Below are 72,089 nucleotides of genomic sequence, written 5' to 3' on the forward strand. Positions count from 1 at the left end.
CTTCTCCTTTTCCAAATCAGCAACTAGTGCAATGGATCCTCCTTTCTTCTTTCCTCTCTCCATCCTTTCATCCTGCTCTATCTCAAGCTCATAGGTCTTCAGGATGCCATACAGTCTCTCCAAAGTAAACTCTTTATAATCTTGTAAGTTTCTCAATGAGACTGTCATTGGTTTCCATTCCTTTGGAAGAGATATAAGGAATTTCAGATTAGAGTCTTTAGTCTGATAGACTCTTCCATGCAACTTAAGAGCATTTAGTAGTTTTTGGAATCTACTAAAAATGTCAGTGAGTGACTCACTTTCCTCATTGTGAAAATGCTCATATTGCTGAATTAAGAGCTATATTTTATTTTCTTTAACTTGCTCAGTGCCATCACAGATTATCTGTATAGTATCCCAGGCTTCCTTGGCAGTTTTGCAGTTTATAATGTTGTCAAACATGTCTGCATCAACTCCATTGAACAGAATGTTCATGGCCTTTTTATCCTTCCTGACTTGTTCAATGTCAGGATCAGACCATTCATGCCTTGGTTTGGAAATAGATGGCTCGTTTCCTGTTGCAGCTTTCATTGGAACATGAGGACCTCTTTCTATGCAGTCCACATAGGCCTCATCTTGAGAAAGCATGTGAAGATGCATCTTTACCTTCCAATGATGGTAATTATCTTTATCTAGAAAAGGAATCTTGACTCCAACGTCTTTCTTGTTCATCTTGCAGAATTATTTTGATCTTTAAACTCTTTGTAGATTAAGAGCCCGCTCTGATACCAATTATTAGTCCCTTAACAATATAGCAAGAATTACAGAAGGGGGGTTGAATGGAATTCTTGAACCTTTTTCTCGAAATAAAAATGTTCAACTCGAATATAGATATAAATGTTTTGATTAGCACAATGCGGAATAGAAACTTAATTGAATCAAAACATAAGTAATTAAAAACAAGAGTCTTTAAAAACTTTCTGGTGGATTTAAATAATTCCACCAGAGATATGTATTATATATCGAGAGGACTCTGTGTGCAAGAATGCTCACAGCTGCTTACAAATCGAACTGCTGAGAATACAGGGAAATGCTAAGGATTTTTTTCTTACAAAGATTTCTCTGTTTTTGTTTTTCAACTCTTCTTTTTCTATTTGCTACGTTCTTAGTTTATATATTACCAAGATTACAAAGTCAAAAAGACTGAATAAATATAAAAACTATCAGTCTTAAGCTTTGCTGCTTTTCGTCCTCTATTACCCAGTTAATGGGCTTCCACAGTAGATTTGTATACATCTCGACGGCTATGCTCAGCTTTCACCGTTCAACTGCTGTTTGAATTTCTTTACATGATCATCCGTTGGATTCTATGAACATTCGTTGGATATATGATCATCCGTCGACTTTCTGAACATCCGTTGATGGCTTCAATGATCATCCGTCGATTGCTATATTAAACATCCATTGATAGTCATTTGATCATCCGTCGATGGCTTTGTTAATCATCCGTCGGTAGCTGTTTTGGCACTTGACTTAATTTCACTTATGCAGAATTACAAGACATCATTTATATATAATTAATCAACCTATTTTGCATATCTAGTTAAAGTCAACATGACTTATAGGCTACTACAGAATCTATACAAAGATGTATACAGAACTGTGCTACAGACTTATTATTACATAAGCTACTCACTCGATGGATAATTAGTTAACATCCGTCGGGACTATAATGACTTAACCGTCAGGACTATAATTCTTATCCGTCGAGTGCTACATTATTTCACTAAGTAAAATCCACTTAGATGTTTTGTTTATGAAACCATCAAGTACACAACATATGTACAACAGTCATCTTCAAAAGTGATACTTGGGCCAGCTCTTTCCTTGAACCCAGTGAGCAGGGTAGAATCTCCAGTCATGTGCCTTGAGCACCCACTATCAAAATACCAAATATTCTTTTTGTTTCCATGCATACATCAAAATCAAATCAAATTGATTTTGGTACCCAAGTTTCCTTAGGTCCTGCCTTGTTAGCCTTTTTATTTGGTTTCTTAGGTTTGACCTCATTTGACTTGGGTATTTCAGATTCATCCTTAATCATTTGAGTTGGACCTTTGAAACCATATATTGAAGCAGAATTATCATGAACATTTTGATTAACAGGAAAAGGCATGCTATGTGCAAACATGTTATTCCAGTAAGGCATGCTAAATGGCATTTGAAGCATACTAAATGCAGCATAATATAGAGTAGGTACAAATGACATATTAGAAAATTGTGCATTCATATTCTGCGCAGGCAAGGCATTCATAGACATGGAAGGCATGTTAGGAAATGAAGGAGGTGCAGACATAGGAGTAGGCATAGCAAGTTTGCAATTAACAGATAAATAATTAACACTGCCACACTTAACACAACTTTTTCTTGGAGCATATTTGTCAGGTGTGTAGTTGTTATGTTTATTAATTCCTACCTTCCAATTTCTGTTGTTTTTCCTTTTTAATTCTGCTTTAACCTCAATCTTATCTAATCTGTCATTCAATTGCTTGATAGACAGATGACCAACATTAACTCTCTTTTCTTTTCTTACTTGACTTGATTCTCATGGAACAAAGTTTTTAGAAACTGATCCATATTTATCATTCAACTTAGCTAACTTAGCTAACTTAGCTTTGCTAAATGGCTTACTAATATTTGACGGATGTGGCTCATTGTCTTTCGACGGATAATCTTTTTGATTATTCGATGGATAATTTTCATCATCCATCGAATCCATATCTGTTGAAAGTCCTTCAACCAGATTGGAATCAAGCTTCTCTTTGCTCTTTTTCCAGGCTACATCACAAAAGGATTCTATACCTTGAACTTTAGTAATTTGAGCATGGACATCTCTAGATGATTTCCATGCCTTAATTACTTCATGTTCTCGTTCAAGATGCTTCCTTAAAATCTCTTCTTTCTTTAAAGATTCAGTTAATTTATCCTTAGCAGTTTTACATTCAATTCTCAATTTTTCAAACTCAATAAATTGAGACTCTAGCACATTATTTTCATTAATTTTAGCATTTTCCTTAGTGAGAGACTTAAGAGTTACACTCAAATGATATAGCTCTGTAGACATATCATTGATGGCATCATTGCACTCAGATTTAGTTAAATATGGTAGGTTAGTGGTGATTACCTGATTGCTTGATGAACTAACTTCTGCATCATCTGACTTGGCCATTAGGGCTAGGTTGACATAGCTTGTTTCTTCATCTTCATCCAATCCATCTTCAGCCCATTCATTCTCCTGTGTGATGAAAGCCCTTTCCTTTTGTTTGAGCAGCTCAAAATATTTTTGCTTGTAATCAACAGGCTCAACTTCTTTTTACCAGAATCAGGCTTTCTATATTCACTGGCAAAATGACATGCCAAGACACATTTGAAACACTTAAATTTAGATTTATCAACCATGTTTCTATTTGGCTTAGCTACTCCAAAATTCTTCTTGAATTTGAGCTTGGCAAATCTCCTGGATAAGAATGCTAGATGCTCATTTATATCATCCATGTCATCTTGGCTTAACAGTTCTTATTTTTAGCTACCAACCCTTTACCATTGCTCTCACAAACCTTTGAGTTTGATGCAGATTCCACAACTTCAACCTTCATCTCCTTTTCCTTCTCTAGATCAGCAACTAGTGCAATGGATCCTCCTTTCTTCCTTCCTTTATCCATCCTTTCATCTTGCTCTATTTTAAGCTCATAGGTCTTTAGAATTCCATACAGTCTTTCCAAGGTGAATTCCTTGTAATCTTGAGAGTTTCTCTAAGAGACTTTTATGGGCTTCCATTCCTTTGCCAGAGATCTAAGGAATTTAAGATTTGAGTCTTTTGTTTGATAGACCCTTCATGCAACTTGAGAGCATTCAGTAGCTTTTGAAATCTACTAAATATATCAGTGAGTGATTCATTTTCTTTACAGTGAAAATGCTCATATTGCTGAATCAAGAGTTGCATCTTGTTCTCTCTGACTTGCTCGGTACCATTACAAATAATTTGAATTGTGTCCCAAACCTCTTTAGTTGTTTTGCAGTTTATGATGTTGTTAAACATATCACCATCAACACCATTAAACAATATATTCTTGGCCTTTTTATCTTTCCTAACTTGTTCAATGTCTGGATCAGACCATTCATGTCTAGGCTTTGGAACTGATGGTTCATTTCCTGTAGCAGCTCTCATGGGAACATGAGGAACTTTCTCTATGCAGTCCACATAGGCTTCATCTTAAGAAAGAAGATGTAGGTGCATCTTCACCTTCCAGTGGTGATAGTTTTCTTTGTCCAGAAATGGAATTTTCACTCATGCATCCTTTCTAATCATCTTGTTGATTGTGGTGATCTTTACACTCTTTGTACTTCAAGAGCTTGCTCTGATACCAATTGTTAATCCCAAACAATGCAACAAGAATTATAGAAGGGGGGTTGAATGTAATTCTGGCTACTTATTCTGATTTTAAGGATGTTCTTACTTAGTATATAACTGTGTTTGATTTGCAGTAGTGCGGAATGAAAGAATAATAGAAATCAAAACACAAAGCAATAAAATACAAGGCTTTAAAACTTTTTGGTGGATTTGAACTTATCCACTATATATATATATATATCTAGTTCAGAACTCTGTGATGCTTGAATAGCACACATCTGCTTACAAGAGAACTTACAAAATTACATAGAAATGCTTAACATATACAACTTTTTCTATCTCTTTGAAAATTATGCTTAGTTATTGTTCTACTTGCTACACTTGGTTTATATATCACCAAGTTAAATGATAGTAAGACAAGACAATTAGACAAACTTAATCTAGTATAACTTCATGCTGCTACATTACTCTATCCAGCATCTTTGAATATCTTCATAAATTGCATGGAAATGGTAATGTTTCTTTGTTCTCTAAATCCTGCAATTAGGTTGCCACATTCCATTTGCAAACACTCGGCGCATGTGACTGTATTGTCACTGTCAACTGCTATTTTGAATATCATCATCCGTCGGGACTATGTTGATCATCCGTCAGGAGTCTTGATTATCTGTCGAGAGTCTTTGTAGATCATCCGTCGGGAGTCTTTCTGTCACTTGATTCTATTTCACTTATGCAGAATTACAAGACATCTTATATTTACAATTACCCAACCTATTCTGCATATCAATCTATTAGTTAACATGACTTAAAGAATCCTACAGTGTCTACTCAATTGATACATTGTTGTTTGCAGAAATGTGTTACAATACTTATTGTTACATAAGCTACACTCTCGATGGATATCAAATTGTCATCCGTCGGGACTATATTAAAACATCCGTCGAGAGCTACAAAAACACTAAGTTAAAATCTACTAAGTTGTTTTGTTTAATTTATCATCAAGTTCACAACATATTCCTAACAAATGTAAACAAGGTGGACCCATTAAGGGGCAGAAGATAGATTGAAGTGGATGAACTCTTATGTGATTGTTTTTTTTGTTATGGTTAAGGAGGACAAAACCACTCATATAGTAAAGACAACCAGATGTGTAATTTTCAAAATTTTAAACGAGTTTTCGAAAAAGATTTTTCTTAACAAAATTTCTAAAAGTTCTTTAAACAAAATAAGTTTTTTTTTTAAAAAAAATTTGGTTGTCAATTTACTACTTGAGTTTCTCGTTTGTTATAAGATTCAAATTACCTAGAAGAATACTTGTTATAAAATTGGTATAGTTAATTCAGAGTGCCCAAGTGGACCCACTATCACGGAGAAGTTTCGATTGTTCCAATAGAAGAGTGCAAATCTTGTTTGATAAGGTTAACATCAGAATCAGCGTGCGGAGAAATTATTCATCCAATTCCTGAGACTATTAGAGTATAAAGAATTCATTGATTTAAAAGAAGCATGAGCATGATTGAAGAAGGTTGAGCAAATTTCCGGACTTTTTTAAAGGAAGAACATTATTAGCAAAAGAATCGATATGTTGAATGATCAGTGGTTATTCTAAGTCGCATAGACAAAATTTGAAGTTATCCTGTAAGAGCGCAATTATGATCGAATTGTTAAAGTATTACACGTGCAAGTACGACGCTAAAGATACAAGACTTAATAAATAGGATTCTATTATAATGATCAATTTATTTCAGCGGACTTTCTGAAATTATTTTATGACTCGAATGTGATCTATTTATCGAACGAGCTCTGATGGTATATATAAGTGAAATGTGGATGGCGATCCAACGGTATCATTCTTTTCTTGACTCTTGAAAAATTATGAACTTCTTTCATTATAAGTTCTATGAGGTGATAAGAAACAGATTATTGTTGTAATCCTTTCCAAATCATTTTTCCCTCAAGTTTTGTTTCTGATTGAGACAAGCAGTGTTATGGTGGGGCGACACCTAATCATGTGCTGTATGCCATATGGTATGAAAGACTGACCATCTTAAGTACCAATGGGGTTGTCTCATTTCTATTTAAATCATTACTCATTCTTTCTTTTTCAACTATAAATTTATTGAATCACGAATCCTTCTAATTATTATGTTGCATTGTTGTTCTTTACGAAAGTTTTCCAAACAAAAATTCAATCCACCAAGAATCAAGCAGGAAAAGTTCCAGCTATTGGATTTATATGTTTCAAGTATGGGAACCAGGGCATATGACAAGGATTGTAAATCACCAGCCTCAGTCAGTGATACGCTAAGAATCGTGGGATCTACTTCGATAGTGAATGAGCCTCCAAGATTAGGAGTTTATGATATGTTTGTGAAAGATGCTACTCAGAATATGGATATGATGGCAGGGTATGCTTACTATCAATTCCTTATATGCTGAAGTGTTAGTAGAATCGGGAGGAACTCGATCAATTATTTTTTGAGATCTTGTTGGTAAGTTGAATTGCCCAGTTGAACTATTTAATGAGATCATGACTATAAAGCTAGCAAATCAAGAACATGTATATGTTACGCAAGTGTGTATCAATTGTGAGATGGAGATTTCTAGAATAAGTTTGTGCTGATTTGATACCGTTTAAGAAAGGAGAATTTGGCATTATTCTAGGATAGGACCGGCTATTTGAGCGTGATGCTCATATAGACCGTCGTGATAAGAAGATAATTCTGAAGACGCCAGATGAGAAAGTGGTGACGTTTAGAGGTCAAAGATAAGTAAAGAAATTTTAAGAAGATTCAAGATAAAAGGTAAATGTGGCAATGATGGTGGTATTATATTTCTTATGTGATAAATAGAAGACATAAATTAGTAAAAATTTAAAGATATCCTAGTGGTCAATAAATTTCTAGACGTTTTTCCAGACCGGTTACCACGACTTCCTCTAGACAGAGAAATTTAATTGCGATCGACTTAGCACCGACAACGGAATCAGCATTCTAGGCCCCGTACAGAATGGCGCCAGTGAAAGGAAGGAGTTAACAAAGCAATTACAAGAATTGTTAGAAAAAGAAGCGATTAGACCTAGTGTGTCCCCATGGAGTGCACCGGTACTATTTGTTAAGAAGAAGGACGGAAGCATGAGATTATGTATCGACTATCGAGAACTCAATAAGCTTACTATCAAGAATAAATATCCATTACTTCGAATTGACGATTGTTTGATCAGCTGAAAGGAGCCAAGTATTTCTCTAAGATTGATTTGAGATCCAGATACCACCAATTGAATATTAAACCTGAAGTTATACAAAGACAGCTTTCTGAACAAGGTACGACATTATTGTAACATCCGGGAAATATCGTATAATTATTTGTATCAATATATGATTATTATGTGAATATTATATGAATTTTTGGTGAATTATCTGATGACTGATAATAATATTTGGATGTTTGTATATAATAAAATATGAGTATGTTAATTTTAATATATCCAGAATAAAATATAGATAATTAAGGTATTTTTCTGGTAATTTATGGAGTGTTATATGATTTTATAATGATTTATGAATTTATTAATTATTTTCTGAATAATTACAAAATTATTTTATAAAGCCGGGAATCGTTAGAATTCAACCGTTTTTACGTTTATACAACCCGAAACTCTTCCGAAAACTCCTTCCTAACCTAATTTGGTAATTCCGGATACTTTCAGTGTTTTGACTTTTTCGATCCGGATTACGATTTGACCCGTGCGCGACCCGGCGCAAGATTTTCGATACGATAACCATTTCGATAAATCAACAACACCCGTATTCTCGAGAGACGGGATATTGTTACATTATTTTCATATATGGTGTTTTATGAAAAGCTCGGTTTTGATAATTATCCAATTATGGTATTAAATTGTATTGTTTTTATAGTTACTTAGCGGCTAAGTAATCTATTTTTGGATCATTTTGTAGTTACTTAGCGGCTAAGCAACTAATTTATCGATCCAAAATGATCCAGAACGAACCAATATTCAGTTAATATAAATAGCCTATTTCTTATTTTATTTATTTCGTTTATTCATTTGCAACCAGTTAAAATACGGTAAATACAGAGAAAAACCCTAGAAATCGATACGTTCTTGAGAATCAAACGCATGAACGAGGACGTTACCGAACTTCGATTCAAGCGTGGAACATATCAAAACGAAGCTCTAGAAAAACTCTACCTTAATCCACCATATGTTTTTGCCCTAGAAATCAAGGTATTTTTCTGATTTAATTATTCAAATTCGAATTATTTATGAATTAAAATAGGAATTTTTGTTCTTGATGTTGTTTGTATGATTTGATGCCATAATCATGTAGATAATTTTGTCCTGGTCATTTTGGTATATTATATGTTGAATTTGGAGTTCAATAACATATAGAAAAGCGAGTTTGATTTTCGAAATAATAAAATTAGGGTTTATATGTTTGAATGTTCTTAATTGATTTTCAGGCGTTTTTGATTCATGGGTTATTAGTGTAAATTGATTACATCATCTTATAGATCAGTGAAATGAGAAATCTTTTGGTACTGGTTTGAAGGCCAAACGATTCCGGGATCGACCTTGCCGGAAAATGGCAGGAAGGTCACCGGAAAAGTTTAAGCCGTTTTTCCGGCTTGTTCAGAAGAAGTTTGTAAGATGTGCTTCTACGATCGTGTTCCTGTGAACGTCAGGATCATTTGCCATCAATTTGAGGCTGCTCTGGGTAGTTATTCAGTGGTCGGAAAAGCTCGGGGTCGCCGTTAATGGCGACCGCCGGCGAGAAGGCGGGGAAGACGACAATTATGCTGTTTCGCCCCCATAGTTTGCAAGGATTTGTATTTCGGTCCCTGGGATTTTCAAAAATCACAAAAATAAGATTTACGTTTTAAAAATCTATAAAAACAGGATTTCTGTTTTAATTATTTTCAAAAATTGTATTTCTTTTTATTATAATTTCAGAAAACGGTTTCTAATAATTTAAAATTCCAAATTCATTATTTTTAATTCTGAAATTTATTTTAAATTCAAAAATAAATCTAAATTATTTTATTAATTTTATTAATTTTAGTTGATAATTAATTATTTAATTAGTCAATTAATTTAAACATTATTTGATTAATTGATTTAATTAGTTATTAATTAATTTTAATTGATTATTTAATTAGATTTAATTATTTCTTTTGAGTTAAAAATTCCGAAAAATAGTTTCGAACTTTAAAATATTATTCTAAATTATTTTCAAGGCTCGATAATTATTATAAAATTATTTTAAAAGTCGTATTCGAGTATTCGAACCCTATTATTTAATTATTAAATGATTCGGAGACCTTTTTAATTCCGAAAAATGTTCAAAAATTCATAATAAATCAACCATTCGTCCGATTAATACGAAACGAATGCCTCTAGACTCAGAAAAATATATTGCTTCTATTAAAAATATTTTCGGGACCTAAATTCCTTTGTATCTAAAGGAAATTTGTTTTAGGATCATTCGAGTCAATAATCGTTCGATAAAATATTCTTTTTGACCCGATTTCAATTCTAAACGTATTAAGACCTATCTTTTGTCGATTCAACTTATGTGCTACATGAATTATGTGATTATATGTTATATGATTACATGCCCTATGTATATGTGTTTTGTGGATAATGAGTCAGCATGTCTTTTAAACATTATCTGATTGAGCTGTTATCTTTATCTATTATTATCGGGCGGGTAGATAATAAGAATAAACGTATAGACTAGATAATTATATATTGTCAGTTTATTAAATAATATTATTTATGATAGATACACATAGTACGAGGTATTCAAAGCTAGACAGAGATTGCAAAAGTAAGGCCTGATTAATAGTAAGGAGAAGAGTGAATTCAGAATCGAGATAAACTTGAAATAGTGATTGTTAAGAAAGGTCAAGTGGCATGTCAATGGAAATACAGACACATCATGACTGAGTGATAAGGCATATAGTTAAAGATCAGAGGGTCACCAATTGATTCAAGTATTCCTAACCTTTCTCCTAAAATACTGCAAATATTTATTCGTTCCTATTCTAAGTTCAGAATAGTTAAATGTTTTTATATTTCGCTGCGATAACTCTTATTTATGCAAGTGCCTTTTTGATCTTGTTTCTTGATTATCGATTGATCTCTTGAGCAAGTACCCATTCGTTCGGTTTATTTGTGAACCCTGATTTGGGATGTTTTAAATCAAAATGATTTGACATTAAAATACTCTACGGGCTGGACGGTTATTATGAGGACCAGTGATGAGCTGGATCCTATGGGTCAGGGATGGACCGGACCCTTTAGGCCATAGTTGCCTGGGTACCCCATATGTTGGTTGGGTCTATGCAGTTGGGTATAGATCCGCACTATCTCCTGACTGATCAGCAGGTTATAGTGCATATGTTGGTTTCTAGTGTCCAGTCTAATTTATTCTTGATCGCCATTAACGACATGCCTTCCCGAATAATTCATAATTACTAATCAAACAAAGAGTTGATTCAAAAAGATGAAACTATTGAAATGATCACTGTTCTTTACAGAAAAATGTGATTTATTATTAAAGGTCAATGAGGGTCGATGTTTTGTTCGCTCAACTATTTAAATATGTAAAGTCATTTTTTTTAAATCAGTTACCAATCGTTTCCAGGAGTTTTCTGATCTGATACCTAGAAATCATTTATGATACTTTCTGGGCATTTTTGGCTCACTCTTGCTTTGTGAACTCTTATTTCTTTCAGTATCAAATGAGGGCAAAGTGAATAGCCTTTAATAGACAGCAAAAGTGGTGAGATTCCAGCTGAAGAAATTTGGAGATGTTGGAGTGATCAATACAAGGAAATTAGTAGTGAGTTAATGAAATTGTATTTAGATAATGTAAATTTTAGAAGGTTAGATTCTTGTTTCATACTATAACCTATAAGCGATCCTGAATATGAGGGGTTATCTGTATATTTATTTTAATATACAGTTTTTTTTATTATTTAAAGTTGTGTAGTGACACCCAATCCTGACCCCGGATTTGGGGGTGTTACAGTTGGCATTAGAGCTGCAGGTTATTGGTCACTGAAATAAGAATAGGTGAGAGTAAAAGAGGAATGATAGGTCGTACAAGATAGGAAAGACCCTAGGCATACTCAGGTTAAGTGGAGTTGAGTGCGAATTAGGATTGGCAGATCCGATATGGAGGTTGATAAGATAGATTGTTGAGAAAGTGTAAGGAGAATATAGTAACATTATAGGTATATTGAGTTCTCAGATCATACAATTATGAGGAATCGAGGGATCGACGGAGACTGGGTATGTTACCTTACTTTTCATGTGGTTTTGAAGAAAATGCGATTGATTTTGTGAGCACTTGTGTAAGGGAAGCTAGGTGAGTATTGGTACGATTTAACTTAAAATTAGGTAGTAGGACGAGCTTCACGCCGGAGGAAACCAATTGATGGAAGCTGATGAAGAACCAATGTTGCACGTTTTGAAGGCACCACCGTTGCGAGAAGATTCTTATCACTCATCGGGAGATGCGCGAGGAATGATAGCTACCTTAATAGGTATAGGTAAGACTAGCAAGAAGATACGACCCTATCTATAGACGGAACGTCGAATCGCATGCGTGGTTGTAAGCATAATGTCAAGGACGACGACAAAAATATAAAAGACAATGGAAGACGTTAGCATTGGGTTCGAGTTAGAAATAAAATGATATACGCGGTAAATGAAGTTTCGGTGACTAATAAGTGCGAACAAAATCCAAGGAAGAGAGGAAGATGTACCAAAATGGAGAGACCCTTATATGGGCATTCCTTTAATTAGATATTTCATTAGCAGGTCAAGAGGATAACAAGTAACTTATATAGTAATGACGACCAAATAATTGATTTTCAAAATTTTAAAATGAGATTTCAGAGAAGATTTTCTTAATCACCTTTCAGAAGATTTTTGGTATGAAATGAGTTTTACAATTTGGTTGTCGAATTACTATTTATGTTCTTGTTATTATAAACAGAAAATGACCTAAAAAGAAGAATGAAAGTAGACTTAGTATTATTAATCTGGAAGACCAAATATACCCACTAGTGAGAAGAAAGTTTAAAGTTTTAGTGAAAGTTGAACATAAATTTTGTTTAATATTAATGATTAAATCAACTTGTTAAAATATTATTTACTCAATTCATGAAATTGTAAAAATTTAATGAGATGCGTAATTTGAGCGGACAGCAGAGGACTGAAGGAAATGGAAGAATCTTCCAGATAATTGGGGAATAATAGTATTTCTATCGACGGAGTTAAGATGTTGCGGGATCGACTGTTACCTTAGGTGGTATAAAGGAAATCGGAAGTAATAATTATAAATTTCATAGAAACGCGATTATGATCAAATCATTAAAGCATTTAATATGGAGGCATTTCCAGACAGCATTCCGAAGTTATAACGTGACCTAAACGGTGAATCTCTCATTCGAATGGTTTTTGAAGGCATACGTAAATGAAGCGTGGGCGGTGACCAATGGTGATCTATAATATTATTCATTTACAAATACGATAACATATGTTCTTCTCGAGTTTTGAATATGTATGAGCTTCTTCTGTTGATAGATCATATGAGGCAAAAATGAAAGAAAAATTTCTTATATTCCTTCTGAATTGTTTCTTTCCTCAAATTATTAATTCCCGATTGAGAAAAACAGTGTTGTGGTATGACGCTTTGTCGAAATGACAAAGAGTCGGGTGAGACGCCACCTAATCATGTGTTGTATGCCATATAGTATGAAAGACTGGCCATCTTGAGTACGAATATGGTTGTCTCATTCACATCTAAATCTTCAGTCATTCTTCTTCCTTTAATTGACTTACAGATTCTTCCAACTGTTTGTTGTATTGTTATTTCTTATCCTTCTTTTCATTCAAAATCCTATTCACACACTCTCCTCTTGCGTAGAGGCTGTTCTCTGACAATTTCAAAAGAAATAAAATAGTGTGATACGTGGAATCATACAACGAACATAGATACGACTGCAAATCGATAAATGGTGGACATCTGCGAGCAAGGAAAAATGGATGCACCGACAAATGTGGACATGGTGAAGATATCAAGTCATACAGTTGTTCTTGCTACAGGGATCTCATCAGTAAGGTAGATTACGTTAACGCGATGCACTTCAAATTGGAATATTTCGATGAGAAATGAATCGTTAGTGAACCGTAATAATTAGATCAATTACAAAATAAGGAAGTAAAGTTGTGTGCGTCAGACGGAGAAAACAAGTATCGGGACGATGATCAAAGATCAAGGAAATTCTGAACAATGACTCAGACATGCAATTACTACGTGAAACATCCCTTCGTCTCGGGAAGATATTTGTCGTGAAAATTCAAGATGGAAGAAATCTTAAATGTAATCGAATTACGAACATGCTCTTCAAGAAATTGTGAAGTTCTGTAACTTACGTAAATAAGTGATGGTGAATTCAATACTCATACCCTGGTCAGTGACGAAAGTTTGATGCGGAACCATAAGTGAAGATGAAGCAATGGTGACTCGATGGTGAAACCTTTTAAGAAATAACGATATAACGATTAAGTTTCTACCATATTGCGACTATAGTAATGAAAACCGTGCGTGGTTATTAAAAGATAAACAGATTAGTTAATGAAATTGAATGCGTATTGTCCAAGATAGATGATTGTTGTGATGTATGAAAGGATGCAGCATAATTCTTAAAAGTAACTATACACAATTGGTAATGACAAGAAATAAGTTAAAAGAATCGCGAAATAAAAAATCCTTGAAGAACAACGAGATAAATTCATTAATGACAATTCGTAATATTCTGAAAGAATTGAGAAATGTATGGTTATATTAATCATCATGGGTTTTAGACCCAATCCCAATTAAAAAGATATATGTTATGCTAATCTAATGCTGATCAAAGGTGAATTGTGGGAATTGATGATTTTGGTTGATTGAAGTGGGTGGATATGACTGTGGATAATTTGGTTGATTGATGGTATCGGCTTGAGTCCGAATGGTAGTCAATTGTGTAGGGGAAGTGCTGCCCAAATTTTCAGAAATTTCCTACGTTCAAGAATAAAGAAGTATATTGTTATTTTCATCGGTACTCCAAATGATTGTGATCTCGGTTCTTGAGAAAGAATGTTATGATCAAATCGACTTTATGTAATTGGTCTTTGATTCCAGTTAGCTAGTCTTCACTTGGTTTAAGTGATCAGTTAAAAGAGTTAATTGATCAACTTTACCAACTAATGGTTAGCTAAATGGAGATCGATTCCAATTAGATTGAGTCAAGCTCTAACATGATTTTCAGATCCAAAATCGAAGCGGTTAGCAAGCTGAAGGAAGTGATGGTGGTAGCAGGAATCAAAATTTTAGTAGAATTAGCATGATGTTACCACAGCTATGTGCGAGATTTTATCTAGATAAATACGCTCTTCTCGATAAACAAGAGGAACAGAAAGTAATCGGTACATGCTAGTAAAAAGAATGTTTTCAAGAACTGAAGGTTCAAGATAAAGCAAAGAGGTTCCATCATCTGTAATAGCGTTCCAGGGAGGACTTAAGAGTATACCCATATCGAATGGTGATTGAATAAAAGTTTTCAAAAGCTTGCAAATCCAAGTATCTGATGTAAAAAGAAGACTAACGAAGTACGCATGTGAACTTGGGAAGAAGAAATGTTGATCAATTGGAGAAAGCCAATTATGCGATCATTGATGATTTAAGTGAGGCTAAGAAAGTAACTATCAGTAAATTTTAATAATTCTGTCAGTAAGAACTTAAGTATTATAAATACAAGTCTTTTATTAACTTCAGAACCGGTTTATCTAATAACACATATATTAAGGTTATCAAGAAAAAGATATTCCTTATATTAAAAGAGTTAATGAGTTATGAGAATGAAGAACTAAATAAGAAAAGAAGTGGAATCAAAAGGATGATACAGAAATGTTATAAAATAATCCAGGATATATGTTGTGAACATCAGATATGCCAAAACTAATAAGGAAATCAAGTAAGCCACCGGCAGTTGAAGACCAGAATTTCATTCAAAGAATGCGTGTAAGCAGGGAAGATTAAAACAACAGTATTCGTGGAAAACTATTAGAGAAGAACGATGCAATGAATCTCATATCGGAATTCTCCATAATTAAAGTGAAGTCCCGAAGATTCTAACGAATTATTTACCGAGGTTACCTCAGGAAATGAGGTAAGAATTTTTGTCAGTTACTGTACGAGTCGAGCTGGTGTCAAAAGCCCTGTATCGTATAACCCAGTGGAAATGCGATATCGAGTGAAGGAAAACTTCAGAAATGTGGAATGCAAGAATAATGAAATAAAGGGGTACTTTGCGCTATACACAAAAGTGATCGTAAAAAAAGAGAAGGGAGGTATGAAATCACGCATCAGTTATCAGAAATTGCAAGTCTGAAGATTAAATGAACATAATGTATAAGGAGTAACTGGATAGTGTGATTGTATTTATTAATAACATCCTTGCCCATTCAAGAACTAAGGAAGACCAAGTTGAACACCCGAAGATATGCATGCGAAGGGTAAAAGATTAGCAACTGTGTTCTAAGCTACAAAGGTATGAACTCTGGTTATAATTAATTATGAGCTACAGAAGTATGGTTAACTATCAACCAAGCAATATCCATTCAGAGACATATGTCTTGAGTAGAAAAGAAAGAGTGAATATCACTAAGATTGCTGGGGAGTGGATAAAGGAACAGGAAAAGTTAGAAATTGAGAGCAGGTTTTGATCCGACTTCTGGATTATACTGATACTTATTTTGTTGTTAGATATCAAAGGTGGTATTAATATAGATGATTGATGTTGACTTCAGTATGGAATGTTATTAGAATCAAAGTTCATATTGATATATAATTTGATATGACAACAAAATTGGTACTAGTACCAAGAGTTCGGTTTTGAATAAAGTTATGGTTCATTCTATTCTAAATTAATATTTCCTTTTAGAAAGTAAAAGATTTAGCTCGATGAATATACTTGTTAGTGATTGAAAAGAAATTGAAAAAATACTACAAAATGGTGAGTTAAAGGCGATTGTTGAGATTGTCTTTTATTTTTTTTAGTTTTGAATAGATTCAGAATATTTCGAAGCATCAGACGCCATGAGCTCAGTATATCGTGCGTAAACGGATTGAAAGTACAAGAGACCAGCTAAAGGTTCTCAAATACGATTGAAAATGATTATAGACCAGATTAACCGAACAGAAGGAGACGCGAGAAGTAAAGTAGAACAGTCAGGAAAATGGAAGGTGCATAAACGCAAATTATTAAAATTAGAAAGAAAATCAGATTAGTATAAATTAAGTTAATCTATTGAGATAATGAGATAGATAGAACGATTGCGAATGAGTTGGCCTGGTTGTTACAAGCATAACGAGTTCATAAGGTATTCAAAAGTATATGGCTAAGAAAGGTAATTTAGCTCCACACGTACAAAATGAAGGTTGATTCAGGTTACGTGAGTAACTGACAGAATTATTATCGGTGAGAGACCGTTGAGTTTGTGATTAAAATAATGAAACCCGAGGAAATTATAGGAAAGATACTTGAAAAATATCATAGTCAACGACAGAAAGTAAATACACCTACAAATAAAGAAGAAGATTTCAGGAACGGTTAAAGAGCATCGAATGCGATGGGAAGCGATTACAAATTAGGTTATTTGAACGAAGAAACATATGAGGACGAGGTTAACACCGAGTAACAGTTGGAAACGCACACAAGCACGAGTTACTAGAATTAGAAAAATATATATATAAGGTTGAGAGAATAACCTGAGAAAATGAAAGTTATATACTTGAAAAGTATCAGAATTATTCCTTAGCGTGATTCTGAGGACATAATCCTTTTGAGGGGGGAAGGATGTAACATCCGGGAAATATCGTATAATTATTTGTATCAATATATGATTATTATGTGAATATTATATGAATTTTTGGTGAATTATCTGATGATTGATAATAATATTTGGATGTTTGTATATAATAAAATGTGAGTATGCTAATTTTAATATGTCCGGAATAAAATATAGATAATTAAGGTATTTTTCTGGTAATTTATGGAGTGTTATATTATTTTATAATGATTTATGAATTTATTAATTATTTTCTGAATAATTACAAAATTATTTTATAAAGCCGGGAATCGTCAGACTTCAACCGTTTTTAGATTTATACAACCCGAAACTCTTCCGAAAACTCCTTTCTAACCTAATCTGGTAATTCCGGATACTTTCCGTGTTTTGACTTTTTCGATCCGGATTACGATTTGACCCGTGCGCGACCCGGTGCAAGATTTTCTATACGATAACCATTTCGATAAATCAACAACACCCGTATTCTCGAGAGACGGGATATTGTTACATTATTTTCATATATGGTGTTTTATGAAAAGCTCGGTTTTGATAATTATCCAATTATGGTATTAAATTGTATCGTTTTTATAGTTACTTAGCGGCTAAGTAATCTATTTTTGGATCATTTTGTAGTTACTTAGCGGCTAAGCAACTAATTTATCGATCCAAAACGATCCAGAACGAACCAATATTCAGTAAATATAAATAGCCTATTTCTTATTTCATTTATTTCGTTTATTCATTTGCAACCAGTTAAAATACCGTAAATACAGAGAAAAACCCTAGAAACTGATACATTCTTGAGAATCAAACGCACGAACGAGGACGTTACCGAACTCCGATTCAAGCGTGCAATATATCAAAACGAAGCTCTAGAAAAACTCTACCTTAATCCACCATCTCTTTTTGCCCAGAAATCAAGGTATTTTTCTGATTTAATTATTCAAATTCGAATTATTTATGAATTAAAATAGAAATTTTTGTTCTTGATGTTGTTTGTATGATTTGATGCCATAATCATGTAGATAATTTTGTCCTGGTCATTTTGGTATATTATATGTTGAATTTTGAATTCAATAACATATAGAAAAGCGAATTTGATTTTCGAAATAATAAAATTAGGGTTTATAGGTTTGAATGTTCTTAATTGATTTTCAGGCGTTTTTGATTCAAGGGTTATTAGTATAAATTGATTGCATCAGCTTATAGATCGTGAAATGAGAAATCTTTTGGTACCGGTTGGAAGGCCAAACGATTTCGGGATCGACCTTGCCGGAAAATGGCAGGAAGGTCACCGGAAAAGTTTAAGCCGTTTTTCCGGCTTGTTCAGGAGATGTTTGTAAGATGTGCTTCTACGATCGTGTTCCTGTGAATGTCAGGATCATTTTCCATCAATTTGAGGCCGTTCTGGGTAGTTATTCAGTGGCCGGAAAAGCTCGGGGTCGCCGTTAATGGCGACCGCCGGCGAGAAGGCGGGGAAGACGGCAATTATGCTGTTTCGCCCCAATAGTTTGCAAGGATTTGTATTTCGGTCCCTGGGATTTTCAAAAATCACAAAAATAAGATTTACGTTTTAAAAATCTATAAAAACAGGATTTCTGTTTTAATTATTTTCTTGTATTTCTTTTTATTATAATTTCAGAAAATGGTTTTTAATTATTTAAAATTCCAAAATTCATTATTTTTAATTCTGAAAATTATTTTTGAATTCAAAAATAAATCTAAATTATTTAATTAATTAATTTTAGTTGATAATTAATTATTTAATTAGTCAATTAATTTAAATATTAATTGATTAATTGATTTAATTAGTTATTACTTAATTTTAATTGATTATTTAATTAGATTTAATTATTTATTTTGAGTTAAAAATTCCAAAAATAGTTTCAAACTTTAAAATATTATTCTAAATTTTTTTAAGGCTCGATAATTATTATAAAATTATTTTAAAAATTCATATTCGAGTATTCGAACCCTATTATTTAATTATTAAATGATTCGGAGACCTTTTTAATTTCGAAAAATGTTCAAAAATTCATAATAAATCAACCGTTCGTCCGATTAATACGAAACGCATGCCTCTAAACTCAGAAAAATATATTACTTCTATTAAAAATATTTTCGGGACCTAAATTCCTTTGTATCTAAAGGACGTTTATTTTAGGATCATTCGGAGTCAATAATCGTTCGATAAAATATTCTTTTTGACCCGATTTCAATTTTAAACGTATTAAGACCTATCTTTTGTCGATTCAACTTATGTGCAACATGAATTATGTGATTATGTGTTATATGATTACAGGCCCTATGTATATGTGTTTTGTGGATAATGAGTCAGCATGTCTTTTAAACATTATCTAATTGAGCTGTGATCTTTATCTGTTATTATCGGGCGGGTAGATAATAGGAATAAACGTATAGACTAGATAATTATATATTGTCAGTTCATTAAATAGTATTATTTATGATAGATACACATAGTACAAGGCATTCAAAGCCAAACAGAGATTGCAAAAGTAAGGCCTGATTAATAGTAAGGAGAAGAGTGAATTCAGAATCGAGATAAACTTGAAATAGCGATTATTAAGAAAGGTCAAGTGGCATGTCAATGGAAATACAGACACATCAGGACTGAGTGATATGACAGATAGTTAAAGATCAGAGAGTCACCAATTGAGGGAAGTATTCCTAACCTTTCTCCTAAAATACTGCAAATATTTATTCGTTCCTATTCTAAGTTCAGAATAGTTAAATGTTTTTATATTTTGCTGCAATTACTCTTATTTATGCAAGTGCCTTTTTGATCTTTTTGCTTGATTATCGATTGATCTCTTGAGCAAGTACCCATTTGTTCGGGTTATTTGCGAACCCTGATTTGGGATGTTTTGAAATCAAAATAATTTGACATCAAAATACTCTCAAGCTGGATGGTTATTATGAGGACTAGTGATGAGCTGGATCCTATGGGTCAGGGATGGACCGGACCCTTTAGGCCATAGTTTCCTGGGTACCCCATATGTTGGTTGGGTCTATGCAGTTGGGTATAGATCCGTACTATCTCCTGACTGATCAACAGGTTATAGTGCATATGTTGGTTTCTAGTGTCCAGTCTAATTTATTGTTGATCGCCATTAACGGCATTCCTTCCCGAATAATTCATAATTACTAATCAAACAAAGAGTTGATTCAAAAAGATGAAACATTAAAACGATCACTGTTCTTTATACAAAAATGTGATTTATTATTAAAGGTCATTGAGGGTCGATGTTTTGTTCGCTCAACTATTTAAATATGTAAAGATGTTTTTTTTAAATCAGTCAACAATCATTTCTAGGAGTTTTCTGATCTGATACCTGGAAACCATTTATGATACTTGTTGGGCATTTTTGGCTCACTCTTGCTTTGTGAACTCTTATTTCTTTCAGTATCAAATGAGGGCAAAGTGAATAGCCTTTAATAGATAGCAAAAGTGGTGAGATTCCAGCTGAAGAAATTTGGAGATGTTGCAGTGATCAATACAAGGTAATTGTAGTGAGGTAATGAAATTGTATTTAGACAATGTAAATTTTAGAAGGTTAGATTCTTGTTTCTACTATAACCTGTAAGCGATCCTGAATATGAGGGGTTATCTGTATATTTATTTTAATATACAGGTTTTTATTATTATTTAAAGTTGTGTAGTGACACCCAATCCTGACCCCAGATTTGGGGGTGTTACAATTATGAATTTTTAGTATTATCTTTTGGATTGACCAATGCCCCAGCTGCATTTATGGACTTGATGAATAAAAATTTCAAGGAATTTTTGGACAAGTGTGTCATTGTATTTATAGATGATATTTTGATCTACTCAAAGTCAACGGAAGATCATGCGGAGCATCTAAGGATATCTTTTGAAGTTTTGAGAAAGGAGAAGTTGTATGCCAAGTTTTCAAAATGTGAGTTTTAGTTACAAGAAGTTTAGTTTTTAGGACACATCGTCAGTAGAGAAGGGATCAAAGTGGACCCATCAAAGATTGAAGCTGTTATGAATTGGGAAAGGCCAAAAACACCAATAGAAGTGAGAATTTTCTTAGGATTAGCAGGATATTATCTAAGATTTGTTCAAGATTTCTCGAGGATTGCGACGCGACACCTTTGACGAAGCTTACCGGGAAAATGAGAAGTTTATATGGAACGAGAAGTATGAAGAAAGTTTTCAAGAATTGAAGAAAAGATTGATCACGACACCTATTTTGTCACTTTCAGATGATCAAGGAAATTTTGTAATCTATAGTGATGCTTCTCATAAGGTATTAGATTGTTTTTTGATGCAACACGATAAAGTTATTGCATATGCATCCAGACAACTGAAACCTCATGAGCAGAAGTATCCTACTCATGACTTGGAATTAACAACAATAGTATTCGCCTTGAAGATTTGGAAACATTATCTATATGAAGAAAGATGCGAGATTTATATAGACCATAAGAGTTTGAAGTACATATTCACGCAAAAGGAACTCAACATGAGACAGAGAAGATGGTTGAAGTTGATCAAGGACTATGATTGTGCAATTAACTATCACCCAAGAAAAACAAATGTGGTGGCAGACGCGTTAAGCAGAAAGGAAAGATTGAACATGTTAACAATACCGGAAGAGTTGTATAAGGAGTTTTAGAAGTTAGAATTGGAAGTCAGAATTTGCAAGCCCAATGAAACAAAGATGTATAGTATGACTTTTCAGCCAGAATTGTTAGAGAAGATAAAGAAATACAAATGGAAGTAATGGATCAAGATATTAATCAGTTGGTATGGGAAGAGTTATGCACTCAAAAGGATGATCAAGGTATTCTCAGATTTTCTTCCAGAATTTGGATTCCACCAGTGGCAAAATTGAAGAATGAAATTCTATAGGAAGCTCACAATTCAAAGTATTCAATCCACCCAGGAAGTACCAAGATGTACAGAGATTTAAAAGAAAATTATTGGTGGCTAGACATGAAAAAAAGAAATTGCTGAATGGGTTAGCAAATGTTATACGGAGTTAAGGCGGAGCACTTGAGACCGAGTGGATTATTACAACCGTTAGAGATTCCATAGTGGAAGTGGGAGCACATTGCTATGGATTTTATAGTCAGATTACCAAGGATGAAAGTGAACCACGATGCTATTTGGGTTATAGTGGACAGACTAAGCTCATTTCTTGCCTATTAATGAAAGATTTTCATTGGACAAGTTGGTTCATATGTATTTGAAGAAAATAGTAGTTCGTCATGGAGTCCATGTATCTATTATATCGGATAAAGATCCACGATTTAATTCAAGATTTTGGAAAAGTTTTTAGGAATGTTTGGAAACTAAATTGAATAGGAGTGCACCCTATCATCCACAGACTGACGGCCAAAACGAGAGAATGATCCAAACTATTGAAGATATGTTACGTGTTTGTGCCATTGATTTCAAAGGAAATTGGGATGAGCATTTGCCCTTAGTGGAATTTGCTTACAATAATAATTATCACGCTAGTATCGGAAGGCCTCCCTATGAAGCTCTTTATGGATGCAAATGTCGATCACCGGTATATTGGGACAAAGTCGGAGAACGTAAGATATTTGGACTCGAGCTAGTGCAACAGATAAAAGAAGTTGTCGGGGTTATTCAGAAAAGGTTCATTGCAACACATAATCGTCAGAGAAAATATGCAGATTAATCCAGGAAGGATATGAAATTCAAAGAAGGAGATCTAGTGCTACTGAAAGTATCACCGTGGAAAGGATTATCAAGATTTAGAAAGAAGGGAAAGCTGAGTCCTAGATACGTTGGACCTTTTAAAATTTTGAAACGTGTCGGTAAGGTAGCATATGAATTGTCGTTACCCCCGCATATGGAGCATATTCATAATATATTTCACGTATCGATGCTTAAGAAGTATAATTCAGACTCTAGGCATATAATCGAGTATGAGCCGGTAGAACTTTAAGAATATTTATCGTATGTAGAGAATCCAATAGACATTCTAGAAAGGAAAAAGAAGGTATTGGAATAAATTTGTAAATTTAGTAAGAGTGTTATGGAGAAACCCAAAGGTTGAAGAGACAACTTGGGAGTTAGAAAGCGATATGCGAGAAAAGTACCCTCATTTGTTTACTTAAGAGATTCAGAGGACAGAATCCTTTTAAGGGGGGGATGTAATATCCGGGATATGTCGTGTTATTATTTTTATCAATAAATAATTATTATATGATTATTATGTAAATTTTGGTGAATTATCTGATGATTGGTATTGATATTTATATGTTTATATATGATATAATTTGAGTATTTAAATTTTAATATGTCCAGAATAAAGTATAGATAATTTTGATATTTTTTTGGTAATTTTTGGATTGCTAAATGATTTTATAAATGATTTATTGATTTAATAATTATTTTTCTGAATAATTATAAAACTATTTTATAAACCAAGAATCATCCAACTTCAACCATTCTTGCATTTTTATAACCCGAAACTTTTCGGAAAACTCCTTCCTAACTTAATCTGATTATTCTGAACATTTTCCATGTTTTGACTTTTTCGATCCGAAGTACGGTTTGACCCGCACGAGTCCCGGTGAATTTTTTTTGATACGATAGTCATTTTGTTATAAAAGACATGCCTGTACTTTAATAAGACTAAGACAATTTGTCAACCCTAAGTAAGTTGTATTGTTATCTTAATCTGTATTTTATACTTGTAACACTTAAAGCCTGTAAAAATGCAAAGGAGCAGACTTGAGTCTTTTTCCTAAAACAGTATCAAACCTAAGAATTATATATGGAAGAAGATCGAGAAGATCATGCCTCAAAAGAATTTTGAAGAAGCTTGGAGTTAAATAAATCTGTTTGGAGAAAAATAATATAAGTCAAGATCTCTACAAGTCACAGATTTACTGTTATAGAGAAGTCGTTTGAGAACTCCAGAAAGTACCCGACGGATAAGCAATATCTACTCGATGGATGAGCAATATCTATCGACGAATAAGCAATATCTACTCGATGGATGAGCAATATCTACTCGACGGATGAGCAATATCTACTCGATGGATGAGCAATATCTACTCGACGAAGGAGCTATATATCTACTCGACGAAGGAGCTATATATCTACTCGACGAATGAGTAGTATCCACCGGGAGTGGAGAAGTCTGGAAAGCTATTCGAGAACTCAAGAAGATATCGATAAGCCAATTTTAAAAAACTGAAGATTGGAGATATCGACAAGTCATTCCTTCACTAGAGAACTCAGAGTTATCGATAAGTCATAGTGAAGATGTGAAAACTAGAGATCTCGACAAGCTGAAGACCTCTACAAGTCAAACTCATTATGGAATTCTAGAGATCTCGATAATCCTATGTACTTATCGAGATGTCAAGTGTTCTATTAATTCAAACTGGAGATCTCGAAGTACAGTCTCAAAGTACAGAATTGTAGAACAGTTTAATATCCAAGATAAACAATCAACAAACAATCCAACAGCTGGATTGACAAGTCTACAAAAAGCAGCTTGAAGAGTGTGCAAGATCAAAGGCAAAGATTAACTGATAGAGGAAGATTAAAGTAAACACGGGATGCCAAAGATATGCTAAGCCATAAATGGAAGATTTGCTTTTCAATAAATTGAAATGATAAGTGACATTTTAGAAAAGCTAATAGCATGCTTATTATCCACTGTGTAAACCAGCAGTTAACTGAGTTATAAAGTTAACACTGGTCCTCTAGTTAGAAGTAACAATTTAGATCAAATCTCTTGTATTACTCTCAAGAAGAAGCTGAGCTCTTTAACATCAAAGAGCTTAGAAATTTTTGTAGCAAAACAGTCTTAATTTTTAATATAAAAATTAAGTGAGTTTTGAAGATTTGTGTTCTTTATTCTCTGCAAGTTTAGATTCTGCATGAACACTTTTCTATACAAGATTTAATTTACTTTGTCCAACCATTAACTTTCAAGAAAAGCCTAAATCAGAAAAACACATTCACCCCCTCCCTCTGTGTGTGATTCATGACCTAACAAGTGGTATCAGAGCAAAATCTGAAAGTAAACAGATTCAAGATCCTGGAAGAATGAATACACAGAAAATTAGTAGCATCAAAATTCCTACCTTTGACAAAGCTAACTACACTCTTTGGAAAAAGAAAATGATGCTGTTTATCAAGATGGCCAATCCATTCTATATCCAGATCCTCAAGAATGGACCCTTCATTCCTATGGTAAGAGTTGAGGAATCTACAGATGGAGACATGGTCATATCAGCTCATTATGGTGCTAAAGATCCATCTGAGTATTCTGACTCTGAAAAGGAGAAAGTCTCCCTGGACAGCAGCTTGCAATTGATATTGATTGAATCACTTGACAATGTGATGTACAACAATATTGTTAACTGTGACACTGCCAAGCAAATATGGGAGAAGATTGAAATACTCTGTGAAGGAACTGAGGAGGTTAGATCTAATCAAAGAAGGATACTAATTTCACAGTATAAGGGTTTCATGGATAAGTCTAAGGAAAGTATTGATGTATTTGAAAGATTCAATAAGCTGATAAATGACTTGCAGCTTCATGACAAATACTATGAAGCTGAAGAGGTGAATATAAAGTTCTTACTTACTCTCCCTGACCATTTGGAACAAAAAATATCAGCTATCAGGGAAGGGAGAGACTTGAGCAGAATAACTCTGGAAGTTTTATGTGGAATTCTCAAAACATATGAACTAGAGATGATTTAAAGGCAATCGTTGAGGTCTGGTCAAGGACATATTGTGGATGGCTCAAGTGCTTTAATTATAAATGAAATTAACTCCTTCAATGATGAATTAAGATTCCAAACTTCATTTGCCTCTACAAGTGAGCAGGGAGCAAATGATTCACAGGAGCAAGTCATACTAGAGTTGGAAAATGATGAGTTCTACACTCTTGAAGAACTGGATGAGCTAGATCAGTTAATGGCCTATCTAGCTAGAAAATTCTCTAACATTAGAGTAAAGAAGCCAAGATACTTCAGAAATAAACGACAATCCTTCAACAAAGAAAATAGCTGGAAAGAGAAAGGGAAGTACAATTCTGACAGTAAGAGTGGTTACAAAACTGGATCTGTTGACAGATCTAATATAAGGTGCTTTAATTGTGATGAACTAGGCCACTTTGCTACAGAATGCAGGAAACCCAAGAAGGTGAAGAAAGACAAAGCTTATCTTAAACTGGAAGCAAAGTATAAAGCTCTTCTGAAAAAGCAACTGAGCAAAGCTTACATTGCGGAGGGAAAGAGTTGGGATGACTCAGATAATGATGAAGATGAGGAAGTTGGAATCTATGCTCTAATGGCTTTGGAGCAAGGTGAATCATCCTCATCAAAAGCACAAACACCAACTCTTACCACTATTGATTTAAACATGAATCAATACAAGGAAACTGTTAAAAAGATGAGCACATAAATGTTTCACATTCACACAAGCATGGTTGCTGCTAATGAAGAAGTTAACATATTAACAAAGATAAATAAGAAGCTCGAAAGTGAGAAGCAAGAAACTGAATTGTTGCTAGTTGAGCTTGAAGCTTTAAAACAAGAAAATACTTATCTCAAGAACAAGCTCAAGTGTGCAAATGAAATTGAAGTAGTATTAAGGGAGAATCTAGAAAAGAATGAAGTAAATATGAAATCTTTTAGAAATGCATCTGAACTGGTCGAACAATATCATGAGAAGAATAAGCCATGTGCAAACATGGCTATTGGCCTTGACTATGATGACATGAGTGACAAAAAGAAAACTATAGGTGACAAAGGAAAAGCCAAGAAGACTGAGAATGCTCCAACCTTTTTGAAAGAGGTTAATGCACCTATATTCAAAGCATGTGTAGTCAACTTCAGTGAAGAAGAATTGAGTATCAAGCAAGAAATTGATAATAAAGATAAAGAGAAGTATACTGAAGAATCAGTTCAGTCTTCCAATACTAAAGAGAAACTAATTAACAAACAAAGTCCCAAGACTCCTGTTCAAGAAACCAAAACTGAAGATGCAAGAAAGAGAAAGAAAATTAGAAATGGGAAAATAGGGATAAATAAAAGCAATAATTTTGCTTATGTTGCAAATGCTCCTAGAAAGAAGTGTGAAAAATGTGGCTCTTCAAATCATCTAACTCACCTTTGTAAAAAGGTTGTTAGCAAGCCAGCTGAAGGAACTTGCAAATACAATGAAGCAAATTCTAATGATCCCTATTCATTCTGTGACAAGTTTGACTGTATTCCTTGCAACATGAAGGTAATGAAGAGTTGCCACAAACTGAGAGTAGACATTAAAAAATCAAGAAATGAGTCTACATCAGAAGGAAAACATGTACAACAATCACTATATTCTGTTTCATCTAAAATTACTCATTCTACCTCTACTGAACAAGTTACCAAGAAGAAACTACCCAACACTGCTTGGGTTTCCAAACATACTTAAGACTCATTGTGTGCAGGGCAAGTGAAGAAAGTCATCTGGATCATAGACAGGGGATGTTCCAGGCATATGACTGGTGGTAGAAGCCCTGCTATCATAGTTTAAGCAGAAAGCTGGCCCATTGGTGACCTTTAAAGACAACAGCAAAGGATTCAAAATGGGATATGGCAAGATTTTTCTGAAAATGTTGTCTTTAAATGATGTAGCACTAGTAGCTGATCTTGAAGTGAATTTTTTCTGAATTAGCATATTGTAGACAATAGTCTCAAGTCATATTCAACAAGAAGAATGCACTATTATCAACATGAAAACCAGTGTAGTTGCTCTAAAGGGAGCAAAGAAATGAAGCTTGTTTGTTGAATATTTTAACTCAACAAATAAGGATGGTATTTGTTGCTTAGACACCAAGGTATCAGGAGAAATAAACAAGCTCTGACTTAAAAATCTGTCTCACTTGACTTTCAAGAAAATTAACACCTTGTCAAAAAGGAGTTGGTAAGAGACATGCCTAAGATGGAGCTTGCTCAAGTTGAAGTTTGTGAGGTCTGTCAGACTAAGCAAATGAAGAAACTACTCAACAAGAGAATCATGGAAATAGAATCTCATCTCATACACCTGAGTTTGATTGCATAACCTCAAGGGGAGTAAGAGGATCTTCAGATACTGGAAGGAAGCTCAACTTGGGACTATGGTATCCCAAGGGAATCAGTTATGGAGCTGTTGGTCTCGCAGATACAGATTTTGCTAGTTGGAGGGCTGATAAAAATAGTTCCAGTGGAAGGTGTCAACTTTGTCTTTCAAAGACCTGTATCCTGATATTGCATTAAGCTCATTTTTGTACCAACAAAAAAACAATTAGCTGACATTTTTACTAAACTTTAGATGAAGCAACTTTTACTAGATTTGTAAGTGAAATTGGAACGCTTAATTCTTCATCCTAAGGCAAGAACTCAGCTAATGTTTTGCAGCAGATTAATCTCCAGTAAATCAAAATTAATTTGATTAAATTGAAAATTAACTGAAATATGAATTATAAATATTTCATAAATCTCTACATATTTGTTTTTCAAATACAATTAACTTGGAATTTTTCAACATCTGAGTAAACTTCCTGGTTGTTAGTTTACATTCTTAATATGTAAAATTAACACAAGGCAGAATTATAATAACCAAAAGTATTTAGAACTGAGTTCTCGATAAGTATAAATTGACTTCTCAACAAGTCATTTTAGGACTTCTCGAGTGAGTCCTCGATGAGTCAATTTACTAACTTCTTGAGTGACTTCTCGATAGGTTTAAAATGACTTATCGATAAGTCCTTGTAGAGTTCTCTAATAGTGTTCATTCACAGAGTTCTCTACAAGAACAATTCTTGACTTATCAATAACTCAGAACTGAGATAATCTAAATCATTAAATTATTTTGGTAAAATACTTTTGGAAAATTATTCTAATTTTATTTTGAATTTATTCAAGTAAAAGTTAGAATTAGTTTAGTCCAATTTTTGGACAAACTGGGTATTTATTTGACATTTCAATAAGTCAAGTTTGAGTTCTCTATAAGAGTAATTTAAAAAGACTTCTCAACATGTACTTCACTTCTCTAAATGACTTATCGATAGACAAACTCCAAATGTCTATTTTTGAGTTCTCGACAAGTCATCTTCTTTTACTATAAATACCCAGACTTCTCGATACATACTCTCACTTACAATTTTCGAGATCTAAAGTGACCTAGCTTTCAATCCGAAACCGTTTTCTCTCTCATTTTTCATTCCTTCTCAGAAATTTCTCTTACTCATTCATTCTCATCAATCAACAATGGCCCAAAATGTTGCTAGGACATTTATCCCAGAGAAAGGAACCAGCTATCTTGCTTTCACTGATGCAAACCAAGCTCCTGATAGTTTTAAGGGGTTTGTGAAGCTGTTGTCTGAATCCTATCTTGCAGGTGCTTTGACTGCAAATCTAGTACTGTATCTAGACGTGCTGCATGAATTCTGGACTACAGATGTAGTAAGGACTGATGTTAACAACAACTCTCTTTCTTTGGTGGTGACATGCATAATTGGAGGCCAATGAATAGAATTCAATGACCAAGATGTGAATAGAGCCTTGGGCTGCCAACTGAGAATCTGGTGGAGGTACCAACTCCTGATGAGCTGACTGAGTTCATGGACTTCATCAATTATGGTAGGAGAATCAACCTGTCAAGCTTAAACAGAACCAATCTAAGGAAGGAGTGGTCATTCATCTTTGACTCTGTAGTAAGGGCCTTTACTTGCAGAAAAATAGGATATGACAATATCTCAAGTGTTTCGCAAAAGCTGGTGTATTCAATTGCCCACAACAGACACCTGAATGTTGGTCTACTGATCCTGGAAGAACTTGCAACCAGACTGATTATGCCTCTGTCAGCTAGAGGTAAGGAAATTTTCTTCCCTAGATTTATTATGTCCACTTTAAATAATAAAGTAGTTGACATACACCTACTGAATGGTATAGATAGTACTAAAATTGGCAATTGTAAGTAAGTGTCTAAAATAATATTTGGCTCACTTACTACAAAGAATAAGGTGAATGTAAGTCTAAAAATCACTCCATTTATGTTGGAGAGATTTAGGACTTATCTTTATCCTATTCCTGACATGAGATCTAATGCACAATCTAGTATAGCTATGATTCCTGAACCCGTGGAAGCACAAACACAAGATTACCAACAGGGATCTTCCCAAGCTGCAACCATTCTTTCACAACCTTTAGAAGCTAGGAAATCAACTACCTCATCTTCCCAAAAAGGTGAGGTCAGTAAAAGGAAGAGAAAGGGGATAAACCTAGCTGTGATAACTAAGAGTGGTGAGGAGAGAGCTGAAAAAGAACCACCTCTGGTCAAAAGATCCAAAAGGAGTAAACAAACTGAGTTGACCACTCTATCCTCCTCTACATCCTCTCAACAGGAGGCAGTTGTAAAAAAACCAGGAGTGAGTCTGCGCAGCCTGTACAAGAAGCAATTCAAGTGTATGATAGGAAAAATAAGGAAGGAACGCATTGTGAGAGCACATCTCTTGAAACTCCCTCATCTATTCTGGGGGAGCTGCCAACATTCATAATTGAGCAACAATCTCTTCTATCTAATATCTCTTCTATTCCAATTCCACTTGAATCCATTTCTCAAGTGCACCAAAAATCAAGTGACTTAGTTCAAGAAGCTTTGCTCACCACCAAGACACCTCATTTAGATGGTGAGAGGCTACATGCTGGGGTAGACCTTGATGACACCATCAAAAACATGGGGGATTTATCAGTCTTTACTGAAGACCCCATGGATACCTCTAATTCACCTTCATGTGCAAAACAGTCTTCACAAACTGAAAGGTTTGAGGGTAGTACTCCTGAGGGGGAGCTATCTAAATCCTCTCCAATACAATTGGAGGTTCCTTATGAAGGAACAACTCCCCTCATAACACTAGCAGAAATTGCCTCTGTAGTTGAAGCTAGGAGTACACTTGCCCATGATCCTATCATAGGGGAGGCAAGCATAGCACATTCAAGTGCCAGTGTGTTGCAAGACACACAAGGGTTTGAGGCCGGTGCACATGACATTAACCCAGTCAAATCCCCTCCAATTCAATTGGAGGTTCCCACTATAAGTGGAGAACAATACACTATCAAAATCACAGAGCAATCAGTGAGTCAAACTGTGATCTCAGTCACAGGAGTTTCAGATGAACCATCAACCTCTCAACCTCAACAACCTCACACACTCTCTCAGTGGCTACAAGAATCTGCCTCTCAACCAACTTCTGTAGATGATCTACTAGTAGAGCAGATCTCTGGACTGGCCAACATCTCACAATATCTTCTAACTTCAGACATGAGCAACCAAGACTATCAAGCTATCATGCTTGCTTACAATGAAGAGGTTGAGGAGCAAAAGGAGAAAATTGTCAATGATGCTGAACCAGATGGGAATATGGATGCATGGCTATTTGATGACTTTGCCTTAGAGATGAATCGAGTTCTGGCCAGATTTCGAGAAGAATATGTTACTATTCTGAGCAGCAATGCAAGAGACTTGAATCCATAAGCTGTCTATGATGACATTACAGATGTATACAAAGCTCAGCTCAAAGTATTTCATCTATTTGGTAAGGCTCTTAAAATCAAACTTACTGGCCATGAAGACAGAATCAGGAAACTGGTGAATGAGAAAATGGACAAGGTCATACCATCTCAAGAGCAGATCTCTTCTAAATTCAAACATTTTTTTGACCAAATGACCAGGATGGATCTTGCCTCCGTTGAGAAGGAAGTCAAAAATCTCAAACAATCGTTCACTAATCTCCATGAAATGATCCAGAACCAAATTACTTATTCAAATGAGACCAAGGTTCAGCTGGTTCAACTTTACCAGAGCAGATTTAAGCCCTCGGCTTTGCTAATGGAAGGGATCAAAGAGGCTATAAAAGAACATTTTAGCACATCTAGTAGTTCTTATCAGCCTGGATCCACTTTAACAAATCTGCAAATTCAGTCTCTACAGGGTCAAGTCACATCATTACAAGACTCCAACTCCTCTCTCACTGCACAAGTTGAGGCTTTGACATCTCTTGTCAAAAGCCAATAAACAGATATCCAAACTTTGGTGGATTCCCATAAGCATCTTCAAATGTAGAATTCTGTAGCTTTAGGAGCCATCATGGGTAAACTCAACATACCACTACCTTCTTTGCCTGAACAATTAAGGCCTGATATCCCTAATCCCCTTCTCATGACTGTCAACAAGACTAAGGGAGAGATAGAGGCTAGGTTGGCACAATCAAGGTCATCTCAACATCAAGTTCAGGGTGCTGGAAATAAAACTAAAGAAGTTGATCTTGACAAAGAGAGACTTATTAGGTCTCCTGAAGGACCTAGTATGAGCAGAGAGTTTGAAGAACTACTCAATCCCTTAAAAGCTTCTCTCAACAACAATCACTTCACATATAAAAGGCCCTAGAAAAGACAATCAATTTCATAAGAGTGATCAAAGTCAACGAGGACAACTTTCTGGAAGACATGATAGTGGTTAATGTAAATGACTTCAGGGACAGATAGATGTATGCAGGTGTCCCTCAATTGCCTTGTCTCAAGGAGGGCATCTGAGTTAGATATATTTATCAACAACGTTAGGGTTATAACTCGTGAAGATACCAAGCTACTAACTACATTGAAAGATGCTCATGTAGCTGCCTTTCCTGAAGCATATCTTCAGCCAAGCAAAGGTATAACATATATCTATCCAATCACTAAACTGATTCAGATTTTTCAATATCCCTAAACAATGTGTCAGGAGCAATGAGAAGCTCATCATGATCCTAGGAACTAGCTTAAAAGCTAAGAAAAACAAGAACCATGATGATTTAGAAATGATAAAGCTACTAGGAGATATCTGGAAAATGCAGAAGTCAACTTGCCCAAAACTCAGTTTAACGATGATGACTTGGATGATGATGAGCACAAGATGAGTGATCAGAATCCTTCTGGCTCAAATCCGAGCCAGTCTAGTAAGCCATCTGGTAGCAAGGGTGGAGAGAAGAAGAAGGAGGATGACAAGAAAGATGAAGAGAAGAAGAGAAGAGGGGAGAGGAAGAACAGAAAACCTCATGATGATTTAGGAACTCAAACAACCCTAAAAATCCAAATACAACCATCTCAAACCTTAGCTTAACCCACAACATCAACTATCTCGAACATCAAACCTTCCCAAACATCTAAGCCAAAATTTCTTTATAGACAAACTGCCAACTCCTTCCTAAAAATTACAATCACCTCAAGCCTCACAAATCTCAAGAAAATAACAACCCTATCTTTAGCCAAACCTTCACTAAAATTCAAGCTCAAATCTGTTGGGAGGAAGCCTAAGAAAGTCAAGCCTGTAAAGGAAGTGTAAATCACTGAAAGGGCCATCTGTAATTGCTTTAAAGAATCTGACTTTCTACCTCTAAATTGGTGCACCTCAGATGAAGACCATTTCCAACATCCAGCTAAGGAAATTGTTAAAATATGGGTTGTATCCCTGAGAGAAGTTAGAGTCTATTTTAAGGATGCTACATTCACTCTTCTAAACAAAAAATTAATGGATTCTTTGACTACTGCAGAAAATAAGAGAGTGTTAAGTTTGTTAAAAGGCAAGGACACTGTTACAAGGACTTGGAGATCATCTCTGGCTGAATGGTTGATTGAAAGGGAGGATACAAATAAAAGAGATAAGGCTGAAGCTGAAGAAAGAAGAAGGAAACATGATGAAGAAATAAATATTTTTATAAAAAGATCAAAAGAGTTGACAGCAAAAGGAATGAGCAGAATTTCTAAAGATGGTAGATTTCTAAATATCAAAGTTGGTGGATTCTAAAGATTCAACTTAGAGTATCTAGACCCAGGTTACCCTAAGGCAACAAGGCAAAAACTTGTGGAAGCTCTAAGTGGAACACTTATCATAGAAGAACTTGAAATTCTTGATCACTTGAAGGATATACTTAGAGAAGAAGCAGATGTAAAAACTGTCTTTACCTAATTCTTGTAATCTTGGAACCTGGTGAATTTTATGTTGTACAAGCTGTAATTCTATCAAGCTTTATGTTTTAATTTTATCTTCTATCAGTTTTAAACTTGGGGTTAGTCTTGTTAACATGCATGAATTTGTGTGAAGCAATCTTCTCACAAATTGGGGGAGATTGTTTTAAAATACATGCCTGTACTTTAACAAGACTAAGACAATTTGTCAACCCTATGTAAGTTATATTCTTATCTTAATTTGTATTTTGTACTTGTAACACTTAAAGTCTGTAAAAATGCAAAGGAGCAGACTGGAGTCTTTTTCCTAAAACAGTATCAAGCCTAAGGATTCTATCTGGAAGAAGATCAAGAAGATCATGCCTCAGAAGAATTTTGAAGAAGTTTGGAGTTGAATAAATCTGTTTGGAGAAAAATATTCTAAGTTAAGATCTCTACAAGTCACAGATTTAATGTTATAGAGAAGTCATTCGAGAAATCCAGAAAGTACCCGACAGATAAGCAATATCTACTCGATGAATGAGCAATATCTACTTACGGATAAGCAATATCTACTCGATGGATGAGCAATATCTACTCGACGGATGAGCAATATATACTCAACGGATGAACAATATCTACTTGACGGATGAGCTATATATCTACTCGACGGATGAGCAATATCCACCGGGAGTGGAGAAGTCAGGAAAGCTACTCGAGAACTCAAGAAGATATCGACAAGCCAATTTTAAAGAACTGAAGATTGGAAATATCGACAAGTCATTCCTTCACTAGAGAACTCAGAGTTATTGATAAGTCATAGTAAAGATGTGAAGACTAGAGATCTCGACAAGCTGAAGACCTCTACAAGTCAAACTCAGTATGGAATGCTAGAGATCTCGATAAGCCTATGTACTTATCGAGATGTCAAGTGTTCTATTAATTCAAACTGGAGATCTCGAAGTACAGTCTTAAAGTACAGAATTGCAGATCAGTTTAATATCCAAGATAAACAATCAAAAGATAATCCAACAGCTGGATTGAAAAGTCTACAAAAAGCAGCTTGAAGAGTGTGCAAGATCAATGGCAGAGATTAACTGACAGAGGAAGATTAAAGTAAATACGGGATGCCAAAGATATGCTAAGCCAGAAATGGAAGATTTGCTTTTCTATAAATAGAAATGACAAGTGACAGTTTAGAAAAGCTAATAACATGCTTATTATCCAATGTGTAAACCAGCAGTTAACTGAGTTATAAAGTTAACACTGGTCCTCTAGTTAGAAGTAACAATTTAGATCAAATCTCGTGTATTACTCTCAAGAATAAGCTGAGCTCTTTAACATCAAAAAGAGCTTAGAAATTTTTGTAGCAAAACAGTCTTAATTTTTAATATAAAAATTAAGTGAGTTTTGAAGATTTGTGTTCTTTATTCTCTGCAAGTTTAGATTCTGCATGAACACTTTTCTATACAAGATTTAATTTACTTTGTTCAACCATTAACTTTCAAGAAAAGACTAAAATCAGAAAAACACATTCAGCCCCCCTATGTGTGTGATTCATTACCTAACACATTTCAATAGATCAATAAAACCCGTATTCTCGAGAGACGGGATATTATTATATTATTTTCTCATAGAGTGTTTTATAAGAAGCCCGGTTTTGATAATTATCCAAAATTGGTATCAAATTGTATCATTTTTGCAGTTACTTAGCAACAAAGTAATCAATTTTCGGATCCAATATGATCCAACAGGTATTAATATTCCATAAGTATAGATAACCTTTTTTTATTTTATTTTATTCGGATAATCATAAACAAACAGTTAAATTATACAATTTACAGAGAAAACTCGAATATTCATCGCGTTCTTGAAGATAAAACCTAAAAATGAAGGCGTTATCGAAATCGAAATCAAGCGTGTGAATAACCGAGTCGAAGCTCTCGAAAACTACTTTCAGAACCCACCATCAATTTTAGTGCAAAAATCAAGGGTAATTTCCTATTTAATTATTTTAATTAGAATTAATTTATGATTAATATATGAAATTTTGATTTTAATGTTATTTGTGTGATTTGATGATTGTATCTTGTAGATAATTTTGTCCTGATCATTTTGGTATATTATATGTTGAATTTGGAGTTCAATAACATATAGAAAATTGAGTTTGATTCTCGAATTAATTAAATTAGGGTTTATAGGTTTGAATGTTCTTAATTGATTTTTAGGTGTTTTTGATTCAAGAGTTATCGATTTAAATTGATGATACCAATGAATAGATCGTTGAAAAATGAATCTATTGGTATATATATGATTAACAAACGATAACACGAACGACCTAGCCGAAAAATTGGTCGAACGACGGCGTCGGAGTTTTGATCGAACTTTCCAGGAGATTCAAGGATCTTTTGCTTGAATTATTTATAGATATAAGCTTCTGGAATCCAGGGGAATAAACCCCGCAAATTTGACGTATTTCTGGGCATTTTCCGGCCACCGGAAAAGCTCCATGGCGGCAGCCATGGAGTCTGGTCGGCGAATCGGCGGAAACGATGACCGGGGGTGGAAAAATGCAGTTTAGCCCCCGGTGGTTTTCCCTGATTTACATATTTAATATCCAGGTTTTAAAAACTTACAAAAACTCTTTTTCCAGTTTTAAAAATTTTAAAAATCAGATTTCTGTTTATTTTATTTTCAGAAAATGGTTTATGTTATTTAAAAATTTCAGAAATTATTATTTTTAATTCTAAAAATTATTTTTATTTTGAAAATAAATCTAAATTATTTAATTAATTAAATTTAGTTGATAATTAATTAATTAATTTAAATATTAATTGATTAGTTAATTTAATTAGTTATTATTTAATTTAATTGATTATTTAATTAAATTTAATTATTATTTTTTACTTAAAAATTCTGAAACATATTTCGAGCTTTAAAATATTATTTTAAATTATTTTCAAGTCTCGATTATTATTATTAAATGATTTTAAAGTCAGATTCGGGTGTTCGAAACTTGTTATTTAATTATAAAATGATTCTTTGACCCGTTTTAATTCCGAAAAATGTTCAAAAATTCGTATTAAATATCCGGAAAATCATTTTAACCCTGAATCTTCTTTGAAAAATTATTTTGATCAAGTATCTTACATGTTATGTGATGTATGTGATATGATTAATGTATAATATGCCTGTGTGTGCATTGTTTGACGGTTTTTGCTATAACTTTCAATCATAAGTCGGATTTGGGTGAAATGGAGGGTAAATAGAATCTTTTAATGAATAGAACGAGATGATAATTAGTATTGATAAATACATGTGATGTCTAACAGAGGAAGTGAGACGTAGAAAAGGAAAGCAGGTGGTCAGTGAGTGAGAATCAGTAGACGAGTACAAGTAAAGTGAAAGCAAATTGAAATAAGGCAAGTATTCTCAAACCTTCTTGTTATATATTACAAGTACTTTGAAGTACTTAACCCTAGACCCTGGTTCTTGTTATTGATCTTGAGCTGTAAGCCTTATTCTTTGTAAACCATTAATTGTTGTATTTCCAGATACGAACCACACAAATATGATACTACTCCACAAATACATATATACCATATACAGATCCCTGAAATGGAATTTCTTAACATACGAACCTTCATACCTTGAATAAGAGAAGACCAATTCTTGTAACCAATAAAATTTTGGTCTTCTACTTTCTGATTCTTTCCCTGACTAGAAGCCAACCTTTATATTTACCTTGTTATACTTTCAGGGTATTGAGAATCACCCTATGATTCGAGATAAATATTATTTATGATTCAACTTATTGATTTACATTATTTATCATGTTGATATTATAGAATTGGATTATTTTTAAATATGGACTAGATTCGTGGTCGGACCAGATACATGGTCATGATAGGCCAATATGTGCCTTGGATCCAGTATAAAGAGCAGAGTTGTGAGCCTTGCTCGGGTTTAGTGCGTGACTGATCAGCAACCTAACCTTGGTTTTCAAAAATAAAAGTGAATATCCAATTCTAATCATTGCTTATTGAGAAACTTGATTCCTTATATCATTACAATTGATCATTGTTTAATCTCAGTGTTGTCATTATGACTTGCTGAGCTAGTTATCTCACTCTTGCAAATCTGTTTATGTTCTTTTCCAGTTAAAAAGGAAACTGGTGGTAGCGAGGATTCCTAGACAAGTGTGCGAGCTAGGTTTCCAGGTTGAATTGGAATAAGCTAACAAAGTTTGTCTTAGTTTGAGTTGAAAGTTTGTAATAAAGTTTTACTTCAGTTGTAAGATAAATAAATTGGGATTTGCTACTTTGTAATATAAATTAGGTTGTGGCTTGTGGGCATACTTTAAACTGTTGCGATTCTTGGTTATGGTAAGTAGGGTCATTGCATATATATTATTTTCATAAACAGGTTTATATATGGTGTGTGTGTGTGTTGTGGACCCCGAACTTCTGACCCGGGTTTGGAGGGCGCCACAATTTTGGCCTGCTGTTTTTGAACCTATATCTGATAGGAAAGCATGATAGCTTGGTAATCTTGATTACACATGTTTGAGGTGAGAAACTGTTATGAGATTTGAGCAAGTCCATACAATTGATCAACTAACAGATCATTGATAGTTGTAGGTTGAGCTTCTGTCTCATGTAGCCATTGAGAGATCAAGTGAGGTTGTGGTTGAGAAAGGTTAGAGGTGGATGGTTGATCTGTTGGGTTTGAAGTGTAAGGGAGAGACTCAATGGAACTACTTGTGACAGATGTCACAGTTTGACTCACAGGTTGAACTGTGGTTATGACAGTTTGTTGTTCTCCACTTGTGATGGGAACCTCCATTTAAATTGGAGGGGAGTTGACTAGGTTACCGTCATGTACTCTAACCTCAAACCCTTTTACTTCTTTCAAAGTACTGTCACTTGAATGTGATGCACTTACCTCCCCCATTATCGGATTATTGGCAATTGAACTCCTAGCTTCAATTGTGAGTGCAATTTCAGCTAGGGTTTTAAGGGGAGTTGTTCCTGCAAGAGGAACCTCCAACTGAATTGGAGAGGATTTAGATAGTTCCCCTTTAGGAGTACTACCCTCAAACCTTACAACCTGTGAACGTTGATTTGTACATGAAGGTGCATTGGAAACTATCACAAGGTCTTCAATAAAAACTGATGAAACCCTTATGTTTGTGTTGGTGTCATCAAGGTCAACCCAACATGTAGACTCTCATTAACTAAATTTGGTTCCTGGGTGGTGAGTACAGTTTCATAAACCATGTCACATGATGTTGGCAACAATTGAGAATCAGATTCAAGTGTTTAATTAAATGAAGAAGAAAATTGAGAAATTAGATTTTGAATTTCAGAGTTGAGTGTTAGCAACTCCCCCGAGTAGAAGAGGGAGCTTCAAAAGATGTGCTCTCTTTGTGTATGCCATCCTTATTTCTTCTTTCATACACTTGAATTTGTTCAAGTGTTGGTGCAGAATCTTGACAAGATGCATTTGGGTGGATGCTTTGTTCAATAGAGACACCATGTTGAGAGGATGCCTCTAGAGTCTGTTTAATTTTCTATGTTACAACTGTATCCTGTTAACAGGGTGCAGTGGTGGCTTGAGTGGTCAACTTAGTTAGTTTTGCCTTCTTTGGTTTTCTGACCAGATGAGACTCAAGTTATGTATTATCCTCACCACTCTCACTAATTACTTTCAAGGGTGCCTGCCTCCTCTTCTTTTCACTCACTTCAACCTTTTGGGAGGATGAAGTGGCTAGTTTCCTAGCTTCTAGTGGTACAGACGAAAGGGTCTCAGCTTGGGAAGGCCCCTGTTGGTTGTCCTGTATTTGTACTTCCACATGAACATGAGCCATTGCTGCACTAGATTCAATATTAGACCTTATGTCAGGCATAGGGTAAGAGTAAGTCTTGAATCTTTACATCATAAATGGAGTGACTTTAAACTTACAGGTACCTTATTTTTAGTAAATAAGTGAACCAAATAGAACTTTGGACACTTGCTTACAGTTGCCTATTTGTGTTATATCTATACCATTTAGCATGTGAATGTCATGCACTTTATAATTTAAAGCAGACATTAAGAATCTAGGAAGAAAATTTTCTTTACCTCTTGATGTCAAAGGCATTGTTAGCCTGGTGCTTAGCTCCTTCATGATGAGATGACCTACATTGAGTTATCTGTTGTAGGCCATTAAAAACACCAGCTTATGGACAACACTTGAGATATTGTCATACCCTGTCTTTCTGCAAGTAAAGGCCCTCACAATAGAATCAAACAAAAAGGACCATTCCCTCCTTAGGTACTTCTTGTTCAGGCTAGCCAAATTTATTCTTTCACTATAGTTAAAGAAGTCCATGAACTCAGCTAGCTCATCCTGAGTTAGAACCTCCACCATATTTTCAGTTGGGATGCCCAAAGCTACATTGACATCATCTTCAGAAAATTTCACTTGTTGGCCTATAATGGAACAGTTAACCACAATATATACAACCTGGTTTTCATGTACCACGGTTCTCACCACAAATGTGTTCCAAAAATCCCTGAGAACATCCAGGTATAACATTGGATTTGCAGTTAGAGCACCTGCAAAGTAAGTTTCAGAAAGAAACTTCACAAAGCTCTTGAAAGTATCAGGAGCTTGATTTGCATCTGTAAAAGCAAGTTAATTGGTGCCCTTCTTTGGAATTAAAGGTGTAACTATTTTTATGCCATTGGAATAGTTTGAATTATAGCGGGTAGAAAATATTTTAGAGAAAGAGCTTGAAACGAGAGAAAACAGTTTGGATTCAGAAAAATTAGGTTACTTGGAGATCTCGAAGGCGTAAAGAGGTGTATGTCGAGATGTCTGAGTATTTATAGTAAAGGGTAAATGACTTATCGAGAACTAAAAATAGACGTTTAGAATTTGCTTATCGAGAAGTCATATTGAGAATAAATACATATCGATATGTCATTTTCCTTACTCTTATCGAGAACTAGAAAATGACTTGTCGAGATGTCAAAATAAATACCCAGTTTGTCCTAAAAGGATTGAAATGTTTCCAATTTTTATTTCAATAAATCAAAATAAAATTAGAACAAATTTGTTTCAAAAGTATCTTCCTGAAAATAACTTATTAAATAAAATTATTTCAATCTGAGTTAAAGATAAGTTTAAATTGTACTTGTAGAGAACTCAAGATCTCCAGAATACTTATCGAGAAGTCATAGAGTGATTTTCGAGAAGTGTTGCAATGACCTTATTCGAGAAGTCATTCGAGAAGTTATAATAACTTATCGAGATGTCCACAAGAAGTCTAACAAAAACTTATCGAGAACTCTATCGATAAGTCAAAATAACTTATCGAGATGTCCACTCGAGAAGTCCAAAACTGACTTATCAAGAACTACTTCAAGAAGTCTCAAAATGACTTATCAAGAAGTCATTATACTTATCGAGAACTCAAGCTCTATGAACTTTTGCTGCTTTTCAGGTCTGTCTTTTATTAACTTCATATATTGAAGATATGAATTAACAAAGAGACATGTTACCTAGAATTTAAAAAATTCCGAGTTAACAAAAATAAAATGAAAAATAAATATGCAGAGAAATCTGAAATATTTATAATTCATATTGCAGTTAATTTCCAATAATATCAAATTAATTTTGACTTATTAGAAATCAATTTGCTGCAAAACATTAGCTGAGTTCTTGTCTTTAAGATGAAGAATTTAGCATTCCAATTTCACCTACAAGTCTAGTGAAAGATGCTTCATCCAAAGGTTTAGTAAAAATGTCAGCCAACTGTTTTTCTGTTGGAACAAATATGAGCTCAATGGTACCATTTGCAACATGTCATCAATGTGCTTTGTTCTAGAGTGATTAACTAGATTAGCCACAATAGATATAGCACTAATATTGTCATACATAATTGGAATTTTGTGTAACACTAGGCCATAGTCCATTAGTTGATTTTTAATCCAAAGCACTTAAGTACAACAACTTCCAGCAACTATGTATTCAGCCTCAGTTGTGGAAGTTGACATAGATTGTTGTTTCTTGCTATACCAGGATACAAGTCTCTGTCCAAGAAATTGACAGCTTCCACTAGTGATTTTATTATCAACCCTTCATCCAGCAAAATCTGCATCTGTGTATCCAACAACTTCAAAACCTGTTCCCTTAGGATACCATAATCCCAAGTTTAGAGTCCCTTTTAGGTATCTGAAAATTCTCTTCACAACCATCAAATGTGATTCCTTTAGATTGGCATGAAATCTTGCACACAGACATGTTGAAAATAAAATGGCTGGTCTACTAGAAATTAAATATAAAAATGAGCCAAGCATTCCTCTATAACCTGAAATTAATACACTTTGTCCTTTCTTATCTTCATCCAACTTAGTAGCTGTAAACATAGGTGTAGATGCAGGTGAACAATCAACCATACCAAAATTCTTCAATAAATCCTTGACATACTTAGTTTGGCTGATGAAGATTCCATCACTCCTTTGACTGACTTGAAGTCCAAGAAAATAACTTAATTCTCCCATTCGTACTCATTTCATATTCACTTTTCATGAGTTTTGAGAATCTTTGACAGATTTTTATTAGTAGAACCAAAAATGATATCATCCACATAAATTTAAACTAGGATCATATCATCACCATGCTTCTTGTAAAAGAGAGTCTTGACTATTGTTCCTCTAGTGAATCCATGTTTGAGCAAAAATTCTGACAGTGTGTCATACCAAGCTCTAGGTGCTTGCTTTAATCCATAGAGAGCCTTGAGTAATTTGTATACAAAGTCTAGAAATTTTGGATCTTCAAAGCCAGGTGGCTGTTGCACATAAACTTTTTTCTTCCAACTCACCATTAAGAAATGCACTTTTCACATCCATTTGATACACCTTAAAATTTTAGTGTGCAGCAAATGTAAGAAAGATCCTTATTGCTTCAAGTCTTGTAACTGGAGCAAAAGTTTTATCATAATCAATTCCTTCTTCCTGTGAGTAGCCTTTTGCAACCGACCTTATTTTGTTTATAATGACTATTCCATTTTCATCCATTTTTTCTTGAACACCCAATTTGTTCCAATTACACTTTTGTTCTTTGTTGCAGGAACCAATTCCCAAACTTTGTTTCTTTCAAACTGATTTAGCTCCTCTTGCATAGTAGATATCTAATTAGGATCAAGTAGAGCTTCCTCGGCTTTCTTGGGCTTAACTTGTGAAAGAAAACATGCATGAAGACATTCATTTGCAGTTGCACTTCTAGTCCTCACTCCAACAGTTGGATCATCAATAATTGCTTCTCTCGTGTGACTCATATCCCACTTCCTGTTGTGAATTTGTTGACTTGAATTTTCTGTATTTTCTTCATCATTGGCATGATTTGCAGAACTTTCTTCTCTTTCTCCCCCTGTGTTTGTGCTATCAAATTCAGGTGATTGAAATGAGCTTCCATTTTCATGGTTCACTTGTCATCAGCTTCATTTTCATCAAGTCATTACAAGCCTGAACACTTGTCATCATAAAAAATCACATTGTGCTTTCCATAATATTCTTTTCTTCAAGCACATAGACTTTATAGGTAGTTCTCTCCAATGAATATCCCAAGAAAAATTGCTTCAAAAACCTTAGAGTCAAATTTTCCCTTACATTCAGAGTTGTCTTTTATAATATAACACTTGCTTCCAAACACATGAAGATGCTTCACATTAGGATTTCTTTTAAATAAGATTGAGTAGGGTGATTTGCCAAGATTCTTGTTAATGAGATATCTGTTTTGAGTGTAACATGCAGTATTGACAGCTTCTTCCCAAAAACTTGTTGGCAGTTTGGCATCGTGCAACATTGTTCTAGCAGCCTCTACTAGTGTTCTGTTCTTTCTCTCAACTACCCCATTTTGATGAGGTGTTCTAGTAGCAGAGAATTCTTGAACAATGCCCTTTTCTTTGCAGAATTCAGTTAAAGTTACATTTCTGAATTTTGTGTCATTGTCACTTCTCAATCTATTTATACAATTCTGATCTTCAGCCCGTTTCTCAATCTTTTTGATATGTTCAATTATGATGTGTGGAGTTTCATCTTTAGAATGCATAAATTCTACCCATGTGTATCTTGAGTAGTCATCCACCATCACAAGTGCATATTTCTTTCTTGAAATTGATAAGACATTAACTGGTCCAAATAAGTCCATGTGAGTAAGTTACAAAGGTGCACTTATGAAATTCACAGTTTTACTCTTGTGACTTGATTTCTTCATTTTTCCTTTTTGACAAGCCTCACAGACCTTATTCTAAGCAAACTCTAGATTTGGCATGTCTCTCACTAACTTCTTTTTTACTAGAGTATTGATTGCCTTGTAATTTAAGTGAGAGAGCTTTTTATGCCACATCTTGCTTTATTCTTCAAATACCTTGGTGTAGAAGCAAAAAATTCCATCCTCATTTGTTGAGTCTAGGTCTGCAACAAATAAGCTTCCTTTCCTTGCTCATTTCAAAGCAGTTTCACCAGTCTTTTTGCTGATAATTAGGCATTCTCCTTTGTCAAATAAAACATTGAATCCTCTATCTGTAAATTGTATGACACTCGGGAGATTCACCTCAAAACCAGCTACCAGTGCTACATCTTCGATGACAACATTCCCAGAAATTATTTTGCCATATACCTTTATGAAACCTTTGTTGTTCTCTCCAAAAGTCACTAATGGGCCAACCATCTCCTCAAATTATGATATCAGGGCCATATCACCTGTCATATGTCTTGAGCATCCACTGTCTATGATCCATATGACCTTCTTCACTTTGCCCTACACATAATGAGGATTAAGTGTGTTTAGCAACCAAAGCAGTGTTGGGTACTTTCTTCTTGTTAACAGATTTGGTAGAAGTAGAATCTGATGATTCAGAAAGAATAAAGTTCATTGATTGATGTGCATTTTATTTTTTAGCCGAGGACCAAATATTGACTTTCTTAAGATCTACTCTCAGCTTATGGCAACTTGTCATTACTTTCATGTTGCAAGGTATGCAATCAAACTTGTCACATAATGTGTAGGGATCATTAGCTTTTGCTTCATTATACTTGCATGCTCCTAATCATGGCTCACTAAAAACCTTTTTACAAAGGTGAGTTAGATGATTTTTAGAGCCACATTTCTGACACTGTTTCCTAGGAGCATCTGCAACAAATGCAAAGTTATTACTTTTGTTTTTCCAACCTTCCCATTTCTGTTTTTCTTCTTCTTTTCTGCATTATCAGTCTTAACTTCCTTGATTAGTTTCTTGGGAGTTTGGTTTACCATGTGCATCTTCTCATCCTTAGGAGTTGGAGTTGGAGTTGTGTCTGTGCATTTCTTCTCATTATCCTCATCAGCAAGTTCTTGCTTTATGATCAACTCCTCTTCACTAAAATTTACTTCACATGCTTTGAACAATGGTGAATCAACCTTTCTCAGCATAGTTGGGACATCTTCACTTGCAGTTGATTTTCCTTTATCACCTTCAACTTTCTTGTTGTTGTTTAATGCATCATAGTCCAAGCCAATAACTATATTTGCACATGGCTTGTTCTTCTCATGGTATTGACCAACTAGCTGAGATGCATTCCTGAATGACTTCAGTTTCACCTCATTCTTCTCTATCTTTTCTCTTAACACATCTTCTATTTCACCAGCACACTTCAGCTTGTTCTTTAGATATTCATTCTCTTGATTGGTTGTCTCAAGCTCCACAAGCAAAATCTTAAAATCTTGTTTCTCACTCTCAAGCTTCTCATTAGCTTTTGATAACCTACTGACCTCCTCAGTAGTTTCTACCATGCTAGTATAATAACCCCAATTTTTGGAATTTTTGAAACCCTTATGAATAGTGTTTTGCTGATTATGCTGAATAAGAAAACTTTTCATGCCACACTATGTAGGGGCTCTTTTATTGATCTTCTGGGATATTATTAGTACTCTATATGATAAATAAGTGTATGTAAAGATTGTCAGAATCCAAATTCGAACACTTTGATTTTTCCCGAAAATCTACCAGATACAGAAAGAATTGAGTATAAGGTAACAGAATAAAAAGGATTTAAATTCAAGGATTAAAAGAGAGGATCATGAAAGGAATATAATATATTGAGAAAGGTTAAAGAAACTTAAGTAATAAGATCCCGGGTATGATCCCTCAAACGATAAACGAAAACGAAAGTTAAGCGAACCGTATAACTGATCAGCGGTCATTAGGCAAGCAATTAAGAGTTAATCAAGGAGGTTAGGGATGATGATGTATCAAACCAACAAGAAGAGGACAAGTGTGGAGGGTGACATCACATGATGACCAAAGCATGACATAAGGGAAAGAAGTGTGGTTGATTTATAACCACACAATTTTTCATGGTTAAAAATGATTAAAACAAAACAAAAGTCAACCAACCAAGGCAAATCAAAACAAATCACAAAAAACACAAAAGCTCTTCCCTTTTCTTCATCAAGCTCTCGGCCAAAATAAACACAGCAACTTCAAACTGCCATATCTCCTTCAATACTCACTCAAATGTTGTGTTCTATAGCTCGTTGGAAAGGTATTGAGATGGCCTACAACTCTTGTTCACAAGTCTCGTCCAAATAATCATGTTAAGACCCTCATTTTTACAGTTCTTTCAATCGGACTTTCAGAAACTTTAAAGCCTAACTTTGTGTTCTTGATTTCTTTGGAAAGATCAAGCTTGTAGGAGGCTCCATAAGGCTTCCTAGTAACTTTCCACCCTCCAAGAAAGGTATAAATCTTCACACCCTTTCAAAGAAAGGTATAAATCTTCACACCCTTTAGTAATAAGTTTGAATGTTGAAGTTTGGAGATGGTTTGGATGGATGAGTAGTAATTTGAATGATAAGCATGATTCGAGTTTAATTGTTAAGTAGTTTAGTTGAATTTGGAGATGTTATAATATATGATTGGATTGAGATCCTTGAGCTTATTATGACTGAAATCAGTAGCATTGATGTGTATCTTGAGTTGTTGTTGATTGGTAGTTGGATTGATATGATTTGGAATGGTAAAAATTTGGGAAATCGCGTAAACATAGCCGTCGTAATGTCCGATTTACTTTAGACTGTTTTTGCTCTTAACATCAGGACCCAATAACTCCCTGTTAGGTTTTGAACATTTCCATTATTAGATAGTTCATGTTACGAGCTTTGTTTTGATATGTGGTTCGTTTGAATCCAATGTACGGTTAAGGAGAAACGACCGTTTTAAGTAACGGCATTTCGCGACCGAACCATTACCCCTTGCCTTACTTTGAAACCTTGGTTAAGGACCTTAAATGACTAATTGGGGTATGAAACATTTATGTAAAGTGGATTAGGCAGTTGGTAAGGTACTCGCGAAAGAATCGCCTTAAAACCCTTAATGGTTAATTTATTAAAAATGGTGGAGCCGAGGGTACTCGAGCGACTTAAGAGAATCAGTAAGCGCAAAGCGAGCGTTAAAGTCTAATTTGGTTAAAGTATAGATTTACAAGTGACTTTGGTTTAATTACAACTTATATGTTGTTTATAGGTTACCAGACTCTCCCCAAGCCATTTATAACCCCCAGTCGCTTAGGCAAGTTTTCTACCCGTATAACTGTTGTTGTGATGTATATGTGTATATGCATGATCTTGTGATAAATGCATATTTGTTATTAGCAAATTCTTGCGATATATTGTAGCATATGATATGGTATATATGCATGCCTGTTTCGTATTCTTGATTTATATATCTGTTGATTCAAATGCTTATTAGTTGCATAATACCTATGTTAGAGATAAGCAGTAGTGGCATTTACCCTTAGTATAGGGGACCCAAAGTTGAACATTTTTCTAAACCGGGAGTCGATGTTCCCGAGTATAATATATATATATATTTATATATATATATATAGATATAGTTTTCAAAACTATTAATCGGATAAGTTTTATTCGATAACTTTATTAATGAATATTATTTGGAATATTCATTCGAGGACTTATGACTCCACTTATTTTATTTAATGAATATTATTTGGAATATTCATTCGAGGACTTATGACTCTGCTTATTTTATTTAATGAATATTATTTGGAATATTCATTCGAGGACTTATGACTCCGCTTATTTTATTTAATGAATATTATTTTGAATATTCATTCGAGGACTTATGACCCCGCTTATTTTATTTAATGAATATTATTTAGAATATTCATTCGAGGACTTATGACTCCGCTTATTTTATTTAATGAATATTATTTTGAATATTTATTCGAGGACTTATGACTCCGCTTATTTACTAAATAATATTCTTTATTTTATTAAAGAATAATGTTTCGATAATCACACTTATTTTCGATTATTCAAATAAAGATCATACTTTCGTATAAGTATATCTTTGGTTATTAATATTCATTTCAAGTATGAGTTTTAAAACTTCTACTTCAATTATTTTTATAAAGATTATTCTTTATGGGAATATTATTTAAATAATAATATTCAGATATTTTCTAATATATTGGGACTGATTTATTTTATTAAATCAGCATTACTCCAAACATTCTTAAAAATGTTTTCGAGTCTTCAAAATGATTTTTAAAAGTTAGGGCGGATCCCAAAACTCATTTTCAAATTTAAGATTTTTCTTTCGAAGGGGATTTAAATACTCGCTCAAAACCTGAGGATCCGGCTCTGTGATGTATTTTACATTCGCAACGTGGTTGCTGTTTTGAGAAAACAATTTGATTACTTGCCCAACGTTCGGGAAATAAGTCCATCTAATTGAGTCGGCATAAGCGACAGGCCGGGGTACGGTCTATCAAAGTGTAAGTGGCTGGGTGGCAGTCCATCAACGCGTAAGAGGCCGGGTGGCGGTCCAGCACAAGGTCCTTATGTGGCCAGGGTGATGACCGGTGGGGGATTCATCCATCTACTAGTAGAAAAGGTTACTTATTGGTATCTTTGCCTGATCAGCAAGATATCAGGTTTATGCCAAGGTTTTCTCCTTTCCAAATTCATTGGATATTGCAACTCTGTTTATAATTTTCATAACAGAGGTTTTCAAGGAGTGTATGAAATGTATATATATATAGGTATGTATATATATATCAGGACTTAATGAAGTATCTCGTAACTTCATTATTTATAATGATATTTCAAAGATTGAATCTATTCAAGTCTTATTTTGTAGTCTCATCAGTGTGATGAACTTTTGAAACTAATTATAACTTGAACGGTGGTAGTTCAAGTAGTATTCGGAAAAAATATAAGTATATTGGAGTATCTTGTAACTTCATCTTTTAAACTTATATCTAGTTAATGATTATCTTATGCATGACAAAGATTTTCAGAAAAACGTTGAGACAAGGTTGGATATATGAGATCACCTTGCAACGATATTTTTATACAGTTATAAACTGGAACTCTGTGTATATTATACATGTCAGAGGATTTCAAAGATTGTGAAAAGTATATATGTACATATACTGAATATTTTGCGACTTGGTCGCGTTAAGATATCAGTTTGGTTCATTTCTTCTTGACCAAGACTTTCATGAGTACTATGAGAATGCTCATATATTGTTAATCATTATACATATTATTTTGGTGGGCTTGTTGCTCACCCTTGCTTTCTTCTTTCATCACACAACAACAGATAGAAAAGATGAACAGGACCAAGCTCCCAATTCGCGAGCGGATAGAAAACGTTTCGCAGTTTCCTATAGGCGTTGATGTCGCTGTAGCTGAGGTAGGAACTACCAATAGGCTAGGATTTCAACTTTTGATGTACCAGACTTATGTATCTTTATTAAATGTAATAATGGCAAAGAAATGTAAATCTATTCAGAAACCCTTTTAAGGTGTAATGGCATAGAATTTTGGAAAAAAATGACTCGTGTTATTTTTGGATATTCATCTCTGAGACTATAACTTGTGGTGTGTGTGTTTATTATGGGGTCACAGTACAGAGTAGTTAATTGTTTATTAAGATTGGGTGTTATTACGGGAAATGGAACTCGTGACGACCCGGATCCCCGACCCCGGATTTGGGGGTGTTACAGAAATGGTATCAGAGCTAAGCGTTATAAACCTCAGAGATGATGTGACGTTAAGATAATAAGTTCATTAAGATAATAAGAACTCTTGCCAAGTTCATAGTCGGGCTACCTAACGTAGTACTGACAGTTAAAACCCTTATGGGAACCCTTATAAATATCGTGATAGAAGCGTAGTTCATTATCGTAGATGGTAGCGGGACTCCGAACCCTGAGGTTGAGGAGCAACAGTGTGATGATGTTTTATTACTAATTGGAGATCGGATTGTGGATCCGATAGAGCGTCCTAACGCAGGACCGGATGATGTTCATATTGAGGATGTAGTGGTTGAGGATGTTGTCCTAGATGGGATTGTTGCTGAGGAGGATCTCGTGGAGGATCCTAACAAGAATGAATAAAGGACCATTGAGGAATTAATGACCATGGTTAGGGAAACTACCAGAGGTAGGATTACCCGGTCACTACCGGAGGTTCGTTCAAGTTTGTAAAGATAGTAGCCCCTTTAACGCGGCTTACTCATAAGACTGAGAAGTTCGAATGGACAGAGAAATGCGAGAACAGCCTTTAAGAACTGAAGCAAAGATTGGTGACGACCCCTATGATGGCATTGCCGGATGGAAAAGAAGATTTTGTGATCTGTAGTGACGCTTCGTATAAGGAATTAAGGTGCTTCTTATACAACACAGCAAGGTAATCGCGTACGCGTCAAGACATCTAAGGGAATATAAAATTCGATATCCCCACCCATGAGCTTGTGCTCGTGGCAATAGTTTTTCCCTAAAGATTGGAGGCACTACTTGTATGGAGAGAAGTGGGAGATTTACACAAGCCATAAGTGCTCTAGTGCATTTTCACGCAGGAAGAGCTCAATATGCGCCAGAAGAGGTGATTAGAGCTAATCAAGGATTACGATTATGAGATTCTTTATCATCCAGGGAAAGCCAAAATGGTGACTAATGCCCTTAGTGTAAAGGAGAGACTCAAGATGATAATGTCTTTGGGAAAGTTGATAAGAGATTTTGAGAAAATGGAATAGATATGAAGGTAATCGGAGCCGGTACCGAAAAGCTGTTTGAGATTGCAATACAGCCCGAATTATTGGAAAAGAACATATTATGCCAGAAAAAGTGATGAATGAAGGCAGAAAGCCAACAAATAGATAAGAGATTAATACCGAGAAAGATGATAAGGGAATAATGAGGTATTCCTACAGAATTTGGGTTCCAAATGTTCAAGAGCTTAAAGATGAAATCTTAGATGAAAGCTAGTTTGAGGAATAAGATTTAGAGCAAACCCTGAACGTGATAGTCAGGGAGGTCGCCATCAAGGATAGAAGGAACCCATAACATAATGGAGTGGAAAATGAGGATTTAAAACATTTAGGATGACCCCGATTATGGGGAGAATGAGGGAACGTTCAGACTATGGAAACGGGAGTCGAGTAAGGAAAGGGGACCCGAGACGGTACTCCTATACGACAATTCATGGACCTGTCTAAACAGAACTTATACTTTTATTCCCAACCACCACCTTGAAGAAACAATGCGGTGATAAATTCTTTCAGGTTCTTTAAGTCGCTAAGCTCTTAGAGTTCCAAGGAACAAGCTGACCCAGTCGAGGCAAGAGCCTGGCTAAAGGAAATATAGGAATCATTGAGATTCTAAATGATGGACGAATCACAAAAGACTATTTTTGTCACTTACCCGCCTAAGAGAAGGGCCACCACTGGTGAAAGACCAAGAAAGGCACGGAGCCAGAGGTTAGAATAAACTGATTAAAGTTCAGTCAATTGTTTTCGGGCAAAGTAATTCCCAAGGTTATGGAGATAGTGTAAAAGCTTTAGAGTCAGAACAAAGGCGGACGAGTATGATGAAATATGAAGCTAAGTTGTAAAAGTTGTCAAGATTCGTTCTGATGACAAGAATCCCAGAACGATGTGATGCTTGAAGTCAATGATTAGTGGGTTCATGAAATAATGATAAGAGAAAGGAAAATAAAAAGAAACTGAAGTGGAAAGGAATATAAAGGCAATAGAGTTTGAGGAATGATAAGGGAGTTGGGTATGAGGAAACCCTAAAGACTCGTAGTAATAGAAATAGAAAAGTATGTAATCAGTCAGGATGAGGGTGATTCACCATGAGTTAAAGTTGATGATTGAAGGAATAAGAGATACATATATTTTATACCCTGTAAGTTGGGAGGATTTGAGGAAACCTTGAGATAGTTCGAAGGATAAATATTGAGACGCGGATAGACTAAGGAGACAAGGAAGTAAGAAATTAGGAAAATTGGATGAAGGAAGTGACCTTCAAGAATGTGAAGTGTAAGACCGGTGGCTTGATACCCTAGGAAGGGAGACGCCAGGTATGAGAGATATCCCAACATTGAGATGACTGTTGAGATAAACAACAAAAGTAAATACGGAATTATTAAGAAGAAGTTCACGTTGAACACGACCAATATCTTCCAGAACATCCTTGTTATCGTTACACAAATCAAGCAAGAAAAGTAGATAACCGTAGTTATCTTTTGGAGGCCATATTGATTGACCTCATTTTGAATACAGATGTTATTGTGAAATTAGGCATATACTATCGAGGTGGGAATGATTGAATAAGACACCCCTTATCAGGGATATATGACTTGATTTATCCATGGAAGGATGCATGTACCTTTTTAAAGGTGGCATTAAAGATAGAACATCGGTAACTTAAAATGAATCCTAGGGGAATGCATAAAGGTTGGCAATTCCACCCTTAATAGGGACAACATGAGTTTTGACAGTATGAATTGGAAAGGATCAAGGTAGCAACAACCTTTAAAGATCAGTAAAGAAATTTTTCAGAAGTACATAGACAATGGTTTCTAGTATTAGTAAAGGGTATTTCGATATGCCCTGTATCTAGGGAATACTGGAGGAACGATTCAAGGATAACCTTAGAGGTTTTACAAGGAGAAAGGTAATATTCAAAATTCTCAAGAATAGAAATTTTGATAAAGGAAATGTGACGTAATTATAATGATGCCAAGTGGGGCACGTGTTAAACCACGAGAAAGTATGGATCGAACCAGTAAAGGTCGAAATTGTTCAGGGCAATTAGGACCTAAGATAAAAGATGTTCTAAGTATGATTGAGAGTCAGTCGTGACAGTGATTAACCTCTAAAGACTAAGGCAATAACTTATGGAAAAATGGTAATTTTTTTTTCTCTCACCAGGATTTAAGAAAACATTTTCACATAAGCAGTGATTGAAATGAGGTAGAAAATTTAGTTGGAGGTGGTTAAAATGACATTGATTGTAAGGAAATTTTACTATCAGGAAAGGCCAAAGAGGTGGCCGACACTTTAAATGTAAGAGGATAATTATAGGCGCTCGTGCGAGAGGAATACAGTGATGATGGTTGAAGCCGGGAAGGTTGTATTACGGTTCGGAAGATTGACATTCCTTCTGATGACTGTGCAATACTCAACCGTAATAGTAGTTGGGTAAAGGTTTAATTCGTGTAATCGCCATGATCGGGCTATCTATCTTAGAAGGTACTATCTTGAGATAAGCCAGGACCATGTTTCAAGAAGGACTAAACGAACCTTTGAGTTAAGTCTTCTATTGAAGGCATATGATTAAGGAAGGTATTAACCTGCTATCGTTGCTTTGATTGAAACTCTTCTGCAATTTTATCTACTTCATGTCATGAAGTACGTCAGAGTTTGGAGTGTTCTTCATGGATTATGATTGGTGATTATGTTAACTCCTTAGAAGTATTCTATACGACATGTATGGACTCCGTATGGTTAGATATTAAGATTTTCATGGAAAGTGAATGACGACAGTAGGTCAGTGGTGGACCATAGTAATGCAATCAATGATTCTGCGAGTATGAGCTGATTACAACCGTGAGAGTTGTATTTGGAATGGATTTGAATTGAGTACCACTAGATCGGGTCGTGGTAGTGCATAAGTTTATCATGGATAGACTAATTAAGTAGAGTATCTACCTATTGAATATTTATCCTCTTATGAAAGAGAGTCGTGTTACTATATGAGGAAGGTTGCGGTGCAAGAATAGAATTCTAGTAACGATGATATCTAGAATGAGATCCCAGATTCGATTTCGTATCGAGGAAGTTTTAAAGGTGATTGTGTAGAAAGCTCGAGGAAAAGCATGGGTCCATAGAATGATGGATGGAATAGCAAAAATATTTTAGGCATGTGAAATACGATGCTATAATACTTAATGTGATATAAATACATATATGTTTTTGTTCTCCTATGACAAACCTCTATAGTTCAGAGGTAGATTCCAAGCCAGATATTTTATGGCAATAATTTTTTTTTTTTACGAATACAATTCTCTTCAGTTCGTTCTTTTCTCTTCATTTCATTTCATGTAAGCTGAGAAGGAACAAACCCTTCCACGAAGGGGAGGTATTGCCGAATGACTATCTATCTATGTGATAGAAGCCTAGTAGGATACCATCTATTGTTTAATTGCTTGTCAAGTACTAAAGGCTGGCCACCTTCTGTACTAACTATGCGATATAACAAGTGTTCATGATCATAGTGATCTCTCAATAAATTCTTTTACTTCTATATGAAGGACCAGCTTTCGAAGATGGAAGCAGCTAAAGGAAGTAGTATCAGTACGGTGGTATTCCGATTCTAACGCGTTCGTGATACTAAGGTTGACGTGGTTATTAAAAGGTTATAGAATGCTAACGAACAAAAGTGTAACCAGTATAGTATTATGTACGGAAGATAGTAATGACTACAAACTGGAAAAGAATGGGTATTGAGAAGCAAAAGCCATAGTGCTAGAAGCTATGATGAGAGTCTGTGCAATAGACTTGAATGAATTTAGAATGATCACTTAATACGGATTGAGTTTTCTTATGAAAATAGATCATATGTCATTATCGAGATGTCGCCTTATAAGATCCTTGAGGGAAGACAATGTCGATCTCCCTTATGATATGATGATGTTGCAGAGCGCAAGATGCTTAGACCAGTAGTGGTCCAAAGGATCAAGGATATAATAGATTTAATTAGAGGACGACTGGTAGTAGCCCAAGATGGGCACACGAAGTATGTTGATTTGATATGAAAGGACAAGGAATAGGAAGTAGGGGACCTAGTGCTGTTATAGGTATTCCCTTGGAAAGGATGGATGAGGTTCGGAAAGAAAGAAAGCTAAGCCCACAATTGTTGGACCCTTTGAGGTATTAAGACGTACTGGGAAGTTAGCATATGAGCTAGCCCTACCCCCGAACATGTAGCAAGTTCATAACGTGTTCCATGTATCAATATTAAGGAAGTATAATTCGGATGCTAGACAAATAAGGGCATATGAGCGCATAGACATGCAACACGACGTAACCTATATGGAGCAACCAGGAAGGGTTATAGATTGAAAAAGGAACAAGTGCTTAGGAGAAGGGTTATCAAACTATTCAGAGTTTGATGGAAGGACCACAATGTGGGAAAATTTACTTGAGAATTAGAAAGTGCAATGCTAAGAAAGTATCCCTATTCATTTTCTATCTGATTCCGGGACGGAATCCTTTTAAGGAGGGGAGACTGTAATAACCCCAATTTTTGGAATTTTTGAAACCCTTATGAATAGTGTTTTGCTGATTATGTTGAATAAAAAAACTTTTTATGCCACACTATGTAGGGGCTCTTTTATTGATCTTCTGGGATATTATTAGTACTCTATATGATAAATAAGTGTATGTAAAGATCGTCAGAATCCAAATTCGAATACTTTGATTTTTTCCGAAAATCTACCAGATACAGAAAGAATTGAGTATAAGGTAAAAGAATAAAAGGATTTAAATTCAAGGATTAAAAGAGAGGATCATGAAGGAATATAATGTATTGAGAAAGGTCAAAGAAACCTAAGTAATAAGATCCCGGGTATGATCCCTCAAACGATAAACGAAAACGAAAGTTAAGCGAACCGTATAACAGATCAGCGGTCATTAGGTAAGCAATTAAGAGTTAATCAAGGAGGTTAGGGATGATGATGTCATTAAACCAACAAGAAGAGGACAAGTGTGGAGGGTGACATCACATGATGACCAAAGCATGACATAAGGGAAAGAAGTGTGGTTGATTTATAACCACACAATTTTTCATGGTTAAAAATGATTAAAACAAAACAAAAGTCAACCAACCAAGGCAAATCAAAACAAATCACAAAAAAACACAAAAGCTCTTCCCTTTTCTTCATCAAGCTCTCGGCCAAAATAAACACAGAAATTTCAAACTGCCATATCTCCTTGAATACTCACTCAAATGTTGTGTTCTATATCTCGTTGGAAAGGTATTGAGATGACCTACAACTCTTGTTCACAAGTCTCGTCCAAATAAGTATGGTAAGACCCTCATTTTTACAGTTCTTTCAATCGGACTTTTAGAAACTTTAAATCCTAACTTTGTGTTCTTGATTTCTTTGGAAAATTCAAGCTTGTAGGAGGCTCCATAAGGCTTCCTAGTAACTTTTCACCCTCCAAGAAAGGTATAAATCTTCACACCCTTTAGTAATAAGTTTGAATGTTGAAGTTTGGAGATGGTTTGGATGGATGAGTAGTAATTTGAATGATAAGCATGATTCGAGCTTAATTGTTAAGTAGTTTAGTTGAATTTGGAGATGTTATAATATATGATTGGATTGAGATCCTTGATCTTATTATGACTGAAATCAGTAGCATTTATTATCTTGAGTTGTTGTTGATTGGTAGTTGGATTGATATGATTTGGAATGGTAAAAATTTGGGAAATCGCGTAAACATAGCCGTCGTAATGTCCGATTTACTTTAGACTGTTTTTGCTCTTAACATCAGGACCCTAGAACTCCCTGTTACGTTTTGACCATTTCTATTATTAGATAGTTCATGTTACGAGCTTCGTTTTGATATGTGGTTCGTTTGAATCCGATGTACGGTTTAGGAGAAACAACCGTTTTAAGTAACGGCGTTTCGCGACCGAACCATTACCCCTCGCCTTACTTCGAAACCTTGGTTAAGGACCTTAAATGACTAATTGGGGTATGAAACATTTATGTAAATTGGATTAGGAAGTTGGTAAGGTACTCGCGAAAAAAAACGCCTTAAAACCCTTAATGGTTAATTTATTAAAAATGGTGGAGCCGAGGGTACTCGAGCGACTTAAGAGAATCAGTAAGCGCAAAGCGAGCGTTAGAGTCTAATTTGGTTAAAGTATAGATTTACAAGTGACTTTGGTTTAATTCCAACTTATATGTTGTTTATAGGTTACCAGACTCGCCCCAAGCCATTTATAACCCCCAGTCGCTCAGGCAAGTTTTCTACCCGTATAACTGTTGTTGTGATGTATATGTGTATATGCATGATCTTGTGATAAATGCATATTTGTTATTAGCAAATTTTTGCGATATATTGTAGCATGTGATATGGTATATATGCATGCCTGTTTCGTATTCTTGATTTATATATCTGTTGGTTCAAATGCTTATTAGTTGCATAATACCTATGTTAGAGATAAGCAGTATTGGCGTTTACCCTTAGTATAGGGGACCCAAAGGTGAACATTTTTCAAAACCGGGAGTCGATGTTCCCGAGTATAATATATATATATATATATTTATATATATTTATATATATATAGATATAGTTTTCAAAACTATTAATCGAATAAGTTTTATTCGATAACTTTATTAATGAATATTATTTGGAATATTCATTCGAGGACTTATGACTCCGCTTATTTTATTTAATGAATATTATTTGGAATATTCATTCGAGGACTTATGACTCCGCTTATTTTATTTAATGAATATTATTTGGAATATTCATTCGAGAACTTATGACTCCGCTTATTTTATTTAATGAATATTATTTTGAATATTCATTCGAGAACTTATGACTCCGCTTATTTTATTTAATGAATATTATTTGGAATATTCATTCGAGGACTTATGACTCCGCTTATTTTATTTAATGAATATTATTTTGAATATTCATTCGAGGACTTATGACTCCGCTTATTTACTAAATAATATTCTTTATTTTATAAAGAATAATGTTTCGATAATCAAACTTATTTTCGATTATTCAAATAAAGATCATAGTTTCGTATAAGTATATCTTTGGTTATTAATATTCATTTCAAGTATGAGTTTTAAAACTTCTACTTCAATTATTTTTATAAAGATTATTCTTTATGGGAATATTGTTTAAATAATAATATTCAGATATTTTCTAATATATTGGGACTGATTTATTTTATTAAATCAGCATTACTCCAAACATTCTTAAAATGTTTTCGAGTCTTCAAAATGATTTTTAAAAGTTAGGGCGGATCCCAAAACTCATTTTCAAATTTAAGATCTTCCTTTCGAAGGGGATTTAAATACTCGCTCAAAACCTGGGGGATCCGGCTCTGTGGTGTATTTTACATTCGCAACGTGATTGCTGTTTTGAGAAAACAATTTGATTACTTGCCCAATGTTCGGGAAGTAAGTTCATCTAATTGAGTCGGCATAAGCGACAGGCCGGGGTACGGTCTATCAAAGTGTAAGTGGCTGGGTGGCAGTCCATCAACGCGTAACGGGTGGCGGTCCAGCACAAGGTCCTTATATGGCCAGGGTGATGACCGGTGGGGGATTCATCCATCTACTAGTAGAAAAGGTTACTTATTGGTATCTTTGCCTGATCAGCAAGATATCAGGTTTATGCCAAGGTTTTCTCCTTTCCAAATTCATTGGATATTGCAACTCTGTTTATAATTTTCATAACAGAGGTTTTCAAGGAGTGTATGAAATGTATATATATATAGGTGTGTATATATATCAGGACTTAATGAAGTATCTCGTAACTTCATTATTTATAATGATATTTCAAAGATTGAATCTATTCAAGTCTTATCTTGTAGTCTCATCAGTGTGATGAACTTTTGAAACTAATTATAACTTGAATGGTGGTAGTTCAAGTAGTATTCGGAAAAGATATAAGTATATTGGAGTATCTTGTAACTTCATCTTTTAAACTTATATCTAGTTAATGATTATCTTATGCATGACAAAGATTTTCAGAAAAACGTTGAGACAAGGTTGGATATATGAGATCACCTTGCAACGATATTTTTATACAGTTATAAACTAGAACTCTGTGTATATTATACATGTCAGAGGATTTCAAAGATTGTGAAAAGTATATATGTACATATACTGAATATTTTGCGACTTGGTTGCGTTAAGATATCAGCTTGGTTCATTTCTTCTTGACCAAGACTTTCATGAGTACTATGAGAATGCTCATATATTGTTAATCATTATACATATTATTTTGGTGGGCTTGTTGCTCACCCTTGCTTTCTTCTTTCATCACACAACAACAGATTAGAAAAGATGAACATGACCAAGCTCCCAATTCGCGAGCGGATAGGAAACGTTCCGCAGTTTCCTATAGGCGTTGATGTCGCTGTAGCTGAGGTAGGAACTACCAATAGGCTAGGATTTCAACTTTTGATGTCCCAGACTTATGTATCTTTATTAAATGTAATAATGGCAAAGAAATGTAAATCTATTCAGAAACCCTTTTAAGGTGTAATGGCATAGAATTTTGGAATAAAATGACTCGTGTTATTTTTGGATATTCATCTCTGAGACTATAACTTGTGGTGTGTGTGTTTATTGTGGGGTCATAGTACAGAGTAGTTGATTGTTTATTAAGATCGGATGTTATTAAGGGAAATGGAACTCATGACGACCCGGATCCCCGACCCCGGATTTTGGGGTGTTACACTAACGTTCGCTTTTGCGCTTAACGATTCACTTAAGTCGCTCGAGTACCCTCGGCTCCACCATTTTTAATAAATTAAACATTAAGAGTTTAAAGCGATTCTTTCGTGAGTACCTTACCAACTGCCTAATCCACTTTACATAAATGTTTCATACTCTAATTCGTCATTTAAGGTCTTTAACCAATGTTTCTAAGTAAGGCGAGGGGTAATGGTTCGGTCGCGAAGCGCCGTTACTTAAAAACGGTCGTTTCTCCTAAACCGTACATCAGATTCAAACGAACCACATATCAAAACGAAGCTCGTAACATGAACTATCTAATCATGGCAGTGGTCAAAACCTAACAGTGAGTTCTCGGGTCCTGATGTTAAGAACAAAATAGTCTAAAGTAAATCGGACATTACGACGGCTATGTTTACGCGATTACCAATTTTTATCCTACTCCAAATCAACCACCAATCAACCACAATTCAACCATACAACCAAACTCCATACATACAATGCTACAACAGCCCCAACAACTCAATATTTCCAATTTACACTACTTCCCAATCATGAACTAAAAGCTTACATAAGTTCTTTAACTAATCAACAAGATTTACAACTCCAAACACATCACAAAACCAACACATCTCTAAATACACAATAATCAAACTTCTCATGAACCATTCCAAACACAAAAACTCTAAATATACAAAAGCAGGGCTAGGGTATGAGATTATACCTTCCTTGGTGAGTAAAAGTAACTAAGGAGCTTGGAATCACCCTTGAAAGTCCTTACCAAAGCTTAATCTAAACAAAAACTCAAGAACAAAATTTTAAGTTCTTGAAAAACACTATTCACCCTCTTCTTCCATGAATTTTAGGAAGAGATTGTGAAGGAATTTGAAGCTTAAACTTATAGGATAGCTATATCTATGCATAAGGAACCTTAGATAATTACCTCACTAATTAGTGAAGCTTGGAACTTGGATTTGGGTTTTTTTCTTCTTGAAAATGGAAAAGGGCCGAGAGCTTCTCTTGGAAAAATGAAGTCAAGATGTGTTTTTGTGTTTGTGATTTGTTTTGCTTGGTTGCTAGGTTTTTGTTTTGTTTAATTACCCTTTTAACCATGTAAAATTGTGTGGTTAATAATCAACCACACTTCCTTCCTTTTTGGTCATGCTTAGGTCATCAATCTTATGTCATCTTCCCATGCTTGTCCTCTTCTTATTGGTTTGATGACATCATCCTCACTAACCTCTTCGATTAGCTTCTAATTACTTGGCTAATGACCGCTGATCTGTTATACGGTTGCTTAACTTTCGTTTTCATTTATCATTTGAGGGATCATACCCGGGATCTTATTACTTGGGTTTCCTTAACCTTTCTCAATACATTATATTTCTTTTATGATCCTCTCTTATAATCCTTGAATTTAAATCTTTTTTATCCTGTTACCTTATACTCAATTCTTTCGGTATCTGGTGGATTTTCGGGAAAAATCAAAGTGTCCGAATTTGGATTCTGACGATCTTTACATACACTTATATACCATACAGAGTACTAATAAGATCTCAGAATAACAATAAAAGAACCTCTACATAGTGTGGCATGAAAAGTTTTCTTATTCAGCATAATTAGCAAAAACACTATTTATAAGGGTTACAAAAAGGTTCAAAATTTTGGGGCTATTACACTGAAGAACATATCTGCTGAGACAAAGGAGTTGATGTCAATATTATTCCCAAAGTCTAGTTCTCAAGTGATCCAGATGGTGGAGTAATGATTAGCAGGGCAATGAGTAAGAATGATTATTTATCTAGTTTTCTATCAGAAGAAGAAACTAAGAAAGGTACAGAAGCTCTGATAGATTTAGATTGATTGGGTGATTGTAAAACAAGATGAACTCAATCAGTCAGCAAGCAGATTGTAGGGAAGTTGGTATCCAAACCAAATGACAATATTATAATTGGTACAAGGATAACCAGAAGTCAAAACTGGATGACAATGGCATTATTACGAGGGACAAGGCCAAACTGAATGCTAGGTTATTATCAGGAAGCAGTATCTAACAGATAGCACCAGTGACGAGACTTGAGGATATTGCGACATATCAGGAACCTGATGCACATTACACTTGGAAATGGACTCTAGTTGATGTGTACAAGTGCACTCCTGGTTGATGAGTCAAAGGAAGTAGTCAATGCACAACAGTTCATGAACTTTGTAATTGCAGATCTATTGGACTAAGCATATCTCTTCTTCACAAGCTCACTTTAGGTTGGTATGAACTAGTATACTACTCAAGAAATAGTCAAGGACATGGTATGGCACTCTAAATGAAGTTGTAGTTAAATATGAAATAGTAGAGTCGTCATATTAATAACTTTCTTTATCACTAGGCACAAACATATTGCTTTATATGTGCAGTGATATAATGATAATGTTAAATGTTGGTCTACTAACAAAGACTTGTACAAGATTATTTGCTAAGTAATTGTAGAGTAGGTATGGAGGAGCATGTTGGAAATATTGCAATTCTCTTTGGGATTACTTCAAGCAAGCCATTAGAATAATTCTGTTACGAGCTCAAGCAAGCCAAAAGAAAATTTCTTTTAGGAGCACAAGTGAACCAAAAGAATGATGGCAATAAAAGTAAGTTAAGGATCTTTTGAAGATGCAAAATTTAGAAGATTCTGAACATGTCAAGACTACCAATAGGAACCACTTAAACTTGATTAGTGCAACTCATGTAACAATGACAAACTATAGAGGTATGACAAGAACACTCTTTTACTCTAATGCTAATAGACAACATGTAATGTTCTCAAGATGCCAAAGTGCAAGGTTCCAAGTGGATCTTAGAGAATCAAATCTTATAGCTATTAACAATATTATTAAATATCTTAAGGGACTATCAACTCTTGGAGTAAAGTACCCTAAAGATATTGGGCTTAACATGTTTGGCTATATAGATATAGATTACGCAGGTTGTAAGAGTGACAGGAGAAGCATCTCGGGAAGCTGTCAACTTCGTGGAAGAAGATTGATTTCTTGTTATGATAAGAAACAACCTCAAATCCAACAACACTGTGGAATACTCTATGACAAGGCACCTTTACACCATGTATCATTTAATTCGAGAGCATGTCACTTTAGTCAAAGAGTTACTGACAGAAATATTTATTAAATCACTTGATAAAGTTAATTTTTCAAGACTGGTTTGTAAGTGTGGGATATCATTTATTGCATATTAGTTGAAAATCCCATCTGTAAGGAATTCTTAATATAAGTTCACAAGTATTAAATCTTTAATATTTAAAGGACTTGTGAATTTATCAGTAATCCAGTTACTCATACTTAGTGCTACTATCTTGATTATCATGATTACAATGTCATATACATTTGTGGTAGTTAAGTATTATATCATTAAGTTTGAATAGTATTTTAATTGATTTAAATTATGACTGTAGACAATTCCATTCCATATCAGTCTCATAATTTGAATTGTATTAAAATAATATGCAGTATAGTTATTTGTATCATGTACGAATAATTATGATACTTTTAGTATTGGTGACATTATTTAGAATTTTTGTTCTAAGTAATTAATGCCTATTTTTAAACTCACTAATATTGAAAGTTGAAGTATTTTCTAAGTTAAGTGTATAAAACTCTCAATATTTTATATGCTTAGAAAATATTTCTAAAATTACTAATTATCCAGAGAGTGATTGTCATGTATATAAGTCATATATTCTATTGGTGATTATTCAAGGATAATTATAAATATTTAAGTTCTGGTATCTAACTCATAGATATTTAGTATTTATCTATTTAATATTTATTTTAGGTTGTTTGGATTATGGAATTTGAAGCAATTCAATGATTTTATTTGCTCCATAATTCAAACTAACTTAAAATAAATAAGCAGCATGATTGATTATAACTAAATCTGTCAACAATTGATATCTAGTATATTGATTGTTACTTATGTGTTATAAGTTAATTATGAGATTTTGGTTTTAGTGAATTTAGCAATGTTTACGTCTCAAAAATTCACTGAAATCAGAAACATAATTGTAGCATGATTAGTTGTATGCTAATTTTTGACTTATACCAGTTAATGATATTTAGTTAAGAGGTCAAGTATGAACTAATTGTGAAGTATTAGTATTTGTGACATTACTTAGAACTCCCTTAAGTAATCAATGTTTATCTTTAGTCACTTATACTAATATAGAAATTGTAGAAATGTTTCTTAGTACAACTATGGTTAAAATGTTTGATTACTTTATTAGAAGTAACCATATGTTGTCAAGTTTTTTATACTTATTTGCAAATTCCTAAACACTTTGATAATAGATGCATTACTCAATGGATCACAGTATATGGAACTTAAAATGATTTTCTAAGATTGCAAACAAGACAATGTTGGTTAATGTTGCTTTATTTATCGAACAAATGTCATCTTAGATAGTACAGTTGTTAGGAGTTAATAATTGTATAAAGTATGAAATTGAATGATGATGTCTATTTGATAGTTAATCGGTATTTAATTCATTGATATCTTATTTTAATATTTGAAATAAGGTGCAACATAATTATTGGTATCCAAAGTACTTGACAAGTATCAATCAATGATATATTGTTAATAGTTTGTTGCAGATAATTGTGAGAGTTTAAGTTCTAGTGAATTTATATGCTTTGCTATATCTGACAGATTCACTACAATTTGAAATTAGCAGTATAGTCCTTCTTGTTAAGATTATTTATCAATAAAAAATATTGTTGGTAAATTTTTTATAAAGATAGATTATGGAGCTTTTAACATGAATGACAATTGCTTAGACTTTACTCTAAGTGGTCAATAGTTTTACAAAAACTCATACATATTGAAAGACAAAATCTTTCTTTCCCTTCTTAAACTGCTAGGTCATCAGTCTGTGTCTTATCAAATCATTTATCTTTTTAGGCATAAAAACAGACTTATGCACTCGAACAGTTTTAAAAGAAAATCAAACTTCTTTCTACATTGGTGATTTCTTATTTCATTAAAATATTTTAAAATCACTATTATACATCATTTCTCTCAAAAGATTATATGTATAATTTCCATTCATTATAGATCTTAAATACATTTTATCTCTACATTGCCATATGTTCTGTGATACAGGTTTAGCCTCCAATGGCCTTCTTTTATTGATAGTCATGAGGTTGAAAACCCACAACTTTTATCCCAGACTGTAAAGACAAACACATAAACAGAACCAACCAACACTCTATTACCACTAAAATGAATTATGAATGAGCGTGAGGGAGAAAGTGCCTTAGTGCACCACATAAGGAAGGTTCTGAAGTCAACCCAGCAGCTCTGTCTCCTACAAAGTTGAGATATATTAAAACTGATGCAACTGCTAGCCCCATACATCTTCTCAAAAAGATGTAATGGATGAAAAGACACAAAACAGTTACTAGATTCATCCTCTCAACAGGGTGCATGTATTGAAATTTGCCTGTCGGCCAAGGTATCCGATGTAGTGTCACCACCTTAAACATAAAAAATTCTTGATGCACAAGGAAAGGTTTCACACACAAAGGAAGAGTTGACGAAAACAAGAGTTTCGACCATTTTACAGTTAGATTCGATTGTTCAAAGGTTTTTAATGGACTAATTGCCTTTACAGGTGTTAGGAGAAGATTCTGATCCAATAGCCATATGGCAGTGGTCAGTGTCTACCTCCCCAGGCTTAAATCCCCTGGATGCATCTAGAGATAGTGGATCTGACATAGGCGCAGATCGGCAACTTGTTGACAGTGATTCAGATAATACCTGATGAGTCACAAGAAAATGTCTTCACAGACATTAGAAGGAAACTTTGATCTTTATGCTAAATTCTTTGGATCATTGTTTACCTTCCCAGAGTTCAAATCTGGAACCCTAAAAGGGAAACTAGCAACTTGTAGACTATGAATCAGATTCATGTGACGAGTCTAACAAGGATGGGGATTTGCAAACTCCCATTGCACCATCTGTGACCTCCTTAAGGATGGCTAAGGTGATTTTCCTTGCAGGTACAACTGGATTTTGGAGCTATGAGAGGAGTGATACAATTTTGAGAATGAGTTTAAACACGAGTGGAGAGAAGAGTGAAACACTTGTGAGGTACACAAAACAGAATCACACACTCACAGTGAGGAAGAAAGAGAAACACCATATCCCATTCCCTATCTCTAAACACTGGTTCTTGATACATCGGGTCTCGAATCTGTTTATGATTGGAACCTAACTCTTAGGGACCTAACATTTACAGATTGGATTAGAATACTTCGGGAACTAACAAGTTAGGAGTTAACAATTGGTAACAATTGGTGATCTCACATTTGGGAGATATAAGGACTTGGGAAGATTGGTGAACATGATGATCAACAGTGAAGTCATTCTTGCAGCATTTAAAGGGACATAGTTGATCAGACTCTGACTTGTTATTTCTTTTTCAAGTAAAAAATGAGAACTCCTTCAGACAATAGCATACATTCCTTCTCTACAGGGGAGATATAAGCTTATATAATAGTTTGGAGGATTCGTCAACTAAAGGGGAGAAATAGCAGGGAGGAGGAAAAAGGTAAAGCACATGTACACTACACCACACCACACCATTGTTGTTGGTAACTACGGATCCTATTGTACGGGAGAGGTGGTAAACACAAGGTGATTTTCTAGTGATCAAAAGAAGTAGTTTGGTTCATCATTATTCTTCATAAGGGGAGAAGCTGTTTTCCAAAATGGGAGTTCCATTGATTTTTATCTGTGAATCCAATTGTACGGGATAGGTGGTAAACGAAGGTGATCTCCTTTAAACAGTTGATTCTTATAGGGGGAGAAGCAAGAGAGATATGTGCTTCTCAACAGGAAATGTGGTTGTACAAAAGAAGTTGCTGATGATTACTTCAAGACTGAGAAGTGTTATCTAGCAGAGATTTGAAGAACTAAGGAAATGAAGATGAAAATACTTGAAGATCAGTTCAGTGCTAGAGGAACAAGCATCTTTCATTTCAGTTACTCAAGAAATCTGGAAATGCAGTATTTGATCCAGAAAACCAGTAGCATTATTTACAAGTCCTGGTACATTACATTTTCTAGTTCTTAGTTGAGTTATCCTCTCTATTTAACTTGTTTGTTAGGATTAACAATCAAATAGGGGGGATTTTTGGTGAGACTGCGTATCTGTATGAACAGTTATGTGATAACTCAACACGATAACAACACTAGAACAGGACAGGTTAATAATACTACGTCTACGCAAGAAATCAGGAAGAATGAAGACAAGGCAAATATAAAGAATCAGAAGATTAGAAGAAGGCCTGAAGTCTGTTTACAGGTCACTAAAAGAAGTTCATTAATATGATCATGCCTCAATAAAGAACAAAGGTTAAAGAATTTCAGGATTTCAGAAATGTTGAAGATTCAGTATACAAGTACTACCGGAAGATTTTAGTGTATTGGCATTGATTGAAGATAGACAGTGTTCGAAGCATAGGAATCTGAAGAATTAAAGACAGGGTATAGACAGAGGTTAATGAAGACGTTGTCTAAAGTACCAAAAAGGATTCCAGTGAAAGTACAGTTGTCTATTGACAGTCAGTGTCTGAAGCAATAATGTTGAGGCAAGCTTAACAATGTAATCAAGGCTATAATACGAAGACCTGAATCGGGTTTAGTCGTATGTGAACCAGACCAGTTGCACTAGGCGTCAACAGCTCGTGAAAGGAATTTGGGTATTATTTTTAAAAGAATTATTAAGTTGAGGAACGCACTTGGCTTGAACGTTTATCTGTTAAAGTACGAGAAGAGGTGCGCGGGGTATACAGCTAAACAGCTCAGGGGACTGGTGAAGCTCAAAGTTTAATTAGTAAATTAAATAAATTCATTTAGTGGACTTTAATATAATTTATTTAATAAACTTAAAATGATTTATCTTATAAACTTTAAATAAGTTTATTTTATAAATCTAAATTAGTTTATTTATATAAGTTATATTTAAGTTTATTTTATAAATAAATTTAGTTACAATTTAAAATTAAAAAGAAAAAGAAAAAAAAAAGAAAATACAAAAAGAAAATACAAAAAGAAAAAAGAAAACAAAAAAAGAGAAAAAAAAAGAAAAAAAAAGAAAAAAAAGGAAAAGAAAAGAAAAAAGAAACAAAGAAACAAAGTAAACAAACAAACATACAAGGTGTTAGTTTGTTTTTGGTTAATTAAGTACAAGTACACCCTAGTTGTACTAGTAACAGGTCGCCACATACAATATCCCCTCACCTAGTGTCGCCACAGAGCTGAGCTATACTTGGAGTCGCCACACAAATAAATAGGCAAATGTATCACCTTTGTTGCCACATAATAATACCCCTTGGTCGCCACAGAGCTCTCCTCAACCTCAGCCACTACTTTATTGATTCATTCAATTAATTTGTGTGGTCAATATTTACCCACACATTTGAATTGAATATAAAGTCTGCACATTTGCAGCAGAAGTATTTAGCCATTTTAGGATTCATTATGTTCATCTTCTCTCCCAAGAGAGTAGTGAAATGGCAGCAAAGATTTACAGAGAAGCTCAATTTTTTTTGTATATCTGTTTAACTTCTCACTGGAGTAACGTTATAATATCCGATTTAATTCTTGTAGATTCATAGGGGCATTATAATCATTACCAGGTAATTAAATCCTAGTATAAACAAAAGCTAGATCATTGTATAGGATTTAATTTGTAAATCTTTGTAGAAGCTAAGAACTTTGTTGTTCTTAGATTGTAGCCGGTTAATTTATTTGCCGGAGTGTAGCAACACCCTCGCGGATTTATATATGAATATATACTTCCTCGAATATCTTGTGTTTCATATTTTTATCGTTCCAAACAATATTCCTCTCAAGAATACGAAACCACTGTTGGATTTTTAACGCAGCGGGGGCATGGTAAAACACTTTTACACATACAAAATCCAAATAAAAGCATATAAATCGTGAATAAAAATTCGAGGGATCGAATCTAACCTTTTAAAATAATTCGGAGACAACGATCAGAGATCCTTAGCAGTTGCTCCTCAAGTGTGAAGCACTCCACCGGTATCCACCAAGAAAACGATGTTAAGGAGGAGGAAGAAGGTGGAGAGAATTGGGTTTTACAAACTTTTTGGGTTTTCGGGTTTGATGTGGGTTAGAATAAAAATAGGGTCTATAATAGTGTATTTATAGGCAAAATTTTCAGCTGAAATTTTCCCATAAATATTATTATTATTATCCCATTTATTATTCTCATTAATAATTAAAACACCTTTTAATTATTAATCCTTTTTCTAAACACTTTAGAAATAATTCTCTCTCTTGATTTAATTTCCAAAAATTAAATCCTTTAATTAATAATATTAAGAACTTTTCTTAATTATTTTATAATCAATTAAATCTCACTTAATCAATTATTAAATTTGCCAATTAATTATTTATTTCACAAATAAATAATTATTTAGCCATTATTAATTAATTCCTCCACCATTAAATTATTCTCTTTTTATGGTGTGACCCTGTAGGTTCAATATTAAGCCGGTAGTAGAAATAAATAATAATAAAACTATTTTATCATTATTTATATAAATTCTCTAATTTATTAAATATGATTAATTAATTAATCACATTTATTCTACATCGTGAGGGATACTTCTCAGCATATCGCGACTATCCGGATAATATGAATTCACTGCTTAGAATACCAAGAACCTGTCAGTGAATAGTTCCCGTACAATAAACTCCTTCTACCCTACAATGTCCCGATTAAATACAAGGCATGGATCTCATGTCAAGCCTATCTAATTCAATCACTTTGCTTACCATTTACTATGCGTAGTTCTATGTAAATTAGAAACTCCTTTCTAATTTCATTTACTCTGGCCAGAGATTCCTGAACTAGCATAAGTGGATCAGCCTTGAACATTCGCTTCCTTCACTGGAAGGGGTAGATCCTTTATTGATCATACACTATCTTCGTGTACAAATTCCTATACCCAGAAGAGCCCTAATAATTGTACCTGGAGACTAAGAACTAAACCAAAGCATAGTTCAGTGTACACAAGATGACTATGATGACCTCAAGTCTAAGGATACTTGTACAACTATCACTAAGCGAACAACTGCTGACACGTGAGTGAACTCCATTAGTTATTCAGCTGGGCGAGTCATGTTCAGTGAACTTATTCTATAATAAGCACCTACATACTAGCTATAGTGTCACCACACAAATGTCTATGAGAACAGACATCCTTCATTATGAAGCAAGCATAGTATGTACCGATCTTTGCGGATTATTAATTACCAGTTAGTAATCCTATGACCAGGAACTATTTAAGTTTAGAGTTATCATATTTTAGGTCTCACTATTATGATCTCATCATAATCTATAAAAAGTTTTACTCTAAACTATGGTATATCTTATTTAAACACTTAAATAGATAAAGCCCGTAATAAAAACAAAATAAGTCTTTTATTAATATCAATGAAATCAAAACAGATTACATAAAAGTTATTCCTAAATCCTAATACATGATTGGACTTAGGACATATTCCTTTCAATCTCCCACTTGTACTAAAGCCAATCACTCTGGTATCTAATACCCATCTTGTCTTTATGACGATCAAAGTGACTTTCAGAAAGTAGCTTTGTGAGTGGGTCTGCTATGTTGTTATGTGTGTCAACTCTATTTTAATACAATATAAGAAATGTTATCGCGCTCCCACTAACCCTTTTGTAGACGCATGGTTCATCTACGTTTTTGATAAAATCAAACTCTTTGATTGTCTCATCAAAACGAATGTTTCATCTTTCGAGAAGCTTGCTTTAAACCACATATGGTTCGCAGCAACTTACACACTAGGTTTTCATTTCCCTTGGAAAGAAAACCATCTGGCCATCTTCCAGATTTCATAGTCGTAGTAAGCAGCATTCGCAAGCAAAATCCGAACTGATTTTAACAGGGCTACAGGTAAAAGACTTCATCAAAGTCAATCCATTGCCTTTGTTTGAATTCTTTTGCCACAAGCCTGGCCTTATAGGTCTCCACCTGGCCATTTGCTATAATCTATCTTCTGTATACCGTATACATAGATTCCATTCTGGATTTCATGGCACTATGCCATTTCTCTGAGTCAACACTACTCATAGCCTCATTATAGGTCACAGGGTCGTCATCATTAATGATCGACAACTCATTGTCATTCTCAATGACAAGGCCATATTACCTCTCATATTGGCGAGACACTCTCCCTGACCTATGAATGGGCTATTCCATAAAAGGTTGTTCAGTCAGAACAGGTGTTTCCACTTGATCCGTAGTAGTTTGTGCTTCTTGAACTTCATCAAGTTCAATTTTGCTCCCACTGTTTCCTTCAAGGATAAACTCCTTTTCCAAGAAGGTAGCATGTCTGGATACAAACACCCGATGATCGGTGTAAAAGTAATACCCTAAAGTGTCTTTATGATATCCCACAAAACTACATTTTACGGATCGATATTCCAGCTTATTTGGGTCAACTTACTTGACATAAGCTGGACATCCCCAAATCTTAACGTGTTTAAGACTCAGTTTCCTTTCTTTCCATATCTCATACGGAGTTTGAGGAACAGATTTGGAAGGCACCATATTCAGTAAATATGCTGAGGTTTCCAATGCATAACCCCATAGGAATACTGGAAGATTTGCATAGCTCATCATGGACCGAACTATGTCTAACAAAGTTCGATTTCTCCTTTCAGATACCAATCTGGAGGAGTCCACTGGGAGACTATACCATTTACTTTTAGATAATCTAGAAACACTCCATTAAAGTATTCACCATCTCGATCTAATCGAAGAATTATAATACTATGTTTGGTTTGTTTCTCCACTTCATACTTATATTCTTTGAA

This window comes from Apium graveolens, chromosome 3, assembly GCF_009905375.1.
Source record: "Apium graveolens cultivar Ventura chromosome 3, ASM990537v1, whole genome shotgun sequence".
NCBI classification, from domain to species: Eukaryota; Viridiplantae; Streptophyta; class Magnoliopsida; order Apiales; family Apiaceae; genus Apium; species Apium graveolens.